The following is a 72,089-nucleotide window of genomic DNA, read 5'->3' as shown; positions in this document are numbered from 1 at the left end:
CTAAAGTGCGCGCATAATGTGAATGACCATGACAAGAGAACCATATCCCTCCCAAACTTTACAATATTCAATCAAAAGGCAGAGAGACAGGGCCATCAATGGTCTGGGAGTTGAAAACACGCCTTTCAAATAGTTATAAGATAGTCAACGCTCAACCACAAATTATCGAGGTTGAAACCCGCACTTCTACCCACCGAAATATATCAGAACTTGTACCACTACACTATAATGAGAAACTTAATATACACACGCAACTGACGCAAGAGCTAAATATGACAAAACACATCAATAACTGGTATCCCAAAAACATCGAGAGCCTATTTTGAGAATTCAACGGAACACCCTATTAAACAGCATTGCAGAGAAAAACGCAGAAACCCCAACTGAGTCTACATCTAGCTACTACATTAGTACCATACAGCAAGAGGTAAGATCCCTAAATCCTACATACATAACCATATACGAAACGCAAATCACACATGACAAAAACAAAAGCTTATCATCTCAAAACTTAGCAGTTTAAAAACATCAAGTGAGAAACTAAATTCAGACATAAAGATCAACATTTAAGTATTTAAAACCCAAATATATAACAAAATTCGAAGCTCACATTCATTGTTGTAGTAGACAACATCGACCCGTCATCGCTATCGACTCTGCCGATCTTACTCATGTCCTTATAAAAGCGATGCACCAATTCAGGGGAATGTTGCAGTATTGTGTAATACTGCCTTGCAAATGCATCACCAACCTAATTACCACCAACATCATCATAATCATAATCATCATCATAACAACAATCGCATTTACAATCAATACAAACCCTAGTTTGCATATTTTTCCATTCACATTGACAAGGAAATACACTACCACTAATAATAGTTTCTCCGTCTCAATCCATTTATTTACCTTTACTTAAAAATAGCTTTCATAAACAATTTTGTTTACCTTCTATATTCCGTCGGTATTTTAATCAAAATGTACACAAATGATTATCTATTACTCCGTAAAGTACATACTCGTATTTCATTAATTTTGCAGTTTCAATTTCTTTTCCCAAATTAAAATAACAATTGTAAAAAATTAATACTTTGTCAACTTAAAATAAATTATAAAACTCCGTATACACAGTGTTTGCATTATACAGGCCAATACTAGAAAATTAAACAAATAATTGGGTCGGGAAGTAATTCGTACGAACTAATAACTCCTGTTTCAAACCCTATTCCCCACATTTTTAATACTCGTACAATAATAATATTTTTCCGTCTCGATTATTTATTTATCTTTTATATTCTTTGTGTGAGAGATATTTTAAGGTAAACAAACGATCGAAAGGGAGAAGGTAATAATTTAATAATACAGTAATTAATAATTAATAATGCAGGTAAAAAAAGGAAAGTAATTACAGTTTGAGCGGGAAAGAGGAGTTTAGCTGCCATTATTGATGCCTAAGAAGGGGAAAATTAGAAGGGAATTATAAAGGGAAAAAGAGAGATGGGGTATAGAAGAAGACGGAGCAAGGCGTGAGGGGCAAGGATTAGGGTTTAAGAAAAGTGTGATCGACCCTAAAATAATGGAGCTTTCTAGAATATGAGTTGGTCAGGTGGGAGACGGAATCACGGAATAGAAGAAGAATAAGTGTCCGATTATTGGGAGGGGTCCACTTACTCATTGCACTCGGGGATGACCAGGTCGGGTGTGGCATAGGCCTAGGAAAAGTGACCCGTCCAAATAACTCAACCCGTATTTGAATTAATGACCTGAAATTCAAATTGACTCGTACTTTTTTAATCCGACTCAAATATTTATTATCGAAATTTATAGTTATTCTTGAATAACTTTGAAAACAACCAATCCGAAAATTACCCGAATTCGACATGACCTGAATTCTCAAACAACCCGAACCACAATTGACCTGACCCCAAACCCGACCTGATTGAGCCGTTTGTCGAGTTTAGAGTGACATGTCAATTTGGATCGGTTTATTTTGGGTTTGCAGCAAATTTAGGTCCGCACCGAAAAAATGGACCGGACCGGACCATTTGGTCTGGACCAAATCTGGACCGAATTATTTTGGTTCGGTCCTCGGTCCTCATTTTTTCAAGGTCTGGTCTTTGGTCCGGTCCGGTCCAAGACCGGTTATTAGGTCCGGCCCGAATGGACCAAATTTCATTTCATGTTTTTTAATGATACAACATTAAAATACTATGAATCAAATTAATATTTTATCTTCAAAAGACATTATAAATTAGTATTGTAAATGATTTTCATAAAAAGAGACGTCTAATTATTTAAAAGCATTTTATTTAGCGGAATTAAAATATAATTATCGTATACGAAATATTGGAAAAACTAATTTTAGGTCCATTTCGGTTCAAGACCGGACCGGACAAAATATTTCGGGTTTGGTCCGGTCCAAGACCGAAATTTTTAGGCCGGGTCTTCAGTCCACTAAATTTTTATTTCCGGTCTTCGGTCCGGTCCGGTTTGGTTCGGTTCGATCTGGTCTTGGACCGATTCTCCACCCTAAGAGTGGGTCGTGTCTAGGGATGGCAATAATAGCTCAAACCGAACCGAACCGAACTGAACCGAACCGAAGGAAAAAGTTCGATCCAAATCCAACTTTTGAAAACCTATAATCGATCCACTATTTAAAAACTCATATCCAAACCCACCATTGAAAACCTGAACCAAATCCAAACCCGATCCATTCATATCCGAACCCGATCCATTCAAATATTTTTGAAAATTCAGGCGTTATTAAGCCTGAAATTTTAAATTTGTCATATTAGTTGGATTTTTTATATGGCCAAAGCAAGGTTTTGATCGGGTTTTGGATTATATGGTGGATCGGGTATGGATTTTGAGTGGATATGGATTTGAAAAAGATATAATGGATCGGATATAGATTTCAAAATTTTGGATATGAACCGGTAATCCATTAAGTAAGTGGATCGGATTTGGATACCCCAAAACCCGATCCAACCCGATTCATTGTCATCCCTAGTCTTGTGTCCAATCAATATGGGTTCGAGTTTTTTAAGCAATTTTTGTTAACATATTTCCAAGGGTAATGACCCGTGTGTAATAATAAACATTCGGATTGGATATTATTGGGTTGGTCTATTTAACTCGGGTGGGATTTTTCATATTGGGTTATTCTATTAAGGAAAAACTAGTTTAGATCCCGCGTAATTGATGCGCGGTATTTATAAAGGTTTTATTTTGTATTACTTAATAATGTTAAATTAAAACCTCATTAATTTTTAACATTTCACGTCATTATATTTTGATATGGACAAAAAGGAATTGAACTGTAAAGTTATTCAAGAAAATTGAGTAAAATTGAACTGTAAGATAATAGTGGTATCTCATTAATTGTTCGTTTTTCTCGTTATTGTATTTTTTTTTTGAGAAAAAAAATTAAAACTGAAAATTAATCCAAGAGAATTGAGTAATGTGCTGAATTGTATTTTTTAACGTATTTTTAATACCACAAAGCTGATAATTCTAATTTTATAAATTACCTCACTTTTTTTATCATGAAAGTAATCAAAATAATTTAGAGTTTTGTTAATACAAAATTTGAGAGCATCAATAAAAGATATAATATTTTATAGTTTTAAATTATATATATTTTAATTAAAATATTATAGTTTAATATTTAGTTAAAATTATATAATTTCATAAAAAGATTAATTTTAATGAAATACATTATAATTACTAATTTATTTATTTGGTGAAAACAATTAAATAAATAGCTTCCTTATTTAAAAAGATGTTTTTTGAGGGAAAATTTATGAATTCACCATTCTTTTAATAAATAGGGGATTTAGTTATAGCAATGATTGTCTTTTGAGCTTGCATATTTGGCCTTGTTAATAATATATCTTGAATTAATGAGATAATTATAGCAACGATTGACGGTATACTTATTTTTTGACAATGATTGAGGATTTTATAGTTATTTTGTGGCAATCAATTTTTACGTTATTTTTGGGCAAGAGTTGATATGATATAGATTTAGCCAATAGTAGAATAGAAGGACGTTATACATATTTTTTGGCAATCATTTTTTACGTTAGACTTGACCAATAGTAGAATGCAAAAATCAAAAGCCCAGATAGAAGTTAATATTTTAGGTGGGAAAAAATGTAGAATCACCTATTCATTTAGTAAATAGGGAATTTGTCGAGTCACCACTCAAGTAGCGGATAGTGTATAGTAGGTCGGTTTGGGTTGACTTGACTATTGCCTTAAAAACGGTGCAAATTAGAAATGAATATGAATCAGTTTTGACTTGATACAGACCTATCAGACGGGTCAACTGGGTCAAGTTCGGGTCTCGTCAATTTTGGGTCGGGTCATTTTCGGGTCAGCTATTATCATGTTATTTGTAGATAATAATTAGTTTGCAACAATAAACATTCGTGTCGGGTTAAGTTCGGATCTTGAGTTAAGGTGTCGGGTCGGGTCAATTTTATCAAGTTTACTTGCGTATCACAAAAAAAAAAAAAAAAAAAAAAAAAAAAAGGTCTATAATAGAAATGACCATGCGTTGGGTTGGATCAGGTTCGACTGTTATTTAAGGTGTAATTTTCGGCCCATACCTAGCACTATTGGGATCGATTGTTTGAATGGGCTGTTTTCGCTCAAATTGTCTTCTTTGGTCCATGCATTTGTAATAGCTGTCATTTTTATTAAATTCACTAATTGTTGTATGAGGCGGTCTTATGCTATAAGACTACTCTCTTTAAAGCCCAACCCGTATTATGTAACTGTCCAAAGCCTCTACCCATTTTTTAACAACCAAAAGAATATAACCTCCCATATATCCCCTCTCTCCCTTTTTTTCAATCTAATCTACCAATGTACGTATCTCATATCTTTTGATTTAAAAATTTCTTCATTTGCTTGTTGCTCCTTCATTTTCTTTCGATCTAGTCTACCTAGAGTTGGCATAAAGGGCCACGGACAAGTGGGCGGCACAGCTAGACACGGCCCACAGCATGGCCCGGCCCGGCCCGACGAGAAAATCGAGGAAGCACGGGTACGGCACGAATGGGCTTTAGACGGGGCCCGACGCGATTTTCTTCAAAAATCCGTGCCTAGGCACGGCACGGTCTAGGCACGGTGGAGCCCGGCACGCACCAGGCACGACGGGCTTGGCACGGCCCGGCACGAAGAATGGCTCATTGATCATTATTTATTAAACAAAAAGTACATTAATATTTAATAAAACATATATTTAAACCATTAATCATCATTTATTAAACAAAAAGTACATTAATATTTAATAAAATATATATTTAAACCATTAATCATCATTTATTAAACAAAAAGTACTAAAAATATATCAATTATATAACATTTTTTTTAAATAAAAAAATATTAAAGCACATGGGCCGGCCCACGGACAAGGCACGAAAAGCCCATGGGCCAGGCACGGCCCAAGCACGAAAATAGTCGTGCCTTGAGCGGGCCGCGGCGTAGGTTTGGATCAGTGGGCCTGACACGGCACGGCCCGAGGAGCCTAATATCCGTGCCTGTGCCGGGCCAATTTTGGGGGAAGGCACGACGGGCCGGCACGCGGACAGGCCTTGCACGACCCATTGCCTACTCTAAGTCTACCTCTCATAACCGTACTCTTTAATTTTCTCTCACCATATTATATCATTGGTGTCCAATTACACGAATCGGTCATATCCGTCTCAAGGTGAAGGTACGTATCATACTATCACGTGTACGGAGTAATTTATTATTCAACCATGATTGATGATTATCTATGCGTTTGTGTAAAATTATAACTTTCAAGTTTTGCTTGCTTTTTTGGGGTTTCACTCAATGATTTTTGACAATTGATATGTCTTTTCAATATGAAAACTTACTCTTTCAAGTCTAGGTGAAGCAATATTAATTAAGCTTTGAGGTTGATTCATATTTGATGCTTTAAGTTTAGATACGAGAGTTGAGTAGTTGTTTTTTTTTGTGTGTGCAGTATGAGAGTTAAATTGTATGGGTTAGTAAAAATAAATTAAAAGTTCTTTTTTTAAAATTATAGTTTTGAGTTTTCAAGTTTTGGTTTAAAATTAAGAACAAGTAGATTTAACTTCAAGACTATTATGTATATTGTTGTTGGTGCTTATGCCTTAATGAGCGAGATTATAAGAATAAGGAGAATTGGAATTTACTATGTGTATATATCAAAAGCCAATTAGTTTAAATGGAAGAGTATGTGCAGCAATGCATATGGTGTGGGTTCGAGTCCCACATTGGCTATGACAAAACTTGTATATTAACCTTTAAAAAAACAAGTATGACTCGAAATCGAAAAATGCTTAAGCCAGTTCGACAATAGCGACGATCCAAATAGCCAATATTGCCATTATGTAACATTCTATTCAAAAGATCGTGTCTCTAAAAACTCGATTTTTGTAATAGAACCCTAGATATTTTAGTTTTCTTTCATAATATTTCGATGTCAAACTTAAACTTTATTTACTTTGCAAACCCCAAATTTTATGTATAAAACTCAATATCTTATCTCTATAACTCTTTGTTTACAGTGAGTAGTACAACTTAATATAAAATGTTGGGTTAAAATTTGAAAACTTGTACTTATATGTTAAATACCTCACTGATTAAGTTAAAAGACTAAAAATTTTAAATTCAAGGTAAAATATCAATATTCCAATTTTGACTACCTAAATTATCATCCAAGTTGAACACCAGTATTTAGGTTAACAAGCTATCACTTACTAGTATAACATTAAAACAAATTCTCGTAAGTTGAAAACGAAGTCTTTTGAGCCCACTTTTACATAGAGGTGTTAATATTTGTAGGTTAAAAACTAGGCGTTTTAGCTTAAAAACGTGCTAATAATGGAATAACTCTCAGCAAAGAAAGATGATGGACAACTTAGTAATTGATAGCCTTAAGCCCTTAAGCATGTTTTGGAGGTGTAGTTTTTTCTCTCGCACCTTCTCGACAGTTATAAATAATTTTGCTAACTAGTGCTTTTTTATCTTATAACAAAATTGTTTTGGTTTTTTAAACTATTCACTTTTGCATTGGGCTTCTCTCCTTTTTGGGCTCGTCCTATACTATAGGACGGTCTTATAGGAGAGTTGTATTAAATTAGAGTTAATATTAAAAGTGATCGCCGAACCTTCCTAACAAAAACGGCCCATTTGTGTGGACTGGGTTCGGCCAGGCCAACTGTGTGGGCTTATTTAGCAAGCCCAAACCCGACCCTTATGGGCTAATTCGGGCTTTTGAGCCTAAATAGGCTTTTTGGGCCCTAACATTTACGACATACCCTAGGAAATAATTAGCATAATACCTTTAATCTATAAAATATAATTAAAAGGCTAATGTGACATGACAAATTGATTATGACGTGGCAAATGTGACATCTATAAAATATAATTAAAAGGCTAATGTGACATGACAAATTAGTTATGACGTGGCAAATGTGACATGGCAAATTAAATTGTGACGAGGCATGTAACATAGCAAATTAATGTGACATCATTATTATTATTATTATTATTATTATTATTATTATTATTATTATTATTATTATTATTATTATTATTATTATTATTATTATTATTATTATTATTATTATTATTATTATTAAATTAAATATGTTTATTAAATACCCCATATGACATTATTATTATTATTTTTTTTTATTATCGAAGGATGCGCGCAGCTTTCATTAAAAGAAAAATAAAAGTTTATATGAAATTGGTGGGGAGCCGAGATACAATCTGGGCTCCCACACCCTTAGCAATAGCAAAGCTAAGTCTAGTAAAAATGTAAGCAGCCACCCGAGCCCCCGCATCCTGAGATACCGAGAATTTCGGATCCGCTGAGCAAGGCAACAAAGATCCGAACCCAGCTCCCCAAGTGAAGAGAAAGAGAAAGGAAGGAAACCGTAACCCGCCACCGCGCACAATTCCCCATACTTAGCACACTTTCGCCGAGCAAAGATCGCCGACAACCCGGCCAGGCACAAAATCCGCCATCCCAGTCTGAGTCAAAGAAGAAGAACCTGTCAAGTCAACGCACACATCACGCCCCCTGTCCCAAGAATAAAGCAATAAATCCGCAGGACGAAGAGAGCCACCATGCCCATCAACCAAACCGATATCAGCCTCCTTTCCCGCAGTAATACCAGATCTATAGCAGATGTCGAAAAGAGTATCCCGGACAAGGTTATGCCGATGTTTAACGCCCACAGTACCAGTACAAGAAACAACGTGGTCCCCAAAAACATCCTCAGCAAAAACCCGTGAGCAAGCCGGACAGGGCCTAGATACCGTGAATAACGGAACACCCAGACGATACCCTAGCACACAACGGTAAGTCCTCCCGTTCATAGTCTGACCCAACCCCAAGATGGGAACCGCACGTAACCAATCAGAGGAGTGAGAACCCTGCTGAGACTGCCATAAAGCAATCTGGCGTGGCGTCAAAGAGAAAACAGACTCTGAGGCAGCAACAACCGTCGCGAAATAAATGTCTGCCAATTTCTTCATAAGTTTGGGGGCAGCAATTTCACTAGGGTTACCTAAAACACCAGATCCTGTAGTCACAGTAAACACCTGCGCGGCATCATCAAAAGCAGGGCCAACAGCTACAATACCAGAAGGGCCGAGGAGCTTAGCCTGAAAACCAGCAGACTGCAAGCGGGATGCAATAAAAGCATAAAATAAAACATCTCCCGCCGCATAGACACCAAGACCACCAAGCTGAAAAGGGAAGGTAGCAAGGCGCCACTACCAATCCCCAAAACCCGGCCCTGACGCGGTGACAATACGTTCCAAGCTAGAACGCAGAGCGGCATCAAAAGGAAGATGGACAGACCCAAAAACACTAGGGGAGCAAGTACGAAGTGAGAAGTAAAGCTTGGAAATACCAGTACAAGCTCGAAGAAGAAGCAACTCACATTGCGGGTCCTCAATTCTCGCAACCAAGTCCATTAGCTCAATGGTCTTGGTTACTCTCGTCGCCACAATCTCACTGGTAAAATCAGAACAAGCACTGACAGGTCCACCCAAAACAGTTGATGGGGCATATTCTGCACCCGCTGACCGAGTCAACATATTGAGCAAGGTCAAAGATATCCACAGCAAGTCAACGTCTTAGACAATGACCCTAACCGACGCGCTGTGCTGTCGGCATCTGTCACTGGGTCTCGGCCAGCAACTAGCCAGCCGGGATACACATCCGCGTACTCACATCCAAGACCCCTCGGCATGGAGTCAACAGGGCCCGCCGGCCTGCCATGGGTCCCTCGGCCGAGGGTAGAACAGTCTTTCCACCTGCTCTGCCACTTGGCCACTACGTGACAAAAGGTGAAAGTCTATAAATACTCCTCAAACCTCATTGAGGAGAGGATCCGAAAATAAGCTAATAATCCACAATTAATCTGGTATAAACTCTCTTATCAATATACTTTGCCAAGTAACACACAACTTAATCCCTTTAAGTTTACTGACTTGAGCGTCGGAGTGAGTTCGCTCGGTACCAAGCCGAGCCCTCAGTTTGTTCATTGTTTCAGGAGAGGCCGAAAGGAAGAGTCAAGCAAAGTCATCATTCTACAAGCTTACGTGGTCATAACACTGCTCCGTAATCACACCCGGAATAATTGGCGCCGTCTATGGGAAACAATACTAAAAGCTAGTCAAATCCCTTACAAAAAAAAAACAATAAACAAAACCCACCCAACAAGCTAAGAGGATGTCAAAACAGCCAGAATTTGTGAGTGTAGAAACTGAATTCTACCAAGATGACACAGTCCCTAATTCTGAAATCGGGCAGTCCCCCACCGGCCGAGTCATCCAACCGGCGTACGGGATGCCCATACTACCAGAAACACCGCTGCCTGCCGGCCAAGTCACTGTCATGGGACATGTGGTCGATGCAGCCAAATCAAGCTATTCCCGGACTCGATGGGTAATACGCCGATCACCCCCGCCGCAACGACGGTGACGGCAAAGCACACCCGCAGGTGACCAGGGCCCATAAAGTGACTCCGATCAACTTGACCGGAGCAATACAAGGAGCTGGACATGCGAAGACGTCGGCGGTGCCCGTGGTGTCAGTGGCAGACCAAAGTCTTTCCCCACCTCGCGGGAGGACAGCGTCGCCGCGGCGCCAACGAGGCCACCCCCGGAGAAGTGAAGAAAGAAGCCCGACTCTCCAAAGTCGGACAACAAGAAGCCCTTCCCGCCACGGGGAGAGAAGCCGGACTAGGAATGCGAGGAGCCGATCGCCACGTGTCATTCGACACGTGGTCAGACAGCCCCTCAGTGCCTACGTCCTCGGAGTCTCCGTGCCGACCAAACCAAGTCGCCGTCCCTATCATACAAAGGGGATAGTGACCCAACCGACCACGCCGAGGCTTTCGAGTCTTACATGTCGGTATGGGAGCAGCCTGACGAGGTATGGTGCCGAGTCTTCCCAACAACCCTGCATGGGATGGCCCAGAGTTGGTACAAGGGGCTGCCTAATGGTTCGGTATACTGCTATGCCGACCTAAGGGATAACTTCATAGCCTAGTACGCCTGCAACAGGAGAAGGGCCGTTGAGACGTCGGATCTCCTCACTATCCGACAGGGGGAGGACGAATCTCTACGAAGCTATGTGAAGAAGTTCGACGCAAAAGCTCAGCAGGTCCGTGAGCTGAACACCGAACTGGCAGCCTTCACACTGATGAAAGGCCTCCCGAAAGGCGACCTCAAAAATGAGCTGATCAAGTGCGAGGTCCTCAACCTGGACTCCGCCAGAAGGATGGCGGACCAAGCCGTAAAGGTGGAGGATTACCACAAGACCTGGGTAGGCCACAATGAAGCTGGCCACCAAGAAAGGAGGAGCCTCCGGGAGAATACTGACGAAGGTCGCCGTGACAAGATGTCGGTCACGGCCGAAAGATCTAACAGAAATGAGCTCGGCGGGCGCCGGGGGGAGTTCGGGACCATACACCCAGAAGAGGTATCACGGTCTCACCCACCTGGTCAAATCACCGGCCGAGGTCTATGCCCTGAGCAAGAATGAAGGGCATAAGTGGGCAAGACCCCCCAAGACGAGGGCGGAGGGCGACGCAAACCAATTTTGCGATAACCACGGCCAGCCCAGCCATAAGACCGACGACTGTCGGCATCTGAAGAACGCCATCGAGGTGCTGATCCGGAAGGGGGCCCTCAGCAAGTACGTAGCTGGGGCCCCAGAAACGAGCTCCGACGGGGCGAACAGGAAATCAGTATTCCAGAGGATGGGAGTGATCCAGGTGGTTACCGGAGGAAACGAGAACGGAGGATCGGCTAATGGGCACAAACGGCACCTAAATGAGCTTTACCAAGCCATCAACTTTGTGCCCATCACAGCAATCCCCGCTTCCACCGTCCCCGATATAACCATCAGAAAGAAAGACTACGAAGGAGTCGTAGCCCCTCACAGCGATCCGCTGGTAGTCCACCTGGACATATCCAACCACTTGGTTAAAAGGTGCCTAATTGATACAGACGCCTACACAAACATCATGTTCAGGGAATGCTTCCTCAACCTCAATCTGAAGATTGAGGACCTGAGTCCCTGCACCAACCCACCGTACTGACTTCTCGGGGCCGGCCTAGTACCCCGGGGTCAATCGGTTACGGTGATGTTCGCCAAGACGATGCGGCCAAGAATGTTTTATCTGAGTTCGTGGTCATTGATGGTTCGTCCGCCTACAATGTTCTGATAGGTCGGGTTACTTTGAGCGAGGCCGACGCTGTAATGTCCATCCGGGCCCTGACATTGATGTATGTCTCGGACCGGGGGGAGGCACAAAAGCTCGTCTCAAAGGACGAGAGAGACGAAGTTGTCAATGTCCAAATATCTGCCAGAGGGTGTAACATGCAATCCCTCAAAGTGGCAAAGAAATCAGAGAAGGGGAAGAGCCCATCCTTACGACAGGAGGGTGATCCGATGAGCACCAACAACGCGCATGGTCGAGGGGGCGAGACCGAACAAGTAGAAATTGACCCGGGCGCACCAGAAGCTGTCGGTGTCGGTCCGGGAGCCAAAGTTCGAGCCGACCTCCTAGACCGCTCGAGAGAGAACAAAGACGTCTTCGCGTACTCGGCCGCCGAGATGCCAGGCGTGAGCCGAGAGGTGATCGTTCACAAGTTGAACGTACTCTCCAACGCCGCCTGTCAAGCGAAGATGAGGAACTCCTCGGCCGAGAAAGATGAGGCCATCAAGGCCGAGGTAGACAAACTATTAGAGGCGGGCTTTATCATGCCTTGTACTTACCCTGAGTGGCTAGCAAACATTGTAATGGTAAAGAAGTCATCAGGGGGGTGGAGAATGTGTGTTGATTTTACAAATCTTAATAAAGCATGCCCTAAAGATTGCTATCCCTTGCCTCGAATAGATAGCCTAATAGACGCAACGGCAGGCTACACTATGCTGAGCCTGCTCGACGCCTTTTCAGGGTACCATCAGGTATTCATGGCCGAAGAAGACATGCCTAAGTGCGCATTCATCACCATACACGGCACATACATGTATAAAATGATGTCATTCGGTTTGAAAAACGCTGGCGCAACTTACACTAGGCTGGTGGACAAAGTGTTTCAAGATAAAAAAGGGCGAAACATTGAGGCTTACGTCGACGATGCTATTGTAAAGAGCAAGTCTGACAGCGAGCACTTGGCCGACTTGAGCGAAACATTTTGTTCACTTAGAAAATACAAGATGAAACTTAACCCAATGAAATGCAACCGGTGTCCGGCAGGTAAGTTCCTCGGCGTGCTTGTCGGTGCTGGGGAATTGATGCCAATCCGAGAAAATCCAAGCAATACTTTGGACCACGGAGCCGAGGAATCGAAAAGAGGTTATGATGTTGGATCGGGAGGATGGCGGCTCTTGCCCGTTTCATCTCTCGGTCAACCGACAAGAGCACCCCATTCTTCAAAGTGTTGAAGGGGAATAAAGACTTTGGTGGGGGGAGGAACAGAGCACGACTTTCAGCAATCGAAAGCTCATCTTCAAACTCTCCCAACCCCGTCCAGGCCGATGCCGGGGAGACGCTATATCTATACATGCATAGCGATTACCTCGCCACGGCCACGTAGCGCCGTTATCATCGAGAGAAGAAGACAAACAAAGAACACCCAATCTACTTTGTCACCATACACACTGTTGCCCGCCGAAAGAAATTACCCACCGATTGAAAAAGCGCCTTTCTTTGTAAATCGTCGTTGCAAGTAAATCGAAACCTTACTTCGACGCACATCCCGTGACGGTCTTAACCGACCAACCATTGGAGAAAGCATTGGAAAAATTTGAACAATCCGGCAGGCTCATCAAATAGGCAAGAGAGCTATCCGGCCGGCATTCAATACAAGCCGAGGCCCTCGATAAAGGGGCGGGCACTTGCAGACTTCCTGGCCGAGTGCACATATCAAGAAGAACCAAACCCCGGAGTTTGGGAAGTATACACCGACGGGTCCTCCACGGCGAACAACTCAGGAGCCGGCATCCTTATCATCAGCCCAAATGGGGACGAGTTTGAGTATGCCTTGAAGTTTACCTTCTCGGCCTCAAATAACGAATCCGAATACGAGGCGGTGATAACTGGAGTCGAGCTAGCTAGAGTCACGGAGCGGAACACATTGTGTTGAAGACAGACTCACTATTGGTGACTAACCAAATCAGAGGAGAGTATGAGGCTCGAGACGACGGGATGGTAAGATACCTGGAAAGGGTAAAAGCTGACACCGCTAAATTGAAATCTTTCCAAATCCAATGCGTCCCCAGGTCTGAGAACAACCGAGCCGACGCTCTCTCAAAACTTGCCGGTTCAAGCATCAAGAATGTCACCGGACCGTCTTTGGTGGATATCGGAATGCTAAAAGCATCACTGAGACCGTCGGCATGGTGGGTGACATAGAAGCCGAGACGACGTGGATGACTCCGATAATGAAATTCAAACTTACAAATGAGTTACCGGAAGACCGCAGTCTCTCCCAGAAGATAAGAAGGATTGCCGCAAGGTACTTGGTGTTTGAAGGAGAATTGTATAGAAGGTCCGTAATAAGGCCACTTCTGAAATGTGTCGGCCCAGCCGACGCAGAGCTCATACTGACAGAGATTCACGAAGGCATCTGTGGACATCACATGAGGGCAAGAACACTAGCCCACAAAGCTCTCCGAGCCGGCTACTTCTGGCCTACCATGCTTGAGGATTCCAGAGCTAAGACCAAGAAGTGTAAAAATTATCAGATGCATGCTCCGGTGATACACGCACCTTCCCGAGACTTATAACCAGTACTTAGCCCCCTACCATTTGCACAATGGGGGATGGATTTATTAAGGCCATTTCCGACGGCCTCCGGAGGAAGGAAGTACCTAATCGTCGCCGTTGATTACTTCACCAAATGGGTCGAAGCTGTCGCGGTACCTGCCAAGACCACGGCGGCCGTAAGAAAGGTAATCTGGGAGAACATCATAACTCGTTTTGGGTTACCCAAAGTCATGGTATTTGACCACGGCCGAGAGTTTTGGAGTGACATGGTGATGAACTGGCTAGAAGAGCTCGGTATCAAATTTGCATACTCCTCCGTCTCCGCCACCCTCGAGCAACGGGCGGCGGAGGCGGCTAATAAAACGATCCTAAACGGGTCAAGAAGAAGGTTGAAGATCTAAAGGGAAGGTGGGTGATGAACTACCCGGCGTCCTGTGGTCCCTTAGAACCACGGAAAAAGAAGCAACGGGATACTGATCCATTCCACCTTGTCTATGGGTCCAAGCCGTCCTACCAATTGAAGCATCGGTGCCGACGTTCGTAACGCAAACCTTTAACCCAGTCGAAAATGAGGAAGGCCTGAAAGCCTCCCTAGACCTGGTCGAAGAAAGTCGAGACACGGCACGGCTCAACTTAGCCGTTTACCAAAACAGAATGAGAAGAGCCTACAACCGAAGGGTCCACAAAAGGGACCTAAGAGTAGGAGATCTAGTCCTAAGAAAGTCGGCCGCCACCAACAAAGGAAACATCCATGGCAAAATGATGGCCAACTGGGAAGGACCCTACAAAGTGGTTGAGGAAATGAGGCCGGGTACATACCGACTGACAGACATGGAGGGAGTGCCTCTAATGAGCCACTGGAACACCGACAATCTTAGAAAATACTTCGTATAGCGGCGGAGGTGTCCGAGACCGTTGTGGGCACCCCAACGCTTGATTATATCTAATGAAGAATATTTCAAGTTTCCTATCAAAATGAAGTGTCCCTCCCATAGTCATACCAAGATATTTACAACAGCAGTCAAAACGTAAACTCGATCACCTCGGCCAAAGCCGCGGGTGACGAGGGAAACGCGACTTGCCCCACAGCAGTTGATCCAACATGCTTAGGAACGTATAAGTACGGTTGAGAAACGCAAATCGGACGCCTCGGCTAGGCCGAGAGTGAAAGAGGAAGCGATCAACACGTCTCAGATCTGAACGTCGTCGCGCCGTAACCCCGATTGCCTCGGCCAGACCGAGAGTGACGGGGACACAACGACCGATACGCTAACATGTTCACAACGGCGGTTGGGAAGCGCAAATCTGACCGCCTCGGGCGGTGGAGGAAGCGGCCGACACGCCAACATGTTTAAAAATGTTAAGTACAGTTGAGATACGCATTCTAACTGCCTCGGCCAAAGTCGAAGGTAGAAACGAAAAAAAAAGCGCTCAATTAATAACGAAAGAAGACAACTCAGATGAAAATGAGATAAAGACCTCGGCCAAGCCGGAGGCAAAATAAACAAACTCTTATTAAAAATGTTTACAGGTAATACAAGAAAGAAGTCGACGGCCGTCCCCATAGGGATAGCCTAAACACTACCTACCAAAGTTTACAAAAAAGAAGGAACAGCAAAAGGGTACAGACATAAGACATGAAGTGCCAAAAGATGGCAGGGAGGAAAGGCTTAATAATTGGCCTCCGAACAGCTGAAGCTATTCGAGATGCCGGGTGAACCTGGTGACGACCGTCCGTCTCCCTATGCCTGTTGCTGCTCGCCACCGGCGACATCAGCAGCATCATCTTTGGTGGGCGACCCAGAAGCCGACTTGGCAGCTTCAGCTTTAGCTGCCTTTGCCTTCTCAGCTTCCTCCCTGGCCGCCTTCACCTTTTCAGCACGGGCCGCCTTCTCCGCAGCCTCCTCAGTGGCCCTCTTCGCCTCTGCCTCCTCCGCAGCCTTTGCCTCCGCAGCCGCCACCTTATCATCAAGCAGCTGTTCAAATTGTTGCCATGGGAAAGAGCCGTCAGGAAAGAGCTCTCTGATTACTTCCCTGGTAGCTTCTTCGGCCTGGTCCCGGTATTGGGCGCACATGTTAGGGATGACGTCAGTTTGGAGCGTCTCAATGTCCTTCTCCCTCTGGTCGAGGATGGCCCTCGTGTTCCGATGCGCCTTCGACTGAGCCAGATACAGAGACTTCCATTCTTCCCTCTTCTTAACAGTGAAGTCGAAAGCAGGCTGAAGCTTGGCCAGCTCCTCCCGCAGCTTAGCGGCGTCAGCCTCCGCAACCTCAGCCTTGGCCCTCTCGGCTAGGACCGCCTTGTCAGCTTCCTCCCTAAGCTTTCGCTCAGCAAGGAGGCCTTTCTTAGCAGCCTAGAAGTTCTTTGCCGACTCTTCGGCCTCCTTCTTAGAGGCAGCGAGCTCGAGCCTAAGCCGTTCAAGGGCAGGGGCAGCTTCAGCCATGACCTTTTCTTGCTCCAGAATGTGAGCACCGCCCACGTCAGCCCACTTTGCCAGCATCTTCCTAATCTGGGCGGGGGAAGGCTTCGGGTAGGAGGAGACGATGGCGGCATTCTTATCACCCGTCTGCACAGGCCGCTTCGCAGAGGGATCAGTAGACGGCGGCGGTTGATCTACAAAAAATTCGGACAAATCATCCATGTCAACATTCATTGACATGCCAGAGAGCCTGTCACCAGGAACGCCTAATGAACCAGCTAAATCTGAGCCACAGGTTAGATCTGTACCAGGCTTGGCCTTCTTGGTGGGAGGACCCATTTCTTTGCCGGCCTCGGTAGCGATGGCAATGGCGGCAGCAGCAGACGCTGTCTCTTTTCTCTTACGTAAAAGAGGAGATTCCTCTGCAACGGTGACCTCCTCATCGGTAATATCGACGACCACCACCTTCTCCTTTTGGACTGCAGGGATTGAAGGTTGAACTGAAGTTGACGCCGTCGCCGCCGTATACGTTGCTTTTGGCTTTCGTCACGGCACGTTACCGGCGATCTTCCTCTGAGCCGCCCCCGCATCCAAAACCTTCAACTGCTGATCCATAAGGTCGTTTGGGGCCGGTCTGCGATCACGAGTCATGGCCTTAGGATGCAAATCAACAACTTTCCCGTCCTTGTCAAGTCCCAACCTCTCGAGGACGTCAACAGACAGTTCCGGGCCAAAGCGGTCTGCAAAGGAAACGAAGCAAGAGTTAAGTACAAGAAATAAATCAAAGTTCAAAAACAGAAACATTAAAAGCAGAGATGGGCCTCACACCGACCCCACTCACCCTGTTCGAGGGACGGTATGAGGCTGACTTGGCAGAGCAGCTCATCCTGAAGAATGATCTGTGTCGAGGGCATCCAACCCTTCGGCGTCCCATCCTTCTCAGCCTCAAACAGCTTCATTGCCCGCCTTTCGTCCTCATTAATATGGACCCTAAAGGCGTCCATCTTAAGCTTATTCCGGGAGACATATTTCTCACGCTCCCCCCGACTCTCACACCGCAAAATGACACGGTGCTGGAAGGACCGCGGCAGTGGATAATCCTCCGGAACCTCGACGAACACCCACCGCGCCTTCCAGTCCTTGCAGAAAGTAAACTTAGAGACGGTGATATAACCCGGCTCTGTCTGCACGCTGTACCACCCCGTGCCACCGGGGGTTGACGGCCGAAGATGATGAAGCCGGCGGAATAAGTTAACCGTTGGGGCCTCCTTTTTAAAGAGACAGAGCCACACAAACCCAACTATAGTCCTAATGGCCAACGGATGCAGTTGAGCCACGGCGACATTCATGGCTTTAATGATGGCCGCAACGTATCCATTCAGAGGAAACCGGAGCCCATACTCTAGGTGTCTGATGTACACGCGATCTGACCCTTGGGAGGGGCAGACCGCTTGACCCTCCTTAGGGATAACCATTTTATATTCCCTGCCGAAGGAGTAATGATCCTCGAAAAGATCAGAACCGGAGCAACTGGCGAACTTGTTTGTCCAAGCACGATCAGGACTGATCTTACAGGCGTCGCCGTGATCCAAGAGATGCGGCCTCTCCTCATCGGAATGAGTCCTTTCTAAATCATCATCATCGTCAGCATCATCACCATCATCATCCGAGAAATCCTCCAAATACTGATCGTCAACCTCAGGAGAAGGAGACCTAGGGCCCTCGGACCTTATCGGGATGGCGGCCAGTGCCTCCTCTTCATCAAGACGCGACGGGGAGCCCCCCGGCGCAGGATTACTAGGTCCGGCATCAGCAGAAGACATGACAACGAATATTTAACAAGAAAAAAGATTGAAGAATTTGTTTGATTACCTTGGAAGGAAATGTTACACCGAGTAACACTTCGAGAAATTAGAAAGAGAAAGGAACTCTGCGAAAGAAAAACTAAACGAGAGGAAATTTTTTGAGAAAATGAAATTTGGAAGGCCAAAATGAGGGGGTAACTGCCCTATTTATAGAGAAAAGCCCACTTAATCCGACCAATCAGAGCAAAGCCCATGAGGCGTCAACCAATCAACGCCGAGCCACGTGTCAAGCATGCAGTCATGGAATGTCAATCGACAAACAGTTACAAAACTTCTTCAACACGCTCCTTGACAGAATGCCAATCGACGTATCTTCTTCAACACGATCCTTGGTATCTACTTGCCAAACGGCCCGCTGTTCAACCGAGCTTGGCGGCACCGGCTGGGGGCAATCAAAAGCACACGACACTCACAACCTCGGTCTCGGCCAGCGCCATTTTCTTTTCCACATTTGATGCCCTTTACACATCCATGTGGAGGGGGGATACGGTACGGCCTAAGCAGAACCAAGCAGAGGAAGAAGAAGCCGGGGCAGAATATTTTACTTACGCAGAATACGCTCAACACTCATCGAAGGTCCATACCACGGCATAGACTACGTTGGGGGCAAATTGATGGGGCATATTCTGCACCCGCTGACCGAGTCAACATATTGAGCAAGGTCAAAGATATCCACAGCAAGTCAATGTCTTAGACTGCCCTAGCTTAACCGACGCGACTGTCGGCTGTCACTGGGTCTCGGCCAGGCAACTAGCCAGCCGGGATACACATCCGCGTACTCACATCCAAGACCCCTCGGCATGGAGTCAACAGGGCCCGCCGGCCTGCCATGGGTCCCTCGGCCGAGGGTAGAACAGTTTTTCCACCTGCTCTGCCACTTGGCCACTACGTGACAAAAGGTGAAAGTCTATAAATACTCCTCAAACCTCATTGAGGAGAGGATCCGAAAATAAGCTAATAATCCACAATTAATCTGGTATAAACTCCCTTATCTCTCTACAATATACTTTGCCAAGTAACACACAACTTAATCCCTTTAAGTTTACTGACTTGAGCGTCGGAGTGAGTTCGCTCGGTACCAAGCCGAGCCCTCAGTTTGTTCATTGTTTCAGGAGAGGCCGAAAGGAAGAGTCAAGCAAAGTCATCATTCTACAAGCTTACGTGGTCATAACACTGCTCCGTAATCACACCCGGAACAACAGTAACACCACGCGATGGCCGAGAAATAGAAGAGGGGAAAACCCCAGGAAGTCGACTCCGAGGATCCTCAACAGGCCAAAAGACCTCCGTCTAGGAGACATTAAGATGCAATCCAAAAAGAGGGCCATCCACCATAATCAAATCCAAGACCTTCCCCACCTCCAAAGTATCACCCACGATGGTGCCATCATCTAAGTACCACGCTTGCAAAGTGAGGTCAAAAGTGTCCCGGATCTTGCAAACTAACGGATGCAAAACCAAAGCGAAAAGCAAAGGGCCCAAAGGATCACCCTGCTGAACACCCTGACAAGACCACAAGCAGTGCTCCCCATAAAAAAAGGCGGGCCGGGCTGCAATAACAAAACTCCACCCAACGGGAGAGAGCCGGGCAACGACGGCGGACCTCCTGAAGCATGGTCGAACGATCAACAAGGTTGAACGCATTCTGGAAATCAACCAGCAACATAGAAAGCCCCACCTGGGCCCCCCGATCCTCAATGAGCCGGTTCAAGGCATGCAGAATAGCCTCTCCTCCACCGAACACACCCACCCCGAACTGAAGCCCATCAAAATAAGAAGATAAAGACGGACCAACCATAGAAGCACCTACCTTAGAGACAAGCCGTCTCCAGACCGTACCAACAGCAATAGGACGAACCCCACCACCCGGTTTAACGAGTGGCGTGAGAGGGGCGCTGGCAATGTACTCACCCAGAGGAAGAGGACACCGACCTTCAAGAAAAAGATTAACCACCCTAGTAATAGAAGTGATCAAATCATCGGAGATAGCCACATCAGCGCCACTCAAACAATCCATAAGGTGCTGGGCACGAAAACCATCCCTCCCACAGGAAGTACCACGAGGGAAGCTCCGAATCATATCCAAGACCACAGCCGAAGAAGCGACCAGAGGATGATGATCCCCAGATAGAGGAGGCAATGAAGGAGGCGGGGCGACAGGATGCTTCTCACGCAGGGCCACGAGAGTGGCATCGGAGTAGGGGGCGACCCCAGAGGAAGAAAGCACCCGTACAGCAGCAGTATAATGACCATCAGAAATCTTCCGTCGACATTGGCGGAGGTTAAGCTCACTCAAATCCAGATCCTCATCCACAGAAAATGAAGAAGGACCCTCATCAAAACACTCCTGTAACAACTACAAACCCCCCAAGGTGCCCCCCAAGCAAGGATAGCCCTGACAATACTCTCCTCCTGATGCTGACGCCGAATAGCAGTCCGACACTCATGATTACTCCGAGGAGCGAAAGTCTTGAGCAAACAAAGAGGTAGAACAAGCAAACGAACCCAGCGGGAGAGATCACTAGGGGCATCAAACACCGCATCCAAGGCCCCTTTCAAAGCCCGAGCAAACCCAAGACGGCACTTAGGAGGAATAGGTTTCACGGTGCGAAGGCCTAAAGACAACAAACGATCCAGCGAAGATATAGACCACTGAACGAGCTCTACACTATCATCAGAAGAAACCGAAGTAGAAGGAGCCACAGGTCTCGGAATACCATGAATATGGAAGGTGTAAAGGCCATCAACACACTCCGGATGCATCACAAAATCACCCCGACTATGCCGACATCTTGCTCTAACAGTACGGGTCATAAAACACATCCCACACAACCAGAGCCCCATCCGTCTCAAAGAACTCTCGGCATTGGAATAAACAGTCAAACTATCAGAAAGAGTCTGACGCGTAAGGTCCAACGCACCTTCATGACAATGTCGGACCTGTAAATGTTTCTGCCAAGCTGCATTTGTAAGGCCCTTACCGAAACCATCCCGACACCCATGAAGACCCGAAAAAGGACAATGGTACCGTACAAGCTCGAGCATGAAGGAAGAAGCAAATCCCCACTCTCAACCTGCCCAAAAAAAACGATATAGCCACCAAGCAACCACCCGAACGAAAACCACCTTGCAGGCACCCGCACAAGCAGCTAGAGGCAAGACACCCAAAAAGAAGAACAAACCCATGGCAAAGGTGACCACCAAACACCACCCACTCCGGTGATGGTCAACAACCAGCCATACCACGGTGAAAGCACGCACACAACAGCTGGAAAAAACTCAAACAACCAGCAGCAATAAGGACGTGATAAAAGAAAACAAAGCAGCTGCGGGAAATCGAAAAAAGGCTGTAGCAACACTTCGGCAACCACAACAGCGACTCCAGCAACCACCAGCGACTCCAGCAACCCTTACATGCGACCCAAAAAAAAAAAACGCAAGGTAAACACCCACCTGATAAAGCCTATCCCCGACAAAGCTACAGCCGTGAAACAGCCGTGAATGCTGAACCACGTGAAAACAGCCGAGAGTGCTGAAACCGATCAACACACTGACGTCCGGCAAGGCCGCCGACGATCACAGATGAGGCAGGGATCACAGACAAGGCAGGGAACACACAACCGGAACCCTAGGATAAAAAACAGACAGTAAGTGAAAGAAAACCCTTACCTGCGAAAACCTGAGCCACCAGTCGAAATAACACCACCAACAGCCGCACACGACGACGACGTGAGGTCTAAAGCCGGCGTGCTGTGGTGATACCCTTGGTGGCAGCCGGTGACAACAGCCCTAAAGCTCAAAATGTGGCAGCAACCCTAATCGCCTATCGCTCCTCTAATCGCACGCTCTCTCCTCTTTATTATTATTATTATTATTATTATTATTATTATTATTATTATTATTATTATTATTATTATTATTATTATTATTATTATTATTATTATTATTATTATTATTATTATTATTATTATTATTATTATTATTATTTATGGAAGGATGCGCGCAACTTTTATTGATAGAAAAATAAAAGTATACATGAAATTGGTGGGGAGCCGAGAGACAATCTGGGCCTCCACACCCTTAGCAACAGCAAAGCTAAGTCTAGTAAAAATATAAGCAGCTACCCGAGCCCCCGCATCCTGAGATACCGAGAACTTCTGGATCCGATTGAGCAAGACAACAACATCCGAACCCAACTTCGCAAACGAAGAGAAAGAGAAGGAAATAAACCATAACCAGCTGCCGCACATAAATCCCATACTTAGCACACTTACACTGAGCAGCATCAGCGACAACCCGGCCGGGCACAAAATCCATCATCCCAGTTTGAGTCAAGGGAGAAGACCTTATCAAATCGACGCACACATCACGCCATCTGTCCCAGGAATAAAGCGGCAAATCCGCAGGACGAAGAGAGCCACCATGTCAGTCAACTAAACCGATATTGAGCTCCTTACCTGTAGAAATACCAGGCCTATAGCAGATGTAGAATAAGGTGTCACGAACGAGGTTGTGCCGATGCTTAACACCCATAATACCAGTATAAGAAACAGCGTGGTCCCCGTAAACATTATTATTATTATTATTATTATTATTAAATTATATATGTTTGTTAAATATATGATATGATTAATTAAAAAATCTATAAATATTATTAAAAGAATAAACTAAACCCCCAATTAAAAGCCACATAAGCATGGCTAAATGCCACCTAGACTTACTAAATGCCACCTTGCAAAATAAAAAAAAAACCACGTCACCAACTTCACACCCCGTTAATTTAATTATGTTGACAATATAACATGCATGGAATAATAATTGAATTTATAAATCTATAATCTATAAATATAACTAAAAAGTAAGCCAAATTATCTACCATCATTTATATGTCATATTTTAATTTCATAAAATAATTTATAAACCACTCTCATGCAAAGTGGATTTTATAATAATAATAATAATCTATAAATATAATTAAAAAGCAAGCCAAACTACCTACCGCCATCTATCATATTTTAATTTCATAAGATAATTTATAAACTACTCTCATGTAAGTGGATTTTGTAACGATGATGATGATGATGATGATGATGATGATGATGATAACAACAACAACAACAACAACATAATAATAATAATAATAATAATAATAATAATAATAATAATAATAATAATAATAATAATAATAATAATTGGTAGGGTGTGAGGTTAACTTCCTTCATGCCCGAGCTTGTGCGGTACCATTGTCCTTTTTCGAGTCTTCATGGGTGTCGGGATGGTTTTGGTAAGGGTCTTACAAAGGCAGCTTGGCAGAAACATTTACAGGTCCGACATTGTCATGACGGTGCGTTGGACCTTACGCGTCAGACTCTTTCTGATAGTTTGACTGTTTATTCCAATACCGAGAGTTCTTTGAGACGGATGGGGCTCTGGTTGTGTGGGGTGTGTTTTATGACCCGTACTGTTAGAGCAAGATGTCGGCATAGTCGGGGTGATTGTGTGGAGCATCCGGGGTGTGTTGATGGCATTTACACCTTCCATATTCATGGTATTCCGAGACCTTTGGCTCCTTCTACTTCGGCTCCTTCTGATGATAGTGTAGAGCTTGTTCAGTGGTCTATATCTTCGCTGGATCGTTTGTTGTCTTTAGGCCTTCGCACCGTGAAATCTATTCCTCCCAAGTGCCGTCTGGGGTTTGCTCGGGCTTTGAAAGGGGCCTTGGATGCGGTGTTTGATGCCCCTTGTGATCTCTCCCGCTGGGTTCGTTTGCTTGTTCTACCTCTTTGTTTGCTCAGGACTTTCGCCCCTCGGAGTAATCATGAGTGTCGGTCTGCTATTCGGCGTCAGCATCAGGAGGAGGGTATTGCCAGGGCTATACTTGCTTGGGGGACACCTGGGGGGGGGGGGGGGGGGGCTTGCTGTTGTTACAGGAGTGCTTTGATGAGGGTCCTTCTTCATTTTCTGTGGATGAGGATCTGGATTTGAGTGAGCTTAACCTCCGCCAATGCGGCGGAAGATTTCGATGGCCATTATCTTCTTCTTTTGTACGGGTGCTTTCTTCCTCTGGGGTTGCCCCCTACTCCGATGCCACTCTCGTGGCCCTGCGTGAGAAGCATCCTGTCGCCCCGCCTCCTTCATTTCCTCCTCTGTCTGGGGAGCATCATCCTCTGGTTGCCTCTTCGGCGGTGGTCTTGGATATGATTCGGAGCTTCCCTCGTGGTACTTCCTGTGGGAGGGATGGTTTTCGTGCCCAACACCTTATGGACTGTTTGAGTGGCGCTGCTGTGGCTATCTCCGATGATTTGATCACTTCTATTACTAGGTTGGTTAATCTTTTTCTTGAGGGCCGGTGTCCTCTTCCTCTGGGTGAGTACATTGCCAGCGCCCCTCTCACACCACTCGTTAAACCGGGTGGTGGAGTTCGTCTTATTGCTGTTGGTACGGTCTGGAGACGGCTTGTCTCTAAGGTTGGTGCTTCTATGGTTGGCCCGTCTTTATCTTCTTATTTTGATGGGATTCAGTTCGGGGTGGGTGTGTCCGGTGGAGGAGAGGCTATCTTGCATGCCTTGAACCGGCTCATTGAGGCTCGGGGGCTCGGGTGGGGCTTTTATCTTTCTTTGGTTAATTTCGAATGCGTTCAACCTTGTTGACCGTTCGACCATGCTTCAGAAGGTCCGCCGTCGTTGCCCGGCTCTCTCCCGTTGGGTGGAGTTTTTTGTTATTCCAGCCCGCCCGCCTTTTTTATGGGGAGCACCGCTTGTGGTCTTGTCGGGGTGTTCGGCGCAGGTGATCCGTTGGGGCCTTTGCTTTTCGCGTTGGTTTTGCATCCCTTGGTTTGCAAGATCCGGACACTTTTTGACCTCACTTTGCAGGCATGGTACTTAGATGATGGCACCATTGTGGGTGATACTTTGGAGGTGGGGAAGGTTTTGGACTTGATTAGGTTGGATGGCCCTCGTTTTGGTTTACACCTTAATGTCTCCAAGACGGAGGTCTTTTGGCTCGTTGAGGACCCACGAGCCGGCTTCCGGGGTTTTCCCCACTTCTATTTCTCGGCCATTGCGCGGTGTTACAGATATTGGGAGGACACATCAAGACTTGTCCTGGTTTTAGCGGTGAGATTGTGGCGGAGAGTAACTAAGACCATTGAGCTAATGGACTTGGTTGCGAGGATTGAGGACCCGCAATGTGAGTTGCTTCTTCTTCGAGCTTGTACTGGTATTTCTAAGCTCTACTTCTCCCTTCGTACTTGCTCCCCTAGTGTTTTTGGGTCTGTCCATCTTCCTTTTGATGCCGCTTTGCGTTCTAGCTTGGAACGTATTGTCACCGCGTCGGGGCCGGGTTTTGGTGATTGGCAGTGGCGCCTTGCTACATTCCCTTTTCATCTTGGTGGACTTGGTGTCTATGCGGTGGGAGATGTTTTATTTTATGCTTTTATTGCGTCCCGCTTGCGTCTTTGGTTTGCGAGGCTAAGCTCCTCGGCCCTTCCGGTGTTGTAGTCGTTGGCCCCGCTTTTGATGATGCCGCGCAGTGTTTCTGCGACTACGGGTTTCGATATATTAGGTCACCCTAGTGAAATTGTCGCCCCCAAACTTATGAAGAAATTGGCAGATATTTATTTCACGACGCAGTTCTTGCTACCTCGTAGTCCTGTTTTCTCTTTGACACCACGCCGACTTGCTTTATGGCGATCTCGCAGGTTCTCACTCCTCGGATTGGTTACGTGCGGTTCCTATCTCGGGGTTGGGTCAGACTATGAATGGGAGGACTTACCGTAGTGTCTTTGGGGTATCGTGCGGGTGTTCCGTTATTCACGGTATCTAGGCCCCGTCCGCTTGCTCTCGGGTTTTTTTGAGGATGTTTTTGGGGACCACGCTGTTTCTTTCTTGGCATCTTGTGGGCATTAAACATCGTCATAACCTTGTCCGGGACACTCTTTTTGACATCTGCTATAGATCTGGTATTACTGCGGGGAAGGAGGTTGATATCGGTTTGGTTGATGGGCATGGTGGCTCTCTTCGTCCTGCGGATTTATTGCTATATTCTTGGGACATGGGGCGTGATGTGTGCATTGACTTTGGGTTCTTCACCTTTGACTCGGATCGGGTTGGCGATTTTGTGCGGGGCGGGTTGTCGCCGATCTTTGCTCGGCGAAAGTGTGCTAAGTATGGGGATTTGTGCGCGGTAGCGGGTTATGGTTTCCTACCTTTCTCTTTCTCTTCACTTGGAGAGCTGGGTTCGGATCTTTGTTGCCTTGCTCAGCGGATCGAAATTCTCCGCATCTCGGGATGCGGGGGCTCGGGTAGCCGCTTACATTTTTACTAGACTTAGCTTTGCTATTGCTAAGGGTGTGGGAGCCCAGATTGTCTCTCGGCTCCCCACCAATTTCATGTAAACCTTTTATTTTTCTTTTAATGAAAGCTGCGCGCATCTTATAATAATAAAAAAAATAAAAATAATAATAATAATAATAATAATAATAATAATAATAATAATAATAATAATAATAATAATAATAATAATAATAATAATAATAATAATAATAATAATAATAATAATAAAGCAAATCTTTTACATTCCATTTCTCCTTGCTCCATATTTATGTATATAAAATCAATAACTCTATAATCTAAATATAAAATCTATATCTATCTATATATCTAATTAAAAGGCAAGCCAAATTATCTACCATCATCTACATGTCATATTTTAATTAAATAAGATAACATTTTAAACTACTCTCATGTAAAGCGAATTTTGTAAAAAAAATAAAATAATAATAATAATAATAATAATAATAATCAAGCAAACCTTATACATTCCATTTCTCCTTACTCCTTATTTATGTTTATATTAAATTTCATAATAATGGAAAAATAATGCTTAAAGTCATGAATCTTGATTCATATTTATGCCTATATTAAATTTGACAATAATGAAGAGAAGATGCTCAAAAGTCATAAAACGCATTCTCAATTGTTTATATATTTTTGATGGAAGGCAAAATTTGTAAGCAAATTTTTTTTATCCCTATTGTCAGTAGATCTAAATTTGTTACTAATCTTTCATATCATTCTATTCACATCAAGCTAAGTATACTAAGGTTTTTAAATTATAAACAAATTTTTTTTATTTTTTTATGTATAAGTTCCATTGGGTTATGAAGTGTTCATCACATCATATATATTTGTTTCGTTCTCATCATTTAGGGGCTATCAAAATTTGTGGTGTTGAGCTATTCAAAGGTTAATATAGTTAAATCTCTATGACTTAATTCTCACTCCCTCTTTTTTTCACTATTTAAGAGGAAGCTTAAGTTAATAACGATAATATAAAACAAATTTCACTATTTTGTTGGTTAATTACCACTAATTACTTTTTATAGGACAATTCATTATTGGAGAAAGAACACTATATGGAGAAGTAAAAGACTAGGATTGCTTAAACAACTATATATTGCAGACTAACTACAAGATTGACGACATCAGTGTGAATGACTAATAGTTTTTAGTTTTTTTTTTCAAATGTATATTTTATTTTGGTATTTGTTGGTTTTTTTCATCATTTTACCTTTGAAAAAAATAGCACTCTTCACCTACTTGACTTCTTTAATTTATCGACATTGATCTTTATGTTAACATTTGAATGCCCTTAATTTTAGTACATGATCTATCATGAATTATTCGTGTGGTGATCTTACTATGTGGTTTTATATTTTATAAAATTTAAATTACTAGAAACACTAAAAACATCATACAAAAAAACAAAACATCCTGTGGATTTCACGGGTTATAAAAGTAGTTACTACTTTAAAAACATACGTAATTTATAAAATTGTACAAAATATGATGAAATGGATATGAATTAATATCAAAAATAAAATAAAAAAAAACATCGCCGCTTTAGAATGCTTAATCATGCATTCGTGGATATGATATATGTTATGTACACATTGTTTTATAAATCAAAAAAATATACTTGAGTTTGTTAAGAGTTATCTAAAACTTTAACGCTATTTTAATAGGTTTTATTAGAAAAAATATTTATTTATTAATAAATATGGGCCGGACCGGGCCAAAATTTGGGCCAAACGATTGACCCAAACCCGGCGCAAAAATATTTCGGACCTTTTTGGGCCAGTCCATATGCTTTTTTGGTCCAAAATAAAAGCCTAAGTCCTTCAAAAAAGCGGACTGGGTCGGGTCTGGCCAATAGGCTTGGGCCATTTGGTCAGCTCTAGTTAAAATATATTTACCAACATGTCAGCTGATGTATTTTAGGTGGGCCCAAAGAGGTTTTTTTCGAGCAATATTAGAGCGTCCACATCATCTTTTTTAATTTTAAGAAAGTATATTATAAGATCTTCCAAAATTATGACAAAGATACTATGTAATATTTTTAATATCAAAGCTATATTTTACATAAAAGAATCCCCCTTATACTAAAAGAATAAGAGATCTTTCAAATTTTCCCGCCTAAATGAATTTAGCTATAATTGAGCCTTCATTATATTGTATATGTAATTGGACTTTTATTATATCATATCTGTAATTGGGCTTTCATTATATTATTTCTACAACTGGATCATAATGAACTTTTCGTTTTCCATTGATTAATACAAAACATTAATAATAATAAAATTTACAATTAAATTTCAAATTGAGTTAAATACAGTAGTAAAATTGTTATTTTCTATAATATTCCTATCTAAAAAACCGCGCATTCGCGCGGGATCTATACTAGTTGTTTGATTATCAATCTAACCAAAAAGTATCATGCAAAACATTTAGAAAGTTAGATATTTGGATTCGTAATGAAAAATGCTTTCATTTAAGTATAAATTTCGTATTATTTATTATTTCCTCCCTTCCTTTGAATTGTTTACATTTACTTTTTGAACAAATATTAAGAAAATGAGATATCTCTATTTTTCATATGTTTACTTACACAACTACTCTCATGTAAGCCCCTCATATTTTGGCACTCATCAACCGAAATGTAATACCTCGGTTTTATGAGCTGTTGGGTACTCTATCGAGTAGGGCTTACTCTGTCGAGTAAGTTAGTTTTGCATTCTGGAGTACGTTCTGCATGATGGGTACTCCATCGAGTAGGGGTAACTCGATCGAGTACCTTAGTTACTTGATCGAGTATGTCGGGTTATACGTGTTTTTGGCCGAGTTTGATAGCAACGCGTGAAAAGGTTATATAAAGTATTTCCGTCAGTTCTTTTTACTTTTTACCTAAATTCTAGACCTTTTTACAAAGAAAGCAAACAACGTTGATTTATCTTCTCGCATTGCTATCAAATCCAAGGGCTTTAGTTGTCGGATTTTGGAGTCCTTTATACCTTTGAGATCGTCGTATTGTGGGTAAGATCCTTGTACCGTTTTTTATATCGATTCGTTAATATTGTTTAAACCCTAATTAGGTGAATTGGGGATTATTGGGATTGTTGTTGATTATAGATTGTAATTTTATGATTATGTGATTATAGGAGATGATTTCGTAGAGGAACGCTTTTGTTCCGCTGCTTGTGATTGATATTGGTGATTTCATTCCAGGTAGAGTTTCCTACTCAGTTATTGCGTAAATGATTATAATATGGTTGTTTGGTTGATTGGCATGTTGATTATATCGTAATTGGTTTTTGACATTGTTTACATTGACATTGTGATTGGTTGTTGTTTGTTTGTAGTTCGCAAGGTGCGCCCTCGGCTGAGTGGAGTTACTTGTGGGGGTGGCTTCACGACCTTGATTCACCCCTTGTGGTTCCCGTCACAAGGGGAATGTGCACATTAAGGAACATGGGTTATTCGCTCGATGGACATGCGCAGGGCTTAGGTGGGAACGGCTGCGGCCCCTCACTGGCGGTGTGGAATATCTGTTGCGATGGATATTATGGCAGGGATACACATTTTAGTGTGTAGTCAGATGATTGGTGATGTGACGGTGTTGGAAGATTGTGATTGTATATCTGTCTATTGAATTGTCGTATATTGTTTATGCAGTAACTGGCCCCCTTTAAATGTTTTGAAAACTGTGGTGATCCATTTGGGGATTGTGAGGAGTTGTCTAGCAGGTATATCTTGGATGCGCGTGGGATTAGCTGGGGATGGAGTCACCACGTTTTAGAGTCATAGACTTCCGCTGTTGTGTCATAACATTTTGTTAATTTAGTCGGTTTTGGTTTTGGAACAGTTGTATTTCATTTTACAGTTAGTTTTGATGTAATCACTTTAAACTTATTTACTTAAAGTACATTTCTTGATGGTCACTTTTGATTACTATGCCTCGGGTAACCGAGATGGTAGCATTCTCATGTACTAGGTGGCCTTGTTAAGGCACCTTGATGTATGGGAGTATTACACGAAAGGTATAAAAGTAGACAAGGGTATGTGGGTTATTTAATTGATCAAAAAATTTCCATATGTAGAAACGTAGACAGTCAAGCGGATGAACGTAAAATAGAAAACATAAACAACTCAATGGTAAGAACAAAGTAATATTATTTTCTCATATTTTAATTATGATAAAAGATTGTGTACTTCTTAGTATGTTATTTGTCCCACATTGAAGAATTATGTAGGTGTGGTGAATATATTACATATAAATAGTAGAATTGTCCCACATTGGAAGATTACCATTAAGTGGTTGATCCTATGATTATAAATAAGAGTCATCTTTGAAACTTAGTATCAAGCAAAAATCTTTTGAGTCTCTTAAGTATAATCTTAGAGGACTCAAAAGTTTGTATTATTAAAAATTAATTAATTAATTTAGAAAAATATCCTAAATAATATTTTTGATATAAAAAGTATAGTGGAAAATATTTTAACTATTATTATAATTAGAATATAATATATATTTTCTATACTATATTCAATATTTATAAAAATTACAAAATAATATAATTAGATCGGTGGTAAAAAAATGCTATCATTAGAGTATAAATTTCATTTCATTATTTGCACATATTTTAATTATGATAAAAAATAGAAAAAAAAAAACGTACGAATAATACGAAAAATATGGTGTATTTCTTAGTATGTTATTTGTTTCACATTGAAAAATAATGCAGGTGTGGTGAATATATTACATATAAATTGTTGAATTATCCCACATCCAAAGATTAGCATAAGATGAAGTGATTCTATGATTATAAATAGGAGACATCATTGGAACTTAGGTATCAAGCCAAAGTCTTTTGAGTCTCTCAAATATTGTCTTAGAGAGCTCTTATAAGAGTTTGTATTAACGTCACGCGTCAGTTTCAACAATAACATACAAATATTAAGCCTTACAACTTTTTTTTCATTAACAAAGTGTTTTATCTTTTATTTTATTTGAAAAAGATATTTTAATCATATGTAAACAAATAATTAGACATGGGATGTAATATTATAACTAAGTTAATTACCCCGTTGCAACGCACGGGTGTCAAACTAGTATATATATGAAGTTCGGGTCCTTATCTTACCCATAACTCTCCTCATATTCACTATATTCTTCTCTATTTTTTTATTCGGATTATTCAGGTTTTATTCCCTATTTCCTTTTTAAATTGATTTTTGTGGTCCAAATTCAATTGCATGTGGGGTAGTATGCTTTGTGTGGTCAAATTCACTTTCTTATTTCTTGTGCAAAATGGAAAGGGGAAGAATATAGTGAATAAGAGGGAGTATTATGAGTGAATCTAGGATCACAAATTGTTCTATATGACCATTTTTAGCAAAAGACTAGCTCAATAGCACAACACCCAACTAAATAAGTTAATAAAATTGTAAAAGAATAATTTATTTTGGAAACATGATATTTTATTTTCATAACTTGCTCATTTAAGTTTGTCTGTATTCATTATAAGATATCGGATAATCAAAATAAAACTGAAATATGAATATAGTTAAGAGAGTTGTTGATCTAGGATTGATCGTTATTATTTAAGGAGGTTTTTTTTAAACGATTGTTATTGTTTATCGGACGATATAAATGTATCAGCTTAATGATTATTCGGCATAAATAAAGCTTATATTAAAAGTCAAGCATAAATTTTAAGAAAAAATGATAATTAGAATCTATTATTATGAAAATATTTTAAACTTATTACGCTGTATACGAGTATTTTTCTACAAATTATAACTTATTCATCTTGTTTTAAAATTATTACGCTGCACGTTGTTACTAATGATGGGGGTATACATAGACGATCCTCACAATTATTTTAGGCCAGAGATAGTCACTTGTGATATCGTATTGACACATTCCAAATAATGTCACCCTGTATAACTTACTGTTATAAATTCTATAAGGGACCTGATGGTCGAATTTTAGTCGCCGTTTCCGGTATCAAACTCAATTTATAAAACCCAATAAAAGTAATATTTATCGGGGTCGAACCACAAGGATGTCCGGGGTTAGATACTTGGCTTGTTTAAGTCTTTAGTTTAGTCAAACAAAAGGAAGAGGTTGATTTGTTCTTAACTAATATGCAAACTAGATATGGAAATAAGCTAAGACAAAGATAAATTGATCAAAGATGGGGAAAACTAGAGCCTTTAGGTTCACTTGGGTAATAGAGCATGAAACAAGGTTAAAACGAGATATGGGTGATAACAACGGTCAAGGGTTTACGCCTAATTTTTTAGCCACCTTAAGTTCCTTAACAAACTTTCATTCGGTTAATATAAAATCATCACACATAATACATCGACTTTTTAATAGCCTAAGCACCAAGATAGGTTATCTCAAGCAAAAGGCACCAAGAAAAGCTAAACATGTGAGGAAAAGGTTCAAACTTTCGTTCATACATTCCTACAAACACTTCGTGTGCATGAAAGTGAAGATCAACAAATCACCCGAATTTAAATGTTAATAACCCAAATTCACCCCCATTGACAACCCAAGATCCCCCTGAGCCCTAGATAAAACTACTCACACATTTTCATGGATGAGAAATAAACAACAAAGTACAACAATACATAAGCAAACATGGTAAACATGATAAAGATTACTACTTTGAATGAATATCGAACAAGTAAGACAATTAATGTAAACTAATGAAGTAAATGTAAACAAAAGATAAGAATTATACCAAGTAAGAGGAAAGTAATGAATTTGGATTGATAAAGGAGATGAATTTCTTCTTGTTTTCCAATTACAACCCAAAACTAAATGTAAACTAATGAAAAGAGAAGAACTTGGATAAACTAGAGAGTAATTAAACTATAATAAAAGAAAGATTACAAATTTTATTGAAGAAATATTGAGAGAGGAAATATCTAGGGTTCTAAAATATTGAGAGAAAATAAATACTAACTAACCTAGTGGTGGCGATGGGCTCGATGGTGGCTCACCGGAGATGTGTTGATGCTGATGTTGTCGAGTAAATGGAGGTGGGCTCGGAATTGGGTTTTCGGTTCCGGGCATGGATGATGATGGTAATGGCGAAATGGTGGTTGTCGGGTTTAATGGTGATGAAGGTGATGAAAGGGGGTTGATTGAAGTCGCTGCTGGTTGTGGTTGTGCACGAGGAGCAGGGTGGAGATGGTGGTTGTCGAAGGAGATGATGATTAATGGTGAATTGGTGATGGATGGAGGTTGGTATGTGGAGAGAACGAGTTGGTGCTTGAGATGGAGGCAAATACGACTCCTTTACCCGTCGCCGATGAGGCTGTTGCTGCTGGCAGGATATCGGGTTCGGGTGGTTGATTGTGGAAATGGTAAGCGAATAGTGATCTCGGTGGTGATGGAGATTGACGGACTGAAGGTGGGAAGATGGTGATGAAGAATTGATAGTGAATGCAGTGTACAAGCAGTACACAGTTGAAAGAGGTCCAAGTCAAATTGACTTCCCACATTTGATCAATGCAAGAATTTGTATTGACCCGTCTTCATTTGTTTACCACTCCATTTTCTGTCTTTATTCCTTAATCACTACTACAAAATTAAAACGGTAAAGAGCAATACCAAATTCCAACAAAATAACATTTATTCAAAATTATTATAATAAAACTAATAATTAGTAAATAAGATATAGTTCTATTAGATGAGTAATTTTTTACAAATTATGCCATGACAAACTCAATTCGCTAAAATGAAATTGGGGTTATTATGTCATAAACATTCTCAAGAGAGAGATGAAGGTAAACGTTAGAGAGAGAGGCGATTTAGGGTTTTTACGAACTTGATCAGCAATGGCTCGTCAAAAACGCAATCAACCTAAATCTAGTAGAGTAATTAGATTAATATCAAATAATAATAGCAAAAAAACTCCAAAAACACAGATTAATAATAGTAATTTCATAATAATAACTCCGGTTCTAGATTTCAACATCTCAACTCTGAAATTGATGATTCTCAGGTTGATATCCAGCTTGATGATCACGTTTTGGATGCGGATGGTGAAATCAGGCCGTTTAATTTGAGTACTAGTATGGATTCAATTGCGGAGGAGGACTCTGATGATGGGAGTCACTGGACCGAAGTCTCGCGTTCTGGGTCTGCTACATCTGATAGGGTAAATCATCTGCATCTGACTAGTGTTGATACTGATCCTGAACTAGAATATTGGTCGACGGCGGTGTACTGTTATGTCCTTGGGGCTAACCCTACGTTTAAAGTCATTGATGGGTTTGTGAAACGAGTCTGGGGATATACCGAATATGATCAATTATCGTTTCACTAGAATGGTATTTTCCTGGTTCGTTTCAAGATTGAAGCAATGAAATTGCGTGTGCTACAAGCAGGTCATGTTTTCTTTGATAACAAGCCTGTTGTGGTTAAAGAATGGACACCTACTACCAAATTAGTCAGAGAGGCTGTAGATGTAGTCCCAATCTGGATTAGATTTTATGGCCGTCCTCTGAAAATTTGGGGTAATGCTCTGATGAAGATTGCAGGATTAGTAGAGGTGGCAATCGGGTGGGTCGAGTCGGATTCGAGTCGAGTTGTTTTGGGTGCGGGTTATCGTGATGTCGGATTTATTCGAGTCATATGAAATTGCGGGTCGGATCGGTTTCGGTTGGATTATTTCAGGTTATGACTTACTTCGGGTATCAGGTCGGCATAGGGAACCCTTGGTCGGGTGACGGTTGTTATCGGTAGGGTTAGTTAGACATATCGGTAGGGTTAGTTAGACTAACAATCCTGAACAGTTCATATCATGTCAAAAAGTTTTAATACTAGATCCTATCGGGTTATAACGGGTCACAACTTGTCCCTTAGGTCATTCTGTATTATTTTACGGTGTTATGCATCTATTCATATATAGCTAGTTGCTGAAAAATATATATAATGATATTGTATTTAAAATTTTCAATTTAAGAGTAATAACCATTGATTAATTGATAATGAATTTATGAAAAAAAAAATCTCAGTTATATAATATTGAATGTGAAATAACAAAGAAATAAATATTTATATAATTTTGTACTACCAGCTAAGATCCATTTGATAATGAACTATTGGTTCTAAGCCATCTCTGGCGATTAATCAACAATTCAATGTGCTTTTCTTGCGTATTCTTGATAAACCAGTGTTTATATATAGATGTAGGAGTAGACTTTTGGGTAGTAAGAAGCCCCTTTAGCATCTCTTCATCTGCAAAGAATTCTCGATGTGAAAACACAGATACAAAGGGCTGATCTTTGGATAGGAAAAAGAGTGGATCTGCAGAGTCCCAAATGAATTGGCTTATTCGAAAAAAGCCCTGCTCTTTGGAAGATCTATCTCGTGTCTGGTACTGCATGGTTCCACTCTGCAAGAACTCCGAATCATTCTCTTGAAGCTCATCCTCTTCATCATAAATGATACGCTTGCCCCGCAATGACCCGGCCCAATAAGGAAATCCCAATGAATTGGGCCTTTCGATACAATAAAATAGAAAGCTCCAGGGGGTCCATATTCTAGGAGCCCAAACTATGGGATTGAATAAATCCTCCTCTATCTGTTGCGGATCGAGGGCTCCCTCCCCTTTTTCGAATTCCGATTTGTCTTTTTCATAGAGAAATCTATGATCAAGGATAGAACAAGATCCATTTTGCATCATATCTAAGGGATTCCTTAGTTCGGGCCGAAGAAACAATGTCACTCGATCATTATCAAACTGACTGCAATCTTTTTCTGTCCGTGAGGATCCCACCAGAGCGCCTTCTACTTTTAATAGACCATGAACTAGATTAGAATCATTCTCAACGAGTCCATAAGAAGTGATCCCCTTCTTTCCATCGGGTCCGGGTAGAGACCAAAGATCTTGAGCGACCGATCCGGCAGAACAACTCAAAAGATAAATCCATATTATGCAAGGAGACATTGCTTTTGCTAATTCGAATTGAAGGGTGATATAAAATTGGCCGATTTCCGGCATCATATCCATAGTTAGCGCATTCATCATAGTTAGCAGCTCCAGCTCCGTATCAAGGTCACGATCGATATCGTCACTAACATCAATATCGTCACTAACATCAATATCAATATCGTCACTAGCATCAATAAGAAAACCTTTAAGCTTGTTATCCAAGAACTTGTTCAAAAATACCGTAATAAAAGGAACATAGGAGTTTGTCGCTAGGTATTTGACCAAATAGGATCGTCCAGTTCCTATAGAACCTATCACTAAAATACCCCTAGAGAGGGATAAGGCTAAGCGGAGCGAAAAGGGTTTTCCATGAGATGGGAAATGAAACCTATTAGCCCCACACGAGGTTTGTGAATAAGTGATTGTCTGATAATGAGCAAGGAATACCCGTCTTTCTGCTAAACAAGATGTATTGAACTCATAATTCATTAGATACTTTTTATGAATGTCAACTAAGTATCGTAAGTAAATTGCTCCCGGTTGTTCAATCATTTGATAACCAGAGTCATTCTTTAATAAACGATCACTATGAGTCAGACTCAATAGAATTTGATCAATCCTTTTTTCTGTCGTTAAAGTGGATAAATGAACCAAAAATTCTCTTTCTTCTTCATCAATCGAATCCTTTGCTCGCGACCCAGGATTCTATTTTATCCTCAATCCAATCACCGTTCACCCTTTTTCTTTTTCTTATCAATGAATAGATCTCTTTACTTGTATGACTTAGATGTCTCGTATTTCTCGAAAAAGTGATTCGATTGATGGGATTTGGTATGATACTTATGAGATCGATGAGATTAATATTAAAATCTTTTTTATTAGAACGTATTGATTTGACCCCATAAGCGGGACCACCACCCAATGGCATGTTGCCACCAGAAGCAGAACCCCATATTTCTTCTAGGGAATCTCCTAATTGTTCCAGAGCAACCAGAAAGAGATTCTTTAACCAGAAGAAAAAGACATTGTTGAGAAAAAGATGGCTTTTCCCGGATGAAATGAAAATTGGATTCATGTAAGAGGAGAAATCTTTATCATTCCTTAGCCGGAAAGATATGTGGCCATGAAAGGGGGATTAAGTGGAACAGAATTGACTGGGTGGTAGAGGCGTGGAAACACTTGTTTTTCCATATTTCGTACCTTAGCTCCATGGAATAATATGCTATCTTTGAAACATGGAAGAATTGAAATCTTAGATCAAAACACTATGTATGGGTGGTATGAACTGCCTAAACAAGAATTCGTGAACAGCGAACAACCAGAGCCTATTACCCACTACATCAATAAATTTCCATTAATGAAAGATGTAAATCCATTGGAAAATAAAAAAGACGCATGTCCGTTGAAATGGTTGTTGCTTTGTTGTACAAATTTTTAATTAAAGTTGTAGGGAGGGACTTATGTCACCACAAACAGAGACTAAAGCAAGTGTTGGATTTAAAGCTGGTGTTAAAGATTAAACCAAAATGTTGAAAATCGAAGATAGCTAGATGGATGTGTGAGAAATATATTTTGAATAGAATGTGAAATCACTAGAACTTGAATTCACCGAAATTCGAATTACTCTAACTATATCATTGATCGAACTTGAATTGGTCTAAACAAAAATTTACTTGGGAAGTTCATTCGATTTCCTTACTAGATTTAGAACGTGGACAGTTAATTAGTGATACATTAAGATGAAGAAGGGGACAATAATGTTATTTTTTAAACTAGCTAAACTGTAGGTTTAACAAGAAAAGCTAGTTAATAAGTTTATTGAAGTCAAATTTTAGTTAAAAAGTTAATCTAAGCTTAATCAGCCTAAGTTAATTAAGCAAAGTTAACTTAAATTTAGTTAAGTTGATGCTAATTTTTAATTTACCTAAGTTCAGCTCGACTTAGCTCACATAACTTCAATTGAATTTAGTTTAGTTCCATTTAGCTCTATCTAGCTCAATTAAGTTAAGTTCAAATCAATTTAGCTTAATTGAGTTCAATTCAATTCACTTTAGCTAGAGTTAGTTCAATTCAGTTTAGCTCTTTTACGTGCATGCTTCTGGCTTAATTTAGCTATCTGATTCACTTGACTAAAGTCAGTTCAATTTAATTAGTTCAGTTTAGCTCAACAATTCAATTCGGTAGCTCAGGTCTATTTTGATGTTTTGCCAGCTTCAGTTCAGCTTAACTCAACTCAATTCAGCTCATCTATACTCAAATTAACTCTTACATCATTTTCATCTAGTTCAGTTTTGCTGAGCTCTGAGCTCCATTAATTTTAGTTTAGCTCCTTTGAGCTGAAAGATTAAGACCTAATCAAATAAAGTAGCTGAAATGTGCTGCCAAATAAAGCTAAAAAATGAAAAGTGTATTAATTTCTTATCTACTTAGTCTTGTGTAAGACGGTTTTACACAATTATAATGCAAAACGGATCCATATATAACCATATTAGATAAAGTATATATTAAAAAGAATTCGTTTTAAAATACTTTTTTTTTTGGTAAAAAAAACAGGAATATTTGTAGTTTTTATTCCAATTACCTATTTTCTTACTAAAAAACGTGGGAAGTAGTCAAATATAATGTTAAGTAGACCACGTTCTCCATTTCTATTCCTTTCATAGTGGTTGTGAGTTATGGTTTTGCCCACAAACACACGTTTAACATTAATATCAATTTTAAAGTTTGTCATGCACAATTAAAACTTTGTGTATTAGGTTTATATATAAGTTAACTATATACAATATACACATAATTAAATTGAACGATAACTTTTAGTCAAACTTATAGACCAAAGTGTTAGCACTTCCGGACTCGTATATGTAGACAACATTCACATGGAGAACTATAAAGAAAAAAAAAGTGTACAAAAATTCTTAATTTGTAAACTTAACGTTAATTCTAGTCTTATAAACATAGTCTTATTCAGGTCACAATTATGTATCAGTTAGTCGAGTTTTACTCGAGTCGGGTTCTTTTCTTTGTCGGATTTTATCGGCTATGGTGTTATCGGGTTCGGGTTATATCGGTTATCGGATGTTATTAAGAATCGAGTTATGTTGGATCGGACCGGGTCGGTTTCATGTGTTATAATTCTGTAGTATTTTCGGGTGTCAAACGGGTTCAATATCGGGCGAGTCGGATCAGTTTTGTCGAGTCGGGTCGGGTTTTGCCAGGTCTAAGGATTAGTAGGGAAGCCTGTGATATGTGATAGTAATACACAACTGAAAACTTTCATTGGTTATGCGAGAGTGATGGTTGAGGTTAAAATGGGTGCTGATTTGCTTGATGTTATTGAGTTTGTTGATGAATTAGATGTCAAACATAGGCAAATAGTCCATTATGAATGGAAACCTTTGATTTGTGCTGACTATAAAGGAGTTGGGCATCTAGCTAGAGACTGTAGGAAGAAACAGAACCCTGGGCAGGCTCCAGTAAGGAAAGTGTGGGTACCTAAAGGTAGGGTTCAATAGCAACCTGCTGTTGAGCTTGTCCCTCCTGCACCAAAACCTCCTAGCAAGTCCTTGGTTGTGCAACCTAGAGTGCAGCCTGATCTCTCCAAAGGGCTAGTCACACCTATGCCAGCTACTTTTACTCCATTCTCACCTATACGAATTTTAACCAAGTTCTCAAGGAAAGGTGGTATGAGTGTTGGCAGTGGAACTAGAACATTTATGGAAGTGTTAGAGCATTCAGTTCAATACAGGAAAGTGATCCAGGAGAATGTGGCAGGCTTAAGTATTTCTATAGAGAACGGGTAGCATAGGGTTTTGGAATGTGCGAGGTATGAATAGTGTACATAAACATAAGGATATTAGATGGTTTTTACATTCAAATAATGTTGGTGTTTTTGGGTTTTTAGAAACTAGGGTTAGAACTTTAGCAATTAATAAGGTTCATCAGAGTATTGGAAGTCAGTGGAATATGGTGCATAATAATGATAGTCATGAAGGAGGACGAATTTGGATAATTTGGGATGCTGGTAATTACAATGTTGATGTGCTTGGTAGTGAAGCTCAAGTGATTCATACTAAGGTCACTTGCTTACCTACTAGTGAGGTCTGGTGGATGTCCATGGTATATGAGTTTAATAGACAAACTGAACGCATTCCCTTATGGAACTCACTTATGAATATGAAAAAACATATTACCGGACCTTGGGTTGTTATGGGTGACTTTAACAATGTGTTGGCAAGGAATGAGAGAATAGGCTCTGAGGTTTCTACTGCTGAGGTCAGGGATTTCCAGAACTGTGTGGATGTGTGTGGGTTGACTGACATTCCTGCCCAGGGTGCTTTCTTCACATGGACTAACAAACATGAGATTGGTGACCTGAAATTCAGCAGAATTGATAGAGCTCTGGTGACTGATGAGTGGTTGCATAGTTTTCCAAATACTCTCACTATATTTCATCCTGAAGGAGTATTTGATCATTGTCCATGTACCATGACGTTGCGTCCTGTTGTTGGAAGTAGAAAAACTTCCTTCAAATATTTTAATATGTGGGGTAAGGATCCTGAGTTTCTCAACATTGTCAATTTTGTATGGAGCTCTTCTGTTTATGGTTACAAAATGTTTCAGTTGGTTAAGAAGTTGAAGTTATTAAAGAAACCTTTGAAGGAGCTCAACACTGCTTCTTATGCTTGTATTGAAACCACAACTAAGGTGGCTCTGGCTCATCTTCATACTGTGCAAGGGTCTTTACAAGCTGATCCTACTAACCTTGTACTACAACAAGCTGTGAAAGAGGCACTTGTTGTGTATAAGGACAGGGAGAGTTCTCAGAGGAGTTTTTTGACTCAGAAAGCCAAAATCCAATGGCTCAGAGATGGGGATGATAATACTCATTATTTCCACAGTGTCATAAGGCTAGAAGGATGCCTAATAGAATTTTGGGTATTTCATGACATGGCTGGTAACAATCACACTACTTCTAATGCTATTGAGGAGGCTTTCATTAAGTATTATGAGCAATTACTGGGGGCTAAAAGGAAAGTGCATAAGGTTCACAAGGGGACTGTTCAACAGGGAAAGGTGGTAACTCCTGCACAAAGGGTATTGCTTACATCTGATGTTACAACACAAGAGATAAGAGAGGCATTGTTTTTCATTCCTGCAAATAAGGCACCAGGACCTGATGGGTTTTCCTCTCAATTTTTCAAGGATTCTTTTGAGGTTGTTGGCAAAGATCTTATTGAGGCAGTTCAGGAATTCTTTTGTTCTGGGAAAATGGTTAAACAAATCAATTCTACAACATTAACCTTGATTCCTAAGAAGGCTAGGCCTGGTACAGTGGCTGATTTTAGACCTATTGCATGCTGCAATGTGATCTACAAGATTATTTCTAAAGTGATATGCAATAGACTTACTGCTGCACTTCCTGATATTATAAGTGAGAACCAAAGTGCCTTTTTGAAAGGAAGGGATTGTGACACCCTCATGTATTGCGGAAAAGTAAACACGTAATTCTAGAATAAAACTGCATGGATATGTTTGTAATAGGTTCATTTGGGTAAAAACCTGTAATTTTTAAAACCTGAACCTGTTATAAAGATATCCAAATTGGAAGGTGTCAAACATACAAGGTCTAACTAGAAGTTTCATAACCTGACCATCGCTAAAGTCGCGAATAGCAAATTATACAACCAAATGTAAAGAGGGAGACATATGTCCCTAAAATGTAACATTAAACTTTGACAAAGAAGTCATAAATAGATCAAAGTTAACAGAAATTGGATAAAATTTAAAAAAAATCTCAGGTTTAGCAACTCAAAACTATGATAAAGAAGTCTATACTCAAGAGCAATTAGAGAATTAAATCGAATTTTCATTTTCAAATCTTTAAAATAGGTTAGGTTTGCAGAAGTGACATAAACTTTTAAAAAAAATGAATCGAAACTGGTAGCTTGAAAGTTTAGAAGTTGTACCAAAAAGGAAAGTAACTTAGATAGCATAAAAACAAAGTATGTTAAGAGTGCTCAAACTTAACCAACAAAAGAGCTATAATGACTTTCATAGGGTAAAAATTGAAGTCAAAATTACAAGGATGTTAAAGATAGAGTTTCACAAGATACGAGTGTCAAACTTAAAGGAGGAGCAAGATGAAGTGAGGAAATGAGGTATAAACGGTAACGCTTATGATCAAGGAGGAAGGGAAATTAGCCAACAAGGGAACGCCAGACACTCTTATCTCCAACAACAACATCACTCAAAACGGTTCCGAAAACTTCCTAACAACAAAACTCATAACCACATCACTCCCAAGGGTTTCCTCAATCGCTTATGTTACCTCATCCTAATCTATTCCCTGAAACAAGGTACTCCACTATAAGTGTGATCTCATCGCTCCAAATCCTCAAACATCCAGAAACAACTTTCACAAGCCTAAGGTCAAGGCTTCCAACAAAGCTATATTCGTATCCAACTAGTGACAACTATGGGTTCCTTAAAAAAAATAAACCTTCAATCAAGAATCCCAATACCAAGCTCCAAACTCCAAGAGAAGGTTCCTCAAATATTCCACAAGGTTCTCATTTCAAAACAAGGTAGTAACATACCAACCCCAAAATCTGAAAAATCAATAGGATCTCAAGTTTCTCTATCCTTTTACTTATCAAGGATTCCAAAAGCGGAACTACACCCACTACACTCAGCTACGACATCATCCCATCATCTCAAGTACTCAAAGCGACCTCAAGGTCTATAAAACTATAGGGTTAACAAATTCTTCTCAATACTAAATCTCTCTCAACTCAAGAACTCTCAAGAGCCAACTAATAATCCCACATTAGCTTTTCTCATATGGTCATACCCATTATCAAACTCTCATGTCCAAAGTGATTATGGAAGCCAATCACAACTCGACTTACTTAGTCAAGGAACTAGGTATAAGAATCACTAAGTATGTCTCATCACCTTACCTAAGTCTTTCTAACATCACGACTTCTCAAAGCCAGGGTTAAGGGTCAAACACAAACAATCTCCTCAAAAGTCGAATTTTCCAACCCAGGTCAACATTCCTCAAAAGAAAGAGTACTATCAAATGGCGTTAAGGGAGGATAAGCAAAAAACAAAAGACAAGTTAGGAGTACAAGCGTAGCTTTTAAAGTAAAACTGAAGGGAGTTTAGAAGGAGGATAAGCACCAAGAGATTAAGAATAAGGCGAGATACAAAAAGAAAGAGAAACATCTTCAAGGAAGTAAAAGCATTCTTCAAAGGTTGAACAAATCTTCAATCCTCAGCAATCGGCACTAAATCTTGATCTTCGTAAAATATAAGTGTCCTTTCAATGGAATGGAGATACTCTTGGCGATCACTCAAGAACATCAATATTCCAATTCAAAGACATAAAAATACATTTTTACACCAACAAATGATAAAACTAATTATCAGACGTCTCCAATAACAAGCTTTAACACTAATTGACGTTAAAACCAGTGAAAAACATTAAAATATTTTCAAAACCTTTAGTTCAAATTTTTTTTATAATAAGGGTAATAACTCCATTAGCTATAGATAAGCTCACGGTCATTGATCCAAGAACGCAACAATTATTAAATGACAATCAACAAACAGGTTAGTACCTAACAAAGAACAAACACAAAGAGACTACAACATAAGATCCTAAATCTACCCATCCTACCTGTCTCTCAAGTTTATTATTTTAAGGTCAAGTTATTTATAGTAGGGTGCACAAACGTGCGTCGGGAGCAAATATGCTCTGATACCAACTGTGACATAAAAAGGGTTTAAGGGTCACCATAAAATAAAACCAGTCTAGGTCCCAAGGTTACTTTGCTCGCTAGCTCGTCCATGTACCCCATATATGCATCACCTACCTGTCATTCGCATTTTATACAAATACGAAAGCCACAGTCAGTGGGGAGTAACTCCGAGTTCTCCCAGCCACGAAATGTCATAATTAATATAACATGTAAACATAAGAATATGAATATGAATCACACACTGCCTTAGCATATAGATGCTAAGGCAATCGTGCTTATCATGTGAACAACAATATAACGCCACATAGTCCTAGCATGTGAATACTAGACCGACTCATACTACACTATCATGTGAATCACATAACATCCAGGAATCCAAACTCTATCAACCATAGCCGGCTTGCATCTCACCTTCTATGATTCATAGAATCATCAAACAAGAAAGGGCAATATATCAAAGACAGGCATAAGTTCTTAGTACGGTCAATAGTCACTTTGTAACTCGAGTCTATACCACGAGGTAGGGAAGGTAATCGAACCGGTATCTTGGCTCAGCGGTTACTATTAAGAAAACATGGCCAAGAGACAACACAACCCTAGCCTAAAATCACTTGAGACCTAGACATGCGGATACACACCACCGCACCCAAGACCCACAACTTTTTTTTAAAACAAAGTGAAGTGAGTACCCTAAGGACACCACCGAAGGGTTGGCTAGTACTTAAGCTGACCCCATACTATCAAAATAAGTACCTGAGGTCATGCCCCAACTTGGATAAACATCCACTAGTCAGGAACACAAAGGCTATCAAGCAGTGAACATATACTCGTCAAAGACTATAAAGACCTATCTATGATGGAGGCCGAAATACTCACCTAGGACCTAGTCCCAGCTAGTCCCAGCTTAAATATTTTAGCCCACACCACACATGACTCACCACACAAGTCAAGTAAGACACCCACTTAACCTTAAGAGGGCAAAAAGTCCTACTTATCAATATAAATTCTAGCATTCTATCATGTGAAAGGCTATATAAATGTCTATTCAGCAGACAATCCAACAATATCCTCAATATCAACAATAATCCAAATTCCAGTTAACCGTTAATCTCATAATTCATGAGAACAAGCTAAAATGGCAACAAGACAAGAAGACTGAAGTATAAGGCAACCAATTCATCCAACAACCAACATGTGAAATGATAATTACAAATATCAAGGCATAACATAAAACCTCCAATAACAACTAATCTCACCTCAAAGACAAACCCTCGACCCGAGTCCCGCGACGGGTCATCGGTCAAATCGAGGTCGATTGGTTTAAACCTAGCTTGACCAAACTCGTTCGGTCAATAACTGCCCACTCAGTCTTGGCCTACTTTGGCCCAAATTACAAAATTTATCGCAATATTATTCTCATGCTATTTCTAATTTCTATCATGTGAAAAACGAAAGTAACACATTATCAATCACCTAATCACTTAACAAACAACAGGCACACATTAACTACTAATGTGACATTAACTCGTCGAGTAACTCGGAATAGTTACCTTAAGCTAGCAAAGAGACAAGTAATAACTTGAGAAAGCTTCTAAAACCGTAATTACTCTTCCTCTTCAACCACATATGAGCCACCTAAAATAATTATGTGAAAGGACGATATTAACGAATTATCTTTATATAAAATATGAGACGGAAATTAATTTAAATCAAAACATGTAAATCATATTCATTAGCTACTGTCTTATGTTCATAAACCATTATGAACCTCCCTTTTGACAGGCATACCAAGAAAATTTTCACAACTTTTACGCCCTAGAAACAGACCCATAAAGCACCATTTTATCCGTCCCAAATCGAGCCCAAACCAGCTGTCACGGCTCCCAAAACCGAGGCCAAAACAGCCCACACGGCCTCCATTTCGATCGTCCCAAAAAAATCAGAAAGTCGCACAAAATCGGTATCAAAAAACGAGTTCAATCAATCCTAAACCAGTCCTAAACCGAGTCAAAACAGTCCCAAAAATGTTCCAAAGTACCTGCAAAGCGGACTCAAAAAAAAGTCCTAATTTTTTCGCACAATACCACAACTAAACAAGATCCCAAATAGCATCCCAAAACGATCTCTACATGTCAGTATCCACCGTCTCAAATATACCACTTACTAGCTAGCATCCCAAATGATCCCTAGAGGTCAGTATACACCGTCTCAATCATCTCCACATATCAGTATACACCGTCTCAACTATACAACTGACTAATTAACATCCATAATGATCCCTATATATAAATATACACATATTTAACAAGTAATACTGAGTAACCTATCATTATTACCTTTTTCCGATTGAACTAATCATTTATGACTAACAATTATTCTACCAAACCGTCTATTTAGTACATACAACCGTCTTATAATAAACAAAGCTAAAAAAATATAAATTGGGTTTGTATTTGAAACTTTGAAAGAATTTTAATTCTTACTATTTGCAACCTTTTAATATTTTGGGTTACCAATTTCAAAAATTCCAGTTTTATTTTCATAACCTTCCATTTCTACTTTCAAGTTTCGAGGACGAAACTTTTTAAAAAGATGGGGTGATTGTAACACCCCGTATTTTATTAAGTTGGATAAAATTCCGTTAATTGCTATTTTGAATTTAATTATATCATTTAACGATTTATATATATATGCTTAGCTAATTAATTAATTTCATCATAATTCGATACGTTAATTTTAATAATCATTAATAAGTTTATTTAAAGTTAGTTCGAGTTTATTTATTTAATAATTTCCGTTTCTTTACGAGTCCTTACGAAAGTTGTTTTAAGTGAACCCTAGATGGATTTTGGGAATTAAGCGAGTCCAATTAGCTATTTTGAGCTTATTTCACTAAAATAGCAATTTTTATTAATATCCGTTAGTTTCGTAAAAATCGCTAATAATTCGATTCAGGCGATATTGTATTATTTACGTTAACTAGTGAGTTTATTTTATTTTCACTCATTAAATTTATTTATTATTGATTAGTTTTATTACGAAACTTTTACTTAAATCGGTTAAATTTAACTTTCAAAAGCGATTTTAATAACGATCGAAGTTTCTTAACGACGAAGAAAGCGTCACGTATAATAAATAGCAGGCTAGCGATCTCTTTGTCTCATTTCTAATTTCTCACGTCAACTTTTCTTCTTCTTCGTTCTTTTTGTTTCTTCTTCTGGCGAATTCTTATTTCCTTTTCAAATTTGATCTGTTGATCGACGTCGGTACTTTGTTCCTTATCCGTTTTCAGCTATGGAACAAAAATAGTTGAAAACGGATAAGGAACAAAGTAAGCGTCGATCAACAGATCAAATTTGAAAAGGAAATAAGAATTCGCGGGAAGAAGAAACAAAAAGAACGAAGAAGAAGAAAAGTTGACGTGAGAAATTAGAAATGAGACAAAGAGCCGCTAGCCTCGCTATTTATTATACGTGACGTTTTTTCGTTAAGAAACTTCGATCGTTATTAAAATCGTTTGAGTTAAATTTAACCGATTTAAGTAAAAGTTTCGTAATAAAACTAATCAATAATAAATAAATTTAATGAGTGAAAATAAAATAAACTCAGCTAGTTAACGTAAATAATACAATATCAGCTTGAATCGGAATTATTAGCGATTTTTACGAAACTAACGGATATTAATAAAAATTGCTATTTTAGTGAAATAAGCTAAAAATAGCTAATTGGACGGTTTTGTTCCCAAAATCCATCTAGGGTTCACTTAAAACAACTTTCGTAAGGACTCGTAAAGAAACGGAAATTATTAAATAAATAAACTCGAACTAACTTTAAATAAACTTATTAATGATTATTAAAATTAACGTATCGAATTATGATGAAATTAATTAATTAGCTAAGCATATATATATAAATCGTTAAATGATATAATTAAATTCAAAATAGCAATTAACGGAATTTTATCCAACTTAATAAAATACGGGGTGTTACAGGGATAGTAGACAGTATTCTGATATGTCATGATTTGGTGAGATTATATAAAAGGAAGGCTTGCTCTCCTAGGTGTTTGATGAAGGTGGACTTGAAGAAGGCCTATGACTCTATTGAGTGGGAGTTCATTAAGCAAATGTTGCAAGCTCTTGATTTCCATGATAAAATGATTCACTGGATAATGGAGTGCATAACTACCCCCTGGTATACTCTCTCTTTTAATGGATCTAATTTTAGATATTTTCAAGGCAAGAGGGGCATCAGACAAGGAGACCCCATGTCTCCTCTTCTGTTCATAATTTGTATGGAGTATCTCAGCAGAGTGTTGGCTTGTGTTACTAAGTCTCTGGAATTTACTTTTCATCCCCTGTGTAGAGCTCTTGTATTGAATCATCTGTGCTTTACAGATGACCTCCTCTTGTTCTACAGAGGTGACAGAATTTCAGTTACTATTATTTTAAGAGCCTTTGCCACCTTTTCCAAAGCATCTGGCCTGGAATTCAATAGGGATAAGTCTGATATTTACTTCAATGGGATGAGCAATGAGGACAGCCAGTATATATTGGATGTCTCTGGATTTAAAGAGAGGCAGTTCCCTTTTAGGTACTTAGGCATCCCAATTTCTTATAATAGAATGGCTGTGGGTGATTGTATCAGACTTATTGAAAAAATTGTGTAGAGAATTCGTGGGTGGGGTGCTAGGAAGGTAAGCTATGCAGAAAGACTTGTTCTTGTGCAGGCTGTGCTCTCTCAACTTCACAGTTTCTGGACACGTATCTTTGTTATTCCTGCCACTGTTATGGATAGAATTGATCAAATCTGTCGAAATTATCTTTGGAGTGGTGCTGAGGATTTCCATAAGACCTCTCATGTGGCTTGGGATAAGATATGTGCTGATAAGAAGAGTGGGGGCCTTGGTATTAAAAATGGTAAGAACTGGAACTTAGCTATGTTAGGGAAATATGTATGGTGGTTAGCTGAGAAGTCTGACCATTTATGGATAAGGTGGGTAAATCATATGTATATCAAAGGGCAATCATGGCTGGATTACTCTCCTTCTGTTAATACTAGTTGGACCTGGAGGAAGATTTGTCAAGTTAAGGATATTTTTAAGCCTGCTTATTCTAATGGAAAATGGGGCACTAATGTTGGTGTTTATAATGTGGCTGCTGGCTACTCTTGGTTACAGGGTTCTATTCCTAAAGTTCCTTGGTATCCCATCATCTGGAATAGGCTGAACTTACCTAAACACTCCCTGATTGGATGGTTGGCCATTCAATCCCGTTTGTTAACTAAGGATAGGTTGGTAAGATTTGGTATCATTACTGATGGGGCTTGTGATATGTGCTTGGATCAACCTGAGGATCACAGTCACCTATTATATAACTGTAGATTCAGCAGTTGGTGTTGGAAGCTCTTAGCTATCTAGTTGGATGTTGCCTTACCTGCTACTGAGATCTTGCACTGGTGTATACAGTGGAGATGTCGATCTCTGATGAAGAAACAGATTGTCATGGCTGCAGTCATGTGTAGACACCTCGTTTCTGCACCCCTCGCAAACCACCCGGTGATGATTGGGCCGCATGTTTGATTCGCGGAACGATTAGTGACAGTTCGTAAGATTATCGTCAAGTGATTGCTCAAAAATTAATGTCAACCTCTTAGTTGTCATCTACGTGCCGATACGGTCGTTTTGGCAGTAATTAGAGTACATTCGGAGTCCGGGTCAAAAACCGTCTCCATTTTCTGATAACTGTTAAATCCCGAGTCAGAATGTTCTGGAATGTTCCGGATATTTCTATTCCATATTTCTCAAATTTTATCTTTTGGCAAATAATATCCCGTAATATTCAAAAGATAATCAAATTAAATCCGTCCTACCATAACTTAAACACGGAAATCTTTCTTAAACAGAGGAAACCTCCACGGGAATAGACGCAAGCAGTCTTGCGCCTCTTCCAAGAGACGCAGTGGTCGCTGCGCCTCTTCCCAGGCCCTTCTTTGCATGATTTACGTATCTTTTTCATATCTTTCCGAGATTCACTTCCAAAGAGTCTCAGAAACCCTATTCCTCCGTGTGATTAGTATAAATAGGAGCTTTCGTTCCTCATATTTCTCACGCGAGTGTCCGCCCTTCTCTTCTCCCTTTGCATTCTAGACTTCGTTCTTACTAATTGGCGCCTACGTGCTTGAACATTCGACCACGTAAGCTCGGATCCTTCCGGGTACCAGCCTCTCCGTTGCATGACCGACCAATTTGACCACTACACTCAATCAATCAATTTAATCAACTTGTTAAATCGTTTTCCTCTTTTGAGGGCATTCTTTCCTTGCATTCGCGTCGAGCATTCACTAATCGATCTTCTTAGTCCGTCTCGTTCCGTCAACATGTAAGTCTGAGGGTGTAATAATCCTCTTTTATTTATTGTTATTTATTATATATTGTAATCATCATTGTAAGATTCATGTCGGAAATACCATTAAAATCGATTTCTAAAACCGTCTTTAAAACCCCTTTTTTGCGGATTTCCAGTAGACAGACGGAGAGAAAAGACGCAGCAACTGCTGCGCCTCTTCGAAGGAGCGCGGCACCTGCCGCGCCTCTTCGTGAGGCTGCCGCAGTTCCTGCTTCTTTTCTTCTTCCTCGTCCTCTGTAAATTCGTCTTTTGTTTTATTTGTTTTCTTTTGTTTGTTCTTTAATTCGTTCGTATAATTATTTATCATTCATAATTCGTATGTATATTATTCATTCGCCATTAACACGTTTAATCATCATAAATCCGGCTTAAATCCCTTATAATCAATATTTGCGGGTTTTCGTCATAAATTCAATCCGGGTTTTAGAGATTCAATTTCATCATATTGAGTTTCTGGAATTCATCCTTTGATACATTCTAATTTATTTATTCATTAATTTGTCATCAATTCGTCATGTTTAGTTAATAATTCGTTTAGTTAGTTTAATTAATCGTTCATTAACATCGACCCTTCACATATTTAATCCGTCTAATTTCCGTCTCATTCATGTTTCATTGTTTATCGCTTTCATGACCATCCTTCACATGTAATTAACCTGTTAATCACTTTCATCCGAGTAATATTATCAATCAATTCATTAAAATTACCAATTAACATTAACAATCTGCAGTTCCGGCTTCACAGCCAGAACTCACCCTTGGAACAGACGCAGCAACTGCTGCGCCTCTTCCAAAGGGCGCAGTGCCTGCTGCGCCTGTTCCAAGGTGAATTCTGTCCCTGAACCCCTTTCTGCCTTGACATAGTTTGATTAGGTTACATATTAATCCACTAATATCCGTATTATCACCTTCTGATCTGTCGTGTTTTATTCTTTTGTTTTCTTTTCTCAATTATCCGTTTAAAGGTATTTTCGACATAAATCGCCTATTCCGATGTAATTATTGTAATTTTCCATTATTGTAATTTATCGTTATTGTATTTCTTCTATCGTTTGTATTGTTTTCATATGTAAATCAACTTTAAATCCAACTTCGACCCCAATTGTTTGCCTAATTAATTGTCTACCGACTTAGTCTAATTCTCACATGCTAGGATTAATTCAATGGATGTTGCATTGCATGCATATAGCCGACGATATATCAAGTATAGACAACTTCCCTAATCATTAGTAGAGGCCGCTATCGAGGCGGGCGGGATTAGGTGTTCGATCAAAAGAGCTTCCTAATACGTACCCTCACCCCTTACTCCAGATCTCCGTGAGCACCCGTGTTCATTGGCATCCACGAGAGTCATTCTAGACATAGAATGCTAAGGGTAACGATTGCTTAGTGTTCATGTCACTACTTTGTGTCTTGACATGACACGAGGTATTCGAACGGTTCCAATTTCCCATAAAAATTGGTGGCGACTCCTTACAAAATGCAAACGCTTGTTGTTCCCGAGGCCCCCCTCGTCCCGAGCGCCCCCGTGGGCGGCCCGCTGTCCACAGTTTGGCGACTCCACTGGGGAATACACTTACGTGTAGCTAGGGTGAAACTTGAACAAGGTTAGGGAATAAGTTTGTACAAGACAATTGTCGGTTTTCATAACTCGGTCTTCCTAGACCGTTTTACTCGGCCTTCCTAGGCCCAACCCAACCCATTTGACCAATCGTCCCGTCTAAACGGTCCTAATTCTTATTTGGGCCTAAGGATGGATAGCGATTGACGTCATCCATACCATGATGCTTACTCTTGTTTGTATCAAGGGCCTTCACTACTTGAGGAAATGGACTAGGAATCGGCCTTACTCTTGTTTGGCACGAGCCTCTCCACAGACTTCGGGTTTGATGGTTCGGTATGGCAACCCACCCTTTAAACCAAAACCCTTCTAAATGCACTCAGCACCCCGTTATAATGCTTGTATAAATATGCAAAACCTTATGTGATCACCATTTCTAAACAAAACCATGACGAGTTTTCAAAAAAATCAAAACCCAATTTCAATCAAAAATTTCGAAAATAGGGCCTTTAATTAGTACAAAGTCCGGTCAAAACTCTGTCCGTCTGTCAAGTCAAAATTCGGGCCACAAGCCCATTTCAAACCTCACTTCGAGTCCACTCCTACAACTACACTACAGTTGGCTAGGACGCACATTTTCAAAGACCATGTCTTTCTTCAAAACTCACTCAACACAAGTGGCACACACCCACTTCACGAGTCAAAACTTTTCCTCTTTTAGCAAATGTGATAGAATGGTCGATCGTGTTTTGATTCGTCGCCGGTCTCTTATCCAGTTTCCAAGATGCCTGGGTCAAGTGATGATACGAACCTCCAGCAAATTCAAGAGAGTAATGATCGAATCCTGGCCGCGATAACCCAAATGCAACTCACTCAAGAACAAACCTATGACCGCCTTGAGCTCATCGAAGGCCGCATCTTTGATGTAGAGGGAAAGCTACCTCCCATTAAAAGTGAAGTACTAGGTTTTTCCGATGACGAGTCCAAAGATGAGAATCCTCTCATGGGGACAAGCTGCAGTGAGAAAAGACTCCAATACCTAGAAGAGCAATTGATGTACCTTAAGGGGGATGACATTTACAGGGAGAACAATCGTAAGTATGAAGCCGTCAATTCCAAATTGCCCACTAACTTTAGCATGACGGATATCCCTAAGTTTAAAGGACACGAGAACCCTTTGAACCACATCCGCGCCTTCAAGGACTACATGTCTATCAAAGGCATCAAACCCGAGATGTTCTTAAGGATCTTTCCTTCATCTCTTGACACCATCCCAAAGCAATGGTTCTACACTTTAGATCACAAAAAGGTCGCTACTTGGGAGGACGCCGCCATCGAGTTCTCGAAACAATACGCGGATAATGCCGAGATCCAAGTCAACATGCGCACTCTAGAGGTTCTTACCCAAAATGACAAAGAAGGATTCACCGACTTCCTAAGTAGGTGGAGGAAGACTAGTACTCAACTAGTAGAACGTCCAGATGAGGCCACTCTTGTGGAGAAGTTCGTGGACAATCTCAAACCCATATATGCCAACCATTTGAGATATCAAAACATCAAGACTTTCAAAGATTTAACCGTGTTGGGGACACGAATTGAAGATGACATCCGCAAAGGGCTCTTGTCCAAAACGGTAGGTCGAGGATATCAAGGGTCCACAAGTCGTTCATACGGCTCTACTAGCAAGACCGACGAAGTTAACCTTCTCGAGCCATCCAAGAAAACTAGCCCCCCAAGGAAGTTCACAAACCTTGGGGATACGTACTCCAATGCTCTAAAAAGGCTAATGAAGCAAGGCAAACTCCAACCCATTGGACCTACTCCCGAACCCGAAAGGAAGTCCAAATTTTGGGATGAAAACTCTTACTGTGAATACCATAGAGGCAAGGGGCACGACACAGAAAAATGCTACAAATTGAAACACGTGCTTCAAGATATGATCGAAGATGGTCGGCTTCCAATCCCACCAGGAGGTAAGCCCAACAACACTCAGAATCCTCTTGGAGTTCTAGTGATTACAAGTGACGAATCTACCTTAGATTGCTCACATCTCATTTCTCCCACCGAAAATGAAATTCATACAATTGAGAAAGAAAGACTCTACTCTACCATCTCCCCTACCATTTCCGACTTCATCGCATGGGCAAGGAGTGTAGACAGACAAGTGTGGGAACTAGAAAACATGGTAATGATCTTGCGCAATCCCAATGCAACACCTAAAGAACGCATACCATTGACCTTCTCTCAAAATGCCACTATGCAAGAAGTAGTCGCCGTGGTCGATAAGCTAGTTGATCAAATCATACAACTAGAAAGTGACATCATGAGGATGAAGGAACTAGCTGCAATTAATGGGGTTTGGGCCGATGACGATGAAGACGAATATCTCATCGAAAACTCCTTAGTAAAAGAGATAGTCCAAAATGGCGAAGATCAAGATGTGGATCACCTAACTCGCTCGGGCCGTCCATACCAAAGTACTACTCAAAGCAGTCCAACCAATGTCATCACACCAAATGACAACGAAGACGATCCCACTGACCATTTGCTCAAGCAATTACAAAGAACCAAGGCTGATCTTTCAGTCTGGCAACTAGTGGCAAGCTCATTTCCACACCGCCAAGCTTTACTGCAAGCTTTGGCCAAATTGAATGTAGCACATAACTCTACTCCCGAAGATGTAGTCAACTTGGTCTTCCAAGAATCACCGAAGTTAAGTAATCCTATTACTTTCTCAGACGAAGATTTGCCACCTTTTGGCGCTAGTCACAACCTTGCTCTATACATCACTGTTATCTGTCTAAAGAAAAATGTGCCAATGACCCTGGTAGATGATGGCTCCGCGGTCAACGTCATACCCCTCAAAACGGCGTATAAACTGGGCATGAAAGAGTCGGATTGGACCCCTACAAGTCAAGGCGTACGCGCATATGACGGTACGCGGCGAAAAGTGGTTGGACTTGCTAGCCTAACCATAGCTACGGGACCGATCGAGCGAAAGGTCAACTTCCAAATAGTGGACATCGAAGCTTCATTCAACATACTTCTGGGAAGGCCTTGGATTCATGCTTCCAAAGCAGTAACATCCACCCTTCACCAAAAGATCAAGATCCCACTCAATGGCAAAGTTGTGACAATCACTTAAGCCGCCTATCAAGGCAATAATCGAAAAACAATCAAGCAATCAAGTCCTTGCGGATCCCATATACGAACTTGGGGGCTTCCAAAGTGTAAGTGTCATAGAAAGCGAGTTGGCACCCTTGTACTACAATCCCTACTCTAACTTAGTGGTCAATCACATACTCAAAAATCAGGGATACTTCCCTGGAATGCCTTTGAACCCAATTCGGAAGAACACCTTCGCGCCATACAAGAAAGGCAACTCATCGAAAATACCACTTGGATTAGGGTACAAACCCACAGCAGAAGAAGTTCTCGAAATGCTTGCTCAAGTCCAAAATCGCAAGTATGTAGGAGTCCAAATGAAGCCATATCTCCCCACCTTAAATGGATACTTCGTTCAAGAAGGAAGTTCAGAACTCTATCACGGATTTCCTGAACCTTGGCATTACCTTGAGAGGAAGTTAGCCGGAATCGAGATCTTTCACGATTGCTACTTTATCCCTCCAGAAACGGTTCCTACCTTCAAAACCCGTCAAGCACCTTGCTTAGACGAACAAGCTGTTAGCCTCCTATTTGGGGAGGACCGATTTGTTAGGGCCGCGCAGGATGAGATCATTACTACGATACTTCAAGACGATCGCTTCAACCCCACCGCTTTAATCACAGAAATCGACACCAAGCAGCAGAAAGGATGGAGAAAATCAATCAAATGGACCAACAATCAAGGAAGGCTCTTCAAGCTCACCACTGGAGAAGGAGAGATGTTCAAGGAAGAGCCAGGAGACGACGAGTTCGAATCAGAGTCGGAGTCGGAGTCAGAGTCAGAGTCTAGAGAAGTCATTAGAGAGTCTACTCCTGTCGTCACCCCCACTCCTTTCGTTTCTCCTAGCTTACTTTCAAGTAGTCACAATAATTCGGGGAATGCCCCAACTACTGTTCCTTTGCCGCCACTGACCATGGATCAGTTGGCTTCTTTGTTTCAACTTTACTCAAATCTTAATATGAATAAATCAGGTTCTGCTTACTCTTTGCGTTATCTTGAGTGCAATTCTGTTTACGATGATACTGAGGATGACCAAAACCCGGACTTGACCGAAATACCTCCCTACATAGCCGAGAGAAATACTACGGGAAAGGGAAGGGGGACCGAATTGAAGACACCGAACCCATCAATGTAGGAACCGAACTAGAACCCCAAGAACTTAGGATAGGGACTACCTTGAGCTCTACCGAACGGGCCGACTTCATAGACCTCCTAAATGAATTCAAAGACGTTTTCGCTTGGTCCTACAAAGACATGCCAGGATCGACGGGGATATTGCCGAACATAGAATTCGACTAAGCCAGGGTTCAAGCCTCAGAAAGCGAAGCTTCGACGGATGAGAACAGAATGGGCCCTAAAGATCAAGGAAGAAGTTGATAAGCAATTCAAAGCCGGGTTCATCAAAGTTTCCGAGTATTTGATTTGGGTGGCTAACATAGTACCCGTACCCAAAAAGGATGGGAGAATCCGAGTTTGTGTTGACTTTAGAGATTTGAACAAAGCAAGTCCGAAAGATGACTTTCCTCTACCTCACATCGACATATTGGTGGACAATACTGCAGACCACGCATTGCTATCCTTCATGGATGGATATGCGGGTTATAACCAAATCAAGATGGCCATGGAAGACATGCACAAGACCGCGTTCGTCACCCAATGGGGAACCTATTGCTATCTGAATGCCGTTCGGATTGATCAACGCCGAGCTACATACCAACGCACCGCAACTACACTCTTACATGACATGATGCACAAAGAAGTTGAGGTATATGTAGATGACATGATCGTCAAATCCAAAGAGAGAGAGGGACATATTGCGAACCTTCGCAAGTTCTTCGCAAGGCTACGGAAATACAACATGAGACTCAATCCTCAAAAATGCACATTTGGGGTAACATCTGGTAAACTCCTAGGATACGTCGTTAGCCAACGAGGTATAGAAATAGATCCCTCGAAAATCAAAGCTCTGATTGAAATGCCACAACCTCAAACAGAAAAGGAAGTCAGAGGATTCCTGGGAAAAGTCCAATACATAAGCCGATTCATATCGAAACTTACGATGATTTGCGAGCCTATCTTCAAGAAACTTAAAAAGACAGACCACACCATGTGGGATGACGATTGTCAAAAGGCGTTCGACAGAATCAAGGAGATATTAGCTAAACCACCAGTGCTCATGCCACCACAACCAGATCAACCTCTTGGTTTGTATCTCACAAAGAATCGAAAGCGCCATGGGTGCTATGCTAGCTCAAACCGTAGGAAGTGAAGAAAGAGCTATTTACTATCTAAGTAAGAAGTTCTTGGAATACGAGTGCAAATACTCGCAACTCGAAAAGACATGCCTCGCTCTTGTGTGGGCAACAAAGAAGCTACGCCACTACATGCTTAGCTACTCCGTCAAAATATTCTCCAAGATGGACCCAGTCAAATACCTCTTCGAGAAACCTGTCCTCAATGGACGCCTAGCAAGATGGACCATGATGCTCTCAGAATTTGACCTCAAATACGTGCCACTAAAAGTAATAAAGGGTCGCGCCGTCGCCGAATTCTTCGCAGAAAATCCCATCAACGACGCACAAGCCATAGATACTTGGTCATTTCCCGACGAGGATATACTTCAAACAGATATGGACTCCTGGGACCTATACTTTGATGGAGCATCAAATCTAAGAGGATTTGGGATAGGAGTGTTGCTCATTTCTCCTGAAGGTGAGCATACACCGATCGCTGTCAAACTCGACTTCGAGGTAACAAACAACGCCGCAGAGTATGAGGCTTGTTTAATTGGACTACAAGCGGCAGTAAGCTTAGGCATCAAAAACCTCCGAGTGCATGGAGATTCGTCACTAATCATCAACCAAGTTACAGGATCCTGGAAAATCCGAAGCGCAAGCCTAGCACCCTATCAAGCTAGGATTGACCAAGTCGCTCAATTCTTTGATCACGTAACCTACTTGCACTTACCTCGGGAGGAAAATCAATTTGCAGACGCTCTTGCGAAACTTGCATCTTTGATAAACATGCCAGATTACATGATGGAAATGCCTTTGTGTATCGAACGACGGTCAGAGCCGGCTTATGTACATCAAATTACCAATGAAGAAGAAATCGCACCGGAACCCTGGTTCCAAGCAATCCTGAACTTCAAGCTCAATGGTACCTATCCACCGGATATGGATAAGAGGGGACAACGAGCTATACGCCTACTAGCTTCACAATACGTCCTCATGCAAGGAGAGCTATACAAAAGAACACCTCTTGGTGTAGTCCTACGTTGCCTTGATCATTCACAGGCACGAAAGGTGATGGAAGAAGTCCACGATGGAGAGTGCGGTCCTCATATGAGTGGACCTATGATGGCAAAGAAAATCACACGTCTAGGGTACTATTGGACCACAATGGAATCCGATTGCATCAAATATGTGAGGCACTGCCACAATTGCCAAATCTTCGGGAATGTACAGCATGTCCCTCCTTCGTTGCTCTATACGATGACATCTCCTTGGCCATTCTCCGCGTGGGGAATCGACATAATTGGGAAAATAACCCCAGCAGGAACAGGAGGTCACTGTTTCATCCTAGTAGCAATCGACTACTTCACCAAATGGGTAGAAGCGGCTTCCTACACCGCTCTTACGACCAAAAATGTAGCCAAATTCATACAAAATAACATCATCTGCCGATATGGTTGCCCACATGAGATCATCAGCGATAATGGGTCCCACTTCCAAGCCGAAACCGAACAATTGCTAGCCAAATACAAGATCAAGCATCACCACTCATCGCCTTATAGACCACAGACTAACGGCGCGGTAGAAGCGGCTAACAAGAATGTCGTCACAATCCTCAAGAAAATGACTGACAATTACAGAGATTGGCCAAGCAAAATACCCTTCGCTTTGTGGGGGTATCGAACATCCGTCAGGACGCCCACTGGGGCTACTCCTTTCTATTTGACTTACGGCATGGAGGCCGTACAACCAGTCGAGCTAGAAATACCATCCTTGCGTATTCTACTCGAAAGTCAAATCCTCGGCCGATTGGAAGAGGGATAGGTATGAAGAACTCATCCTCCTGGATGAACGTAGGCTTCGTGCCTTACATAATGTTCAAACATATCAAGCACGTATCAAACGAGCTTTCAACAAAAGGGTTAGGCCAAGAAACATCAAAGAAGGAGATTTAGTTCTCAAATCGGTCAGAGCTCTTTTACCTGTCGACCCAAGGGGAAAATTCAAACCTAACTGGGCCGGACCATATCTAGTCAAATCAATACTCCCAGGGGGTGCGGTTAGAATCACAGACCTAGACGGGAATGAGTTTTCAAACCCCACAAATCTCGACCAACTGAAACGGTACTATGCCTAGGATAGAACAGAAACGCGCCTCGCGTAAACCTACGTGTCGCTCTTGCAGCACTAAATAAACGGCCCCTGGCCCATCTGAATGTCACTATGCTCTTGCATTTTGGCAAACTTGTCATCCTCATATCATCAAACAAACTAAATTCGCACCTCCCGAGTAAGCAAAAGCTCATGCTTATTTTCTATGTTCATTACAAGCTCTTGCTTCGAACAATTATTCTTTTACATACTCGAACTACGCGCAAGGGTTTGATTTCGCTTTTTTTAAGTGAATACGTAGGCAATCCTTCACGGGATTCAACCCACCATTTTATTTAAAATGTAAATAGAAGGACATCTGCATTGCATTTGAAATTCGACAAGAATAATTAAAGAAAATAACCACGGTTTCATAACCATTCATTTCATTCAATTTCTAATAATAATAATACGGCAAATAATAAAAATCGACTAGGCTAGGATTCTAAAAATCCCTCCTTTTATTACAACAATAATAATAATAATCAAATAATAAATAAGACTTGGGCTATTCTTCCATCTTTCCCTTGCCCTTGTCATTCTTGTCATATTTCTGGTCACGACCTCGAGCCGGGCGCTCCTGCACCACTTCAGACCTAATCACCAACGGTCTTTCTCGAGGCCTGACTCTTCCGTTCTTGCCAACCACCACCTCTGCGACAGGAGTAGTCTTCGATTTCTTCGAAGGATGAATGACCTGAAAGCCGGCTTCTTCTTCTCCTTCGGTCAGATGCTTCTCTTTCTCTTTCTCTCCTTCGCGCACCTTGTAGTCAACGGGCTCACGCTTCCTCAGTCTTTCGCGCTCTTCCGAAGTTGCGGCCTTCCTCCACCTCGAGATAAGAATCGACACCCACAAGGCATTGGAGGAGAAACTCAGAACCACATATTCCTTTGGGCCCACTTCATAGCCCACTCTCTTCGGCTCTCGGTAGTCAATGCCATGGCGATCTGGGGACGGTGTCAAGCCTAGGAATCATCTCGCTTCAACCCGACTTGCCTCATCAACCTCTCGGGAAAGATGCATACCATAAACTCCAATCCAGGGATGCGCACGGACCTAGTAGGATCCAAGGAAGACACTCAAAGTGATGCGGACTTGAGATGCCACCACGGTACAATCCACCGATCAAGGGGCCATCGTCGTTCTTGACTTGTTCTTCCAATAGTCACGGACCGGGTGAAATCCACTGTGCAGTAGTGTCCTCATCGAAATCATACGGGCATGATAGGAAAGCGCACTGGCGGGGGCTCGAGCAATCGGAGCGTTCCATAAGCCAAACCTACCAAAACAGGTATTAGACACCGGAAAAAAAAAAAAAAAAAAAAAAAAAAAAAAAAAAAAAAAAAAAAAAAAAAAAAAAAAAAAAAAAAAAAAGAAAAAGAGAAAAAAAACGAAAAAGAAAAACGAAAAAAAAAAGGGAAAAAGAAAAGAAAAAGGTGTCTTTTACCTGTAAAATGACGGGACTCCCCAAGAACGGAAGATCGCGATTGGATTTCCTATTATCCAAGCCCAAGATAATCTCCCCTAAACACAAGCAAGCTGGGCTCCTGCGCAGCTCCATTTGCTCAACGAGGCCCAATAGGCGGGGATCACCTCTCAAATCTTCATCAACATGTCCCTGAAAGACGTAAACGTGAAGCAAACAGAAACCGAATGCTCTCCTCCTAGCAACATAAGAGACAGTAGGGTCGGCCCTGTTGATGAATCGATCAATAAAGTCCAACATCCGCACGCCTTTCGAAGTAACAAGACGATCTACCTCAAGCCTAGTAAGTCCAAGCAAGTCTCTAAACTTGCTCTTGTACCCTTGTGAAGTGGAGGGGATGGCAGGTAAATGTTCAGGGTCCCACCCGCCAATAGCAGCAATTTCCTCCGGAAAAGGACAAATATCACCCCCTGGGAACGCGAAAACATGATAATCCAAGAACGGCTTCACTACCTTAATGAGCTTCAAACTCAACAAAGATCCAAGGTTGTAAGCACCCATGTCATGTTTCTCAATATTCGAAAACTCGTTAGTCCATTCCTTCAAGCGAATTTCTAGGGTATTCATGATGATAATTTTCTCTTGAAAATTTATGGGGAATTTTATATATGAATCGACGAAGAAGAGACGGAAGAATTGTATGATTTAAAGCTTCATCGACGCTTCTATTTATACTAATTGCTGTTTCCAAAAATCTGTCAGAACCAACCTGCTTGGGAACAGGCGCGGCACCTGCTGCGCCTCTTCCAAGGGACGCAGCTCTTGCTGCGCCTCTTCCCTAACATCACTTCTGTGATTTCCGTGTTTGGATCTTTCCTAATTCTAATAAACGAATAATTTCCTATTCCTACGGGATTTTATTTTGGTAAATCCGCGAAATTTACCATGCTTCAAGTTTCCTTGATCCAGGAACGCGCATTTCGAGGCGACGTCAACATTTTCGGCCATTTTTATATTTAATTCTCATTTTAATTCTTTTTTAATTCTTTCTTTTTTTTTTCATTTTCACTTTTATTTAGTCAGTTCATTTCTACTTTATTCATTTTCTAACTTATATATTTCTTTTTTTCTTTTTTTTGCGGGGGTAACCCTCCCTACCGTCCGGTCATTTCCGACAAAATTTTTGCATTTTCGCGTTCTTTTCGAGTCTCATTTTTTTTTTTTTTCTTTTTTTGCACTAGTTAAAGGCCTTATGTGTATATAAAAGTGTAAATGAATGTGTTTTTTTCTATGTGAACTTCGGTAGCATGACGGTACAAACCGTTGTCTACCAAACTTGTCCAAAAGCTAACCTGCAGGTACAAACAACACGACCCAGCAGCAAAAGGCACTCAGGCCGTCGTATATACAACAAAAAAGCAAATATACAAGCAAACTGGGGGCTTCGCCCCAAATAAGTCCAAATGTGCAACTGGGGACTTCGCCCCAAACAAATCCAAGTCTAAATGAACTGGGGGCTTCGCCCCAAACAAAACCAAAAATGTTCAAAATCAAGACTACAAAAGACCACGCAGACTACTGCTGAGCACCCTCCAACTCGGCAACCCTCGCCATAAGAGCGGCGATCTCGGCATCCCGAAACTCGAGCTCCCTCGACAAACGAGCCGTCTCCTCCCGGGACTGGGCTAACTCTCGCTCCAGCTCACGATCGGCCTGAGAACAGCAGCAAATTGGCTCATGTCAATCAATTCAAACAAAACTGGAAAAAATCAAAAAAATCAATCAAAGAAGAGATCAAATAAGGTTCATACCTGACGACCTCGACCACCGACGAGTGCCTCGATGGCGGTAGCTCGCAACCGGTTGGCCACCCTCCATAGTGCCACAAACCGAGATGGCGCGACCTGCGTTTTCAAAAAGAAATTCTCAGCAAATTGAACAAGTTTAATCAAATGTGTTCTTACACGAAAGGAATATAAGCTGGAGGCTCACCCTCCGAATCAGGTGCTGCCAGTCATCTAAGCCAGCATCCGTCACAGCCACGTCAAAATCACGCAACTCGGAGATCGTCGTCCTCCCGGTCGCGTCGGTGTACTCAAGAGTCTCGGGATACACTGGGGGCTCGATGCCCGCCGCCTCAACCTCCTGCAAAGACAAACGACTCTCATTAATCGGTGATCTTTCATCGAAATTCCCGAAGCCAATCAAAGAGAAATAAAGGGATACTCACCACTACTGGCCAGTACGCCAACCTCCCGTAGAGGAACGCCGAGTAGTCCTCACCAGGCAGAAAGAGGTCGTCGCCACTGGCACCGGCCAAGTCCGCCTCCCTCTCAGCCTCGGAAGGCTCCCTGAACATCGTCCTAGGAGGATCAACGGGAACCGTCAACGCGCCCCGAGAGCACTGACGAGCCAAACGCTCGCCTAAGTACCACACAGGACCCATCGACGTCCACAGCAACAGCCGACTCGGGCTCCTAGGTCGAAGGACCTCAGCAACAAAAGGAGGTGCCTCGGCATACTCCGCCCAAGGTCTGGGCACCCACTGCAACAAGATAAAGACAGAGATCATTCCTGTGATCAGATGAAAGGAAAGAAGTATAAATGCATACAAGTAGGATACTCACGCTGCTCAGCTGAAGAGCGTTCACATCCCGCCGGTAGACATTGTGAGAAGAACGCTTGCTCTTCGTCCGGCACATGACCCAATCCCTCACCACGGGATAGGCCCTCTCCAACGGCTCCGTCCTCTTGGGCGCGAGGCCCGGGAAGTAAGAGTACACCCACGCCTGTAAAACGGGATAGTCAATAACGATCTTTCGAAGAAAGGAATTTATTTTGCTATCAAAGGGAAGGTTCATACCTCCAACAGAAGCCCAGGTCCGACAGCACCAGGAGAAGTCCCCTTCTCCATCAACTCCGGACGAACCATGGCCCTCATGAAGCGGATGAGGACCGCAAAACCAAGTGATGACCCAATCCCAACGCCCTAGGGAGCTCGGTCGGTCAAGCAAGAAAGGGAAGAAGCTTCGTCGATGACCTCTCACCCTTGTCTCCGAGGTAAATCGAAGACAAGAACCACCAAAGCCACGGACGAGCCCTCTGCTCCGTACAAGGAGGAGGAGCCGTCTCCCTCCCGTCGATCACCACCGATGCCGGGGTCTTCCCCGCGAAGTAATCTCGAACATAAGTCTTGGTACCAAACCCGCACGCAACGACCTTCGGCGACGGGTTCCGGCCGATCAACCTCCTCGCCTCGGCCGAATCCGCTCTCATGCCAGCCGACCTCGGCCACACCATCTCCTCGATCCCGCACGGCGGACGGAAATCATGCCGTAATCCTCCAAGGTGACTCCCACCTCACCAAAAGGCGGGTGAAACGTGGAAGTCGTATCCCAAAATCGATCCAAGAAAGCGCGGACCAGGCTAAGGTTGGCCCGCAACTTCCTCTTCACGATATCCCTCCGGACACTGAACCGGAGGACCGAACGCTCCACGCTCGATCATGGCCCTCTCCTCCTCCGACGCCCGCTCGTAGTGCTCCATCGCCGTCGTATACCCCGAGAACGACCGGATATTCCCGGCCTCCTATTATGATTCGAAATAAAGCTATCTTTAGTTTTGAAGTGAATTTGAAAGAAATTTGAAAAAAGAAACAGAAAGAGGATAAGTAATGAGTTAGGGAATTCTTATTTACCAAGCTCTTCACCGTCCTGTAGGACAAGTGACCCTCGGCAGCCCACACAAGGTGCCTACTCTCCCAGTCTCGGCCACGCGGAGCTCCTCTCGGTGACGACCCCCTCGTCCGAGGTGGGCCCGTCGCGGAATCTCCTCCTCAGCCTCCTCCTCAGGAACCTCGTCTGCAGCAGCCATCACCGCGTCGGTGAAAGCCTGCTCCAAAGCCTCCTCAACCGCACTGGCGTCTACCTCCATGGGAGTCCTCCCGGAAGTGGAAGCGTCATCACCTGCAACATTAAAGCAAGTTCAGGCCGCGTCACGTGACGGCGAGCCTTTGATTAAGAAGTTTTCGAGCCTCCGGAGCCCTTAAAACTATCCTTTCTGGCCATCCTTGGCCATGTTCTCACCAATTCAATCACTCATGTGACGAATTGGGTCAAGTCAAGTCAAAATCAAAGCCTGGTTCCGGGTTCGGGTCGAAAATTCGGCAGCATTTCGCTATAATGGCGGTTATGCCCTAAAAGGTGCCCTGCAAAAGTTGTCACCAACCAAAATTCCGAGATGACAGGAAGTTTACCCATCACCCAAGGGTCCCAAAAATCAAATTTCATCACAAATGGGCAATCCTAAGGCCGTTTTCGAAGCAATTTTCGATCTAGCTGTGAAACCGTCTCAAAATTCGCTCAAGGGCTCAAAACTCGATGAAAATTCAAAGTGAATACATGGTTATGTTCCTAACATTGCCTACTATCCATTTCTAGCATCAATTTGGCAAGACAAATCCATTTGGGGGAAAAGCCCCAAATTTTCGAGTAAATGGGTCGAAAACCCTAATTATTGCAGCTCAAAATTCGACAAATACGGATGATTAATGCAAGTTTAAAACACATACCTCGATTGGTCATATTTCAAGCAAACTTTTGAATCCAACCTTGACGGAAATGGTGAAGATTTGAGAGAGAAATTGAAGGTTTTGTGTTTCGAAATAATGAATTAAAACCCTTCTGATTTCGCGTTTTTACGCAAGAATGCCGGGTGGGGAAAGGACGCAGCAGGCGCTGCGCCTCTTCCAAGAGACGCAGCTCTTGCTGCGCCTCTTCCTTTTGTTCCCTCCTTACGAATTTTCGAAAATTCGTTATGAGTTCGTTATTTGTGGGCCCGTCTTTGGTGCGCCTCTTCCTCGATGACATTTGTATCATTTTGGTCCGTTTCGACGATTTCTTCGTTCCGGTCCACATTTTTATCTAAGCGCGACAATATTTTGCAGTATCGTCCAAACCCATTTTATCCCTCGCAGCAGTATTTTGCAAAGTATTGCTCATTTTGTTTAAGTAGCAAAGTAGTATTTTGCGATCGCTCACTTGAAGTTTCTCCCATGACGATCAAGATGCTCCTAATCGTCAAAATAATCGCCCAACGAGAGTTTGCTTGAGGACAGAGACAGCAGTGATTCCCCAAAATCATCATTTCATTCCCCCGAGAGTTTGCTTGAGGACGAGAGACAGCAGATTCCCCGGTTAGGTTCCCTTTCAATCCTTTAGAGAGAAGTATCCTTGACCTTCCCTTTAGAGTGAATTATCCTTCATCCTTCCTCCGGTGAGAGGTAGCCTTGAGTTTAGCCTTGAAGTGTTAAGAAGTTTCTTGAGAATCCTGTGACCCCTAATGCCTTCGAGACACCAAGTTATCTTTGACCAAAGAGTTTTTGCGAAGCGTCTTGACCCCGCTTCACCGGGGGTGTCTCGGGTATGGTTTCTTCTTATGGTGGCGAGCTTCCTTACGTAGTCTAATGGACTTTAAACGACCCTCCCGATAGTCGACGGACTCTAAAATGTTCCCGACGATAGGTCCTTGGTTCAGACCCCTTGAGCCGCCTCGCGTCGCCATAGTCGTCAGGTTGTAATCTTCGATTGACTGATGGCTATACTTTGACTTTCGCCTTGTCCAAGCCTCGGTCAAAGTGGGGGCTCTGTAGACACCTCGTTTCTGCACCCCTCGCAAAACACCCGGTGATGATTGGGCCGCATGTTTGATTCGCGGAACGATTAGTGACGGTTCGTAAGATTATCGTCAAGTGATTGCTCAAAAATTAATGTCAACCTCTTAGTTGTCATCTACGTGCCGATACGGTCGTTTTGGCAATAATTAGAGTACATTCGGAGTCCGGGTCAAAAACCGTCTCCATTTTTCGATAATTGTTAAATCCGAGTCGAATGTTCGGAATGTTAGGATATTTCTATTCCATATTTCTCAAATTTTATCTTTTGGCAAATAATATCCCGTAATATTCAAAAGATAATCAAATTAAATCCGTCCTACCATAACTTAAACACGGAAATCTTTCTTAAACAGGAGGAAACCTCCTGGGAATAGACGCAAGCAGTCTTTGCGCCTCTTCCAAGAGACGCAGTGGCTGCTGCGCCTCTTCCCAGGCCCTTCTTTGCATGATTTACGTATCTTTTTTCATATCTTTCCGAGATTCACTTCCAAAGAGTCTCCGAAACCCTATTCCTCCGTGTGATTAGTATAAATAGGAGCTTTCGTTCCTCATATTTCTCACGCGAGTGTCCGCCCTTCTCTTCTCCCTTTGCATTCTAGACTTCGTTCTTACTAATTGGCGCCTACGTGCTTGAACATTCGACCACGTAAGCTCGGATCCTTCCGGGTACCAGCCTCTCCGTTGCATGACCGACCAATTTGACCACTACACTCAATCAATCAATTTAATCAACTTGTTAAATCGTTTTCCTCTTTTGAGGGCATTCTTTCCTTGCATTCGCGTCGAGCATTCACTAATCGATCTTCTTAGTCCGTCTCGTTCCGTCAACATGTAAGTCTGAGGGTGTAATAATCCTCTTTTATTTATTGTTATTTATTATATATTGTAATCATCATTGTAAGATTCATGTCGGAAATACCATTAAAATCGATTTCTAAAACCGTCTTTAAAACCCCTTTTTTGCGGATTTCCAGTAGACAGACGGAGAGAAAAGACGCAGCAACTGCTGCGCCTCTTCGAAGGAGCGCGGCACCTGCCGCGCCTCTTCGTGAGGGCCGCGCAGATTCTGCTTTTTTCTTCTTCCTCGCCCTCTCGTAAATTCGTCTTTTGTTTTATTTGTTTTCTTTTGTTTGTTCTTTAATTCGTTCGTATAATTATTTATCATTCATAATTCGTATGTATATTATTCATTCGCCATTAACACGTTTAATCATCATAAATCCGGCTTAAATCCCTTATAATCAATATTTGCGGGTTTTCGTCATAAATTCAATCCGGGTTTTAGAGATTCAATTTCATCATATTGAGTTTTCGGAATTCATCCTTTGATACATTCTAATTTATTTATTCATTAATTTGTCATCAATTCGTCATGTTTAGTTAATAATTCGTTTAGTTAGTTTAATTAATCGTTCATTAACATCGACCCTTCACATATTTAATCCGTCTAATTTCCGTCTCATTCATGTTTCATTGTTTATCGCTTTCATGACCATCCTTCACATGTAATTAACCTGTTAATCACTTTCATCCGAGTAATATTATCAATCAATTCATTAAAATTACCAATTAACATTAACAATCTGCAGTTCCGGCTTCACAGCCAGAACTCACCCTTGGAACAGACGCAGCAACTGCTGCGCCTCTTCCAAAGGGCGCAGTGCCTGCTGCGCCTGTTCCAAGGTGAATTCTGTCCCTGAACCCCTTTCTGCCTTGACATAGTTTGATTAGGTTACATATTAATCCACTAATATCCGTATTATCACCTTCTGATCTGTCGTGTTTTATTCTTTTGTTTTCTTTTCTCAATTATCCGTTTAAAGGTATTTTCGACATAAATCGCCTATTCCGATGTAATTATTGTAATTTTCCATTATTGTAATTTATCGTTATTGTATTTCTTCTATCGTTTGTATTGTTTTCATATGTAAATCAACTTTAAATCCAACTTCGACCCCAATTGTTTGCCTAATTAATTGTCTACCGACTTAGTCTAATTCTCACATGCTAGGATTAATTCAATGGATGTTGCATTGCATGCATATAGCCGACGATATATCAAGTATAGACAACTTCCCTAATCATTAGTAGAGGCCGCTATCGAGGCGGGCGGGATTAGGTGTTCGATCAAAAGAGCTTCCTAATACGTACCCTCACCCCTTACTCCAGATCTCCGTGAGCACCCGTGTTCATTGGCATCCACGAGAGTCATTCTAGACATAGAATGCTAAGGGTAACGATTGCTTAGTGTTCATGTCACTACTTTGTGTCTTGACATGACACGAGGTATTCGAACGGTTCCAATTTCCCATAAAAATTGGTGGCGACTCCTTACAAAATGCAAACGCTTGTTGTTCCCGAGGCCCCCCTCGTCCCGAGCGCCCCCGTGGGCGGCCCGCTGTCCACATCATGGCCATGGTTTATCAAATATGGACTGCTCGTAACATCTGTAGAGTGGAAAGTAAGATGATCCATCCTGCACATGCTGTTAAAACAGTCACTGATATGATTAAGAGTTGAGGGATGCAATGGAAATGGACGTCCAAATATCATGCTATGTACTGGGTTCCTTGGCTAGAGTAGCTAGTTCTATTTTGGTGCTCTAGTTTCTTTTGTATGGTGATTTTGTACTCACATTGATTAATTATTAATATAATTTTCACATTTCACCAAAAAAATAATAATTAGTAAATAATTAGTAATATGAGCTACAAGACAATAAAAGCGCACAAAATCGAGTTGAAATAAGGTGTAAATAAGGAATAAAATGTCACTAAAATGTTACTCATCAAATATCCCCATACTTAAACCTTACTCGTTCTCGAGTAAGCCCATTAAACTAAATTAAGACCCTTATTAAAGCAACAACTATTCTACCCTAATAATATTCGATGAAAGACAATTAACGGGGCTTCTCCGTCCCTTCAACTCACAATGAAACACAATGAGGTATGTGCTTACTTGCAAGTCAAGTGGGGGTCTGCGTAAAATTTTTGACACATCTAACATTTAAGTACGAATCAACATATAAGATGCATCACAAAAAGTCAAAACGCTTTCCTCATCTAAACGGCCGTTTTGCTTTCAAAAACCAAACAAAGAGAGTCATTAGTGAAGGATTTCGTCTCCGGGTCTTACCAAGGTGTCTATCCCCTAGCTCTAGCTCAAGTAGCCTACATTGACAACACGAGGTACCTAAGAAACAAATTCTAGGCGGGAACGAGGAAGTACATCGCTATACTCCCAAGAATAACATGACACACACAAGATTCGACTCCATATCAAACCCTTGACCCAAGGAGACCTAAGTCCGACTCTCACGGATTTCACTAGTCACTCAATGAAGAATTGGGTGATTTTTGTGACAAAAGTAACCAAAACCACTCCCCTAAATCGACTTGTTAAGCATTCCCGCATTCTAATATGGAACTCCATCCAATATCCGCAAGAGAAATGTCAAAATGATGCACATACAAGAGAGACAACCAGGTTGTAACGGGGCTTGGGTTAGGTGAAAAGGGGTTGGTGCAAGCACTGTTTTAGGACATGTGGGGCTAAGGATCGAGTAGTCGCCACATCTAACCAATTCACTAAACCGTAGCAAATGCAAAAGAATTCTTCCGCAAAATTTGGCAAAGGTTGCCATTTCCAAAAATTATTTATTTCTTTTCGAAGCAAGCTCAATTGCAAAACCATCAACCCTTTATTGAACATAAATACAACATTCTTTGCTTTTTGTTTTTCATTTCATTTTTCTATTTTCGACCTGATTTTCTTTGTTTCATTTTCCAAAACTTGTAACCTTCTTATTCAAGCAAAATGAGCCAATATTGAAGAACCGTCACAAACATGTGATATCCAAGATTATACACCCCAAGAAGAGTCAATTCCAACCCAAATTCACTTCTCCAAGCGGACTACAATGACGAACTACTTAATATGGCGAGTTGTTTATGGGATGTAGTTGTTTTGTTGGCAATAGAAATGACAAGGCTTATGCTCAAAATGGGTTAACAAAAGGGAAAAATGACTCAAGGGTATAACATAGGCTTATATGGCTATTGTGAGGTTACTTTATTGAACAAAATTGTCTTAATATGCACATTAATATTTCTACGAAATCAAGGAATGAGCTCCATACTTATGCTTTTTGACATGAAACAACACGCAAGGAGAACTACTCACAAATACCTAACGGGACCGGTTTGATGGACCGACCATATGGAGGCTCTATCCTCACATTTGGGTAGTTATGTCGGTCCTAGGTCGAGTCTCAGGCCTAATACGGTCTCACAGGGTGGTCGCAACTTGGTTGTTAAGCTAGACTTCCGGGTTCTTGCAAGCAAGAACCCTAACCATGTGTCATCAAAAGGCACAAGCTATCAGGAGGGGAATGACATGAGCAAAATAATTATCATCATTGATGACATATCCCCTCCACATTTAGAACCTCTAAGCAACTATTTACAAACAAGATGCAACGTGTATGAAATGCAACTAATCATATGAACAAGCTACGTGAATGCAAGAGTGAACACATATATACATATCTACTCTAAATGCACCCAATATCTAGTCCTAACAGCACATCAACAACACAAGTATATCCAAAACGGTTCCCAAAAGAAACACCCACATCACATATCCCGTCCTCCTCCATGCTAATATATACAAAAAGAAAAGGAAGGATAAAGGAGAAAGAATTGGAAGAATTTTACCAAGCGTCTTCTCCGATGCTTGCATGTGTTGTCTATAAAAAAATGTTAGGACAAATGCAATATATATAATATAAAAAATGCAATTTTTTTTGAAATTTTTAG

At 41.4% G+C, this 72,089-nt stretch overlaps 2 protein-coding genes across 5 annotated transcripts in view; one reads left to right on the top strand and one right to left on the bottom strand.

The window, feature by feature from the left end:
* The window catches only part of LOC141607303 (nuclear transport factor 2-like), a 5,769-nt gene extending 4,161 nt beyond the window's left edge, over positions 1–1,608 (bottom strand). The window contains exons 1-2 of one of the 4 annotated variants that reach the window (XM_074426662.1): positions 1,410–1,608; positions 611–751 (exon numbers count right to left, since the gene is read on the bottom strand). In XM_074426662.1, the coding sequence (XP_074282763.1) occupies positions 611–751; positions 1,410–1,442 (174 nt within the window). In that variant the 5' untranslated portion in view covers positions 1,443–1,608. Of the gene's footprint in view, positions 1–610; positions 752–948; positions 1,112–1,409 lie in introns of those variants that run through there. The other 3 variants (XM_074426659.1, XM_074426669.1, XM_074426665.1) reach the window with 3 other exon arrangements.
* Positions 1,609–40,194: 38,586 nt separating this feature from the next.
* On the top strand, positions 40,195–50,172 carry LOC141649604 (uncharacterized). Its single transcript, XM_074458292.1, has 6 exons — positions 40,195–40,384; positions 40,788–42,366; positions 48,694–48,843; positions 48,958–49,207; positions 49,319–50,009; positions 50,117–50,172. Exons 1-6 carry the CDS (start codon positions 40,195–40,197, stop codon positions 50,170–50,172), a joined length of 2,916 nt encoding a protein of 971 aa, XP_074314393.1.
* Positions 50,173–72,089: the final 21,917 nt, after the last annotated feature.

The sequence above is a fragment of the Silene latifolia genome, chromosome 1 (assembly GCF_048544455.1).
Source record: "Silene latifolia isolate original U9 population chromosome 1, ASM4854445v1, whole genome shotgun sequence".
NCBI classification, from domain to species: domain Eukaryota; kingdom Viridiplantae; phylum Streptophyta; class Magnoliopsida; order Caryophyllales; family Caryophyllaceae; genus Silene; species Silene latifolia.
Note: the sequence above shows the minus strand (reverse complement) of the source record. Positions and strands in the feature narration are given on the sequence as shown.

Coding starts and splice junctions, on each gene's coding strand:
- LOC141649604 (XM_074458292.1), top strand. CDS start 40,195: ATGGGTGCTGATTTGCTTGATGTTATTGAGTTTGTTGATGAATTAGAT. Junction 42,367..48,693: donor AGGGATTGTGACACCCTCAT/GTATTGCGGAAA, acceptor ATTATATAAAAG/GAAGGCTTGCTCTCCTAGGT. Junction 50,010..50,116: donor GGATCAACCTGAGGATCACA/GTCACCTATTAT, acceptor TGGTGTATACAG/TGGAGATGTCGATCTCTGAT.